The following is a 65,738-nucleotide window of genomic DNA, read 5'->3' as shown; positions in this document are numbered from 1 at the left end:
ATAATGAGCCTCAACGCTAGTGTTGGTGGTTGCATTAATACCCCCAACATTGGTGCCAATGGACGCAATAATAACCCCCAGCACTGGTGTCGGTGGACGCAATAATAAGCCTCAGTGCTGGTGGTGGATATGTGAATAACCCCCAACATTGGTGCCAAATGCCAATGGATGCAATAATAACCCCCAGCACCGGTAACAGTGGACACAATATTAAATCCCAGCACCGGGAGCAGTGGACGCAATATTAACCCCCCAGCACCGGTAGCGGTGGACGCAATAATAACCCCCCAGCACCGGTAGCGGTGGACGCAATATTAACCCCCAGCACCGGTGAGCCTCAACGATAGTATTGGTGGTTGCATTAATGCTCCCAACATTGGTGTCGGTGGACGCAATAATAAGCCTCAGCGCTGGTGCTAGTGGATGCATTAATAACCCCCAACCCTGGTGGTGGTGGATGCAATATTAAATCCCAGCACCGGTGTCAGCGGTCGCAATAATAAGCCCCAGCACTAGAGTTGGTGGTTGCATTAATAACCCCCAACATTGGTACCAAATGCCACTGCACGCAATAATAACCCCCAGCACTGGTGGTAGATGCAATATTAAATCCCAGCACTGGTAGCGGCCGATGCAATAATAACCTCCAGCACTGGTAGCGGCAGACGCAATATTAATCCCGAGCAATGGTAGCAGTGGACACAATATTAAACGGCAGCACTGCGGTGAATGCAATAATGAGCCTCAACGCTAGTATTGGTGGTTGCATTAACCCCCCCCCCCCAGCACTGGTGTCGGTGGACGCAATAATAAGCCTCAGTGCTGGTGGTGGATATGTGAATAACCCCCAACATTGGTGCCAAATGCCAATGGATGCAATAATAACCCCCAGCACTGGTAACAGTGGACACAATATTAAATCCCAGCACCGGGAGCAGTGGACGCAATATTAACCCCCCAGCACCGGTAGCGGTGGACGCAATAATAACCCCCCAGCACCGGTAGCGGTGGACGCAATATTAACCCCCAGCACCGGTGAGCCTCAACGATAGTATTGGTGGTTGCATTAATGCTCCCAACATTGGTGTCGGTGGACGCAATAATAAGCCTCAGCGCTGGTGCTAGTGGATGCATTAATAACCCCCAACCCTGGTGGTGGTGGATGCAATATTAAATCCCAGCACCGGTGTCAGCGGTCGCAATAATAAGCCCCAGCACTAGAGTTGGTGGTTGCATTAATAACCCCCAACATTGGTACCAAATGCCACTGCACGCAATAATAACCCCCAGCACTGGTGGTAGATGCAATATTAAATCCCAGCACTGGTAGCGGCCGATGCAATAATAACCTCCAGCACTGGTAGCGGCAGACGCAATATTAATCCCGAGCAATGGTAGCAGTGGACACAATATTAAACGGCAGCACTGCGGTGAATGCAATAATGAGCCTCAACGCTAGTATTGGTGGTTGCATTAACCCCCCCCCCCCAGCACTGGTGTCGGTGGACACAATAATAAGTCTCAGCGTTGGTGTTAGTGAATGCATTAATAACCCCCAACACTGGTGGTGGTGGTGGATGCATTATTAACCCCCAGCACTGCTGTCGGCAGATGCAATAATGAGTCTCAACCAGGGCCAGATAAAGAACATCATGGGCCTGGTGCTGAGGATTTTGGTGGGGCCTTTTATAAACAATAAATAAATAAAAATGCAAACTATTTTTTGTTAAATTAAATTGATGAGAGAGAGAGAGAAAGGGGATGAAAGAGGCGTGAGGGGTAAGGGGGGGAGGATGAGAGAGAAAGGGGGGATGGGAGAGAGAGGATGCACATGAGCATGTGTGGGAATGACATCAACGCAGCCTGGCCAAGGCAAGTGACGGAAGGCACAGAACCCAGAAGGAAGACCGGGTGAAGATGGAAGTGCCCGGGCCCCGCCGGATTGATCACAGCACAGCACTGGAGGGCTCAGTCTGACAGGTAAGTGTACCCTAATGTGCTAATATGCTGGGCATACTTGTAAATTATGGCATAACCTACCCCAGGGCCTCTAAAAAGTAGTAATGTTAGAAAAGCTTACTACCGCTTTAATATCACAGGAGCCTCTCATGGGGCCCCCGACTGACCCTGTGGCCCTTGGGCAGTGCCTAAGTGCATAGTTGTCAACATTTCAAAAATATTTTCAGGGACGCTTTTTTTACAAGTGCTATTTTTAGAGTAGCTGACATCCCCTATGTTCCTCTATACATCACAATAGTAATTACAAAATGAAATAAGTACTAATAATGGGGCAGAACAAATATGAGGACTGTGAGATTTCCTTTAGTTGAACTGACAAAAGTGCCCATTCTAGAGCTGGTAACATTGAGGATATTCAGTATAATTTTAAAGAACAGTTTTTGTGGGTAAGAGGCATAGGAGAGGAGTATGGATGGTATAAAAGTGGGAAGTATGTGCAGGTGAGGGAGAGGAATGTGGAGGGTCTAACAGTGGGCACTATGTACATGAGAGGAGTGCAGAGGGTATGGCAGAAGGCACTATGTACAGGAGAGGAGTGTGAAGGGTATGACAGTGGGCAGTATGCACAGCAGAGGAGTGTAGAGAGTATGACATTGGGTACTATGTATAAGAGAAGAGAGTGGGGGGTATGACAGCGAGCAATATGTACAGGAGTGTGGAGGGTATGACAGTGGGGCTATGTACAGGAGAGAAGTGTGGAGAGTAGGACAGTAAGCAGAAATTACAGGAGAGGAGTGTGGAGGGAGGGTATGACCGTGGGCACTATGTATTGGAGAGGAGTATGGAGGGTATGACAGTGTGTAGTATGTACAGAAGAGGAGTGTGGAGGGTATGACGGTGGACACTATGTATAGGAGAGGAGTGTGGAGGGTACGACAGTGGGCACTATGTACAGGAGAGAAGTGTATGACAGCGGGCACTATGTACAGGAGAGGAGTGTGTGGGATATGACAGCGGGCGTTATGTATAGGAGAGAAGTGTGGAGAGTATGACAGTGAGCAGTATGAACAGGAGAGAAGTGTGGAGAGTATGACAGTGAGCAGTATGTACAGGAGAGGAGTGTGGAGAGTATGACCGTGAGCACTATGTATAGGAGAGAAGTGTGGAGGGTATGACAGTGAGCAGTATGTACAGGAAAGAAGTGTGGAGAGTATGACAGTGGGCACTATGTATAGGAGAGAAGTGTGGAGAGTATGACAGTGGGCACTATGTATAGGAGAGAAGTGTTGAGGGTATGACAGTGGGCATTATGTATAGGAGAGAAGTGTGGAGAGTATGACAGTGGGCATTATGTATAGGAGAGAAGTGTGGAGAGTATGACAGTGGGCATTATGTATAGGAGAGAAGTGTGGAGAGTATGACAGTGGGCACTATGTATAGGAGAGAAGTGTATGACAGCGGGCACTATGTACAGGAGAGGAGTGTGTGGGATATGACAGCGGGCGTTATGTATAGGAGAGAAGTGTGGAGAGTATGACAGTGAGCAGTATGTACAGGAGAGAAGTGTGGAGAGTATGACAGTGAGCAGTATGTACAGGAGAGGAGTGTGGAGAGTATGACACTGAGCACTATGTATAGGAGAGAAGTGTGGAGGGTATGACAGTGAGCAGTATGTACAGGAAAGAAGTGTGGAGAGTATGACAGTGGGCACTATGTATAGGAGAGAAGTGTGGAGAGTATGACAGTGGGCACTATGTATAGGAGAGAAGTGTTGAGGGTATGACAGTGGGCATTATGTATAGGAGAGAAGTGTGGAGAGTATGACAGTGGGCATTATGTATAGGAGAGAAGTGTGGAGAGTATGACAGTGGGCATTATGTATAGGAGAGAAGTGTGGAGAGTATGACAGTGGGCACTATGTATAGGAGAGAAGTGTATGACAGCGGGCACTATGTACAGGAGAGGAGTGTGTGGGATATGACAGCGGGCGTTATGTATAGGAGAGAAGTGTGGAGAGTATGACAGTGAGCAGTATGTACAGGAGAGAAGTGTGGAGAGTATGACAGTGAGCAGTATGTACAGGAGAGGAGTGTGGAGAGTATGACAGTGAGCACTATGTATAGGAGAGAAGTGTGGAGGGTTTGACAGTGAGCAGTATGTACAGGAAAGAAGTGTGGAGAGTATGACAGTGGGCACTATGTATAGGAGAGAAGTGTGGAGAGTATGACAGTGGGCACTATGTATAGGAGAGAAGTGTTGAGGGTATGACAGTGGGCACTATGTATAGGAGAGAAGTGTGGAGAGTATGACAGTGGGCACTATGTATAGGAGAGAAGTGTTGAGGGTATGACAGTGGGCATTATGTATAGGAGAGAAGTGTGGAGAGTATGACAGTGGGCATTATGTATAGGAGAGAAGTGTGGAGAGTATGACAGTGGGCATTATGTATAGGAGAGAAGTGTGGAGAGTATGACAGTGGGCACTATGTATAGGAGAGGAGGATGAAGTAATCTGGGAAGGAAAAATGTAAAGGTTTGTGGAAGAATGTTTAGGGACTGCGTAGGGGTCAAGCGGGCCATACATGGATTGAAATGACACCAATGAAGCAGAGACCAGCCATAGTCGATCTATGTATGGGCTAGCTGGTTTTACACAAGTCAGCCTATTAACCGACTTGAGTACAACCAGCCTGTCAGGTTTTCCCCAAAAAAATCAGTGCTGCCAGCTATAGTTAGCAACACTAATCATTGTATTCACTGGCAGAACACAATAACACTGCGGGAGTGATTGCCCCATTCACAGGTCAGCAGGTGAGAGGGTGTGTGGGGACAGGCTGGGAAGAGATACTAGACAGGCCCTGGGAAGCACTGGTTAGTATCAGAGCCAGATACACACAGGTTACATACGCCACGATCGTTAGAGCGAGAGCAATAATTCTAGCACTAGACCTCCTCTGTAACTCTAAACATGTAACCTGTAAAAAAAATGTAAAGCATCGCTTAGTACACAACAACATTTTTTGCTAACTTTAGTGTTTTTTTTTTATGAATGAAACAGTTTCTTTACAAAAAAAAGTTTGAAAAATTGCTGCGCAAATATTGTGTAACATAAAAAGTTGCAAAGACCACCATTTTATTCCATAGGGTGTCTGCTAAAACAATATATAATGCTTGAGGGTTCTGAGTCATTTTCTAGCATAAAAAATTATGATTTTTACATGTAGGAGAGAAGTCTCAGAATGGGTAAAAATAATTATTATAAGCACTGTGAGTTCATCCTCTCTGTCTGCTGCAGAGTGTTCCAGCTTGTATTTATACTGCCACTCTGTATGTAGCTTCTGGCAGGCTGAACAAGGAGCCCCGTATCTCCGGAACCATAGATGATAGCAGCCCCATATTTTAACCAGTGCTGGAGTGGGTCTTTAGCTACCTACCCAACCCCCCCCCCAAATGGGGTCTCTGTGACTCCTGATCGCCGAGCTACAATCCTCAAAGTCAATCTTTTTTTTTTTGGGGGGGGGGGGGTTTTTTTTTTGGGCAAATGGGCCTATCTTGAGAAAGGGGCCTGGAGCTGCAGCTCCAATAGCCCCTATGTTAATCCGGCCCTGTGCACTGGTTATCTCTTAGTGCGCTTGCATTATACACATTATATATATTGCATTATACACATATAATGGGGCTTGAAAGTCCCTAAAATCCAAAATTCTAAGCTTGTCATCAGAGCAGGAATAGAGGGAAAATCTGACAACACGACTCTCTTCTCGAAACATGCAAAGTTAAAGCAGAACTAAACTCTCTCAATCAACTTGAACTATTTTTTTTAATCCTCATGCTTCTAGCAATAGTAAATAGCTAGGAAAGTAAGTATATCATATTCACTTGTTTTAACCTTTTTTCCTTTCTTTTTTTTTTTACATTTCTTCAGTTGCTTCCTGATTTCTGCCCTAGGTCAAAATACATTATATTGTACACCCCAGGAGTCTTCATGGGCATTTTTTTTTTATCTGGAGGAGGGGGTTTCTCACACTCTCTTGCTGGTGTTTTGTCGGATTCGGCAACCCGTAGAGCCACACAATTAATCGTTAAAAAATCGAGATTTCGATTCAACTCATCTGACGATCTCTATTGCAGAGTTTGACGATTCTTTTCATATAACAAGTGGAGAGACTTATCTGCTCACTCATCTGTCAAAAGAAAACATCAAGGCAGTCTGCCAAGGTTTTAAAATGAAATATTGTAACTAACTCTTCCTTCTAAGATCAAAGGGATAAACTTCTGTGTGTAAAGAAAACATCCTGGCAGTCTGCCAAGTTTTTAAAATGAAACATTGTAACGAACTCTTCTTTATTAGATCAAAGGGATAAACTTCTGTGTGTAAAGAAAACATCCTGGCAGTCTGCCAATTTTTTTAAAATGAAACATTGTAAGTAAATCTTCCTTCTTAGATCAAAAGGAAACTTCTGTGTGTAAAGGAAAAAAAATCCAGTCAGTCTGTCAAGTTTTTAAAATGAAACATTGTAACTAACTCTTCCTTCTTAGATGAAAGGGATAAACTTCTGTGTGTAAAGAAAACATCCTGGCAGTCTGCCAAGTTTTTAAAATGAAACATTGTAACTAACTCTTCCTTCTTAGATGAAAGGGATAAACTTCTGTGTGTAAAGAAAACATCCTGGCAGTCTGCCAAGTTCTTTAAAATGAAACATTGTAAGTAAATCTTCCTTCTTAGATCAAAAGGAAACTTCTGTGTGTAAAGGAAAAAATCCAGTCAGTCTGTCAAGTTTTTAAAATGAAACATTGTAATTAACTCTTCCTTCTTAGATGAAAGGGATAAACTTCTGTGTGTAAAGAAAAAATATGTCAGTCTGCCAAAATTTTAAAATGAAACATTGTAACTAACTCTTCCTTCTTAGTTCAAAGGGATAAACTTCTGTGTGTAAAGAAAAAATCCGGGCAGTCTGCCAAGTTTTTAAAATGAAACATTGTAACTAAATCTTCCTTCTTAGATTAAAGGGAAAATTCTGTGTGTAAAGAAAAAAAATCCAGGCAGTCTGTCAATTTTTTAAAATGAAACATTGTAACTAACTCTTCCTTCTTAGATCAAAGGGATAAACTTCTGCGTGTAAAGAAAAAAAGTCCAGGCAGTCTGCCAAGTTTTTAAAATGAAACATTGTAATTAACTCTTCCTTCTTGGATCAAAGGGATAAACTTCTGGGTGTAAAGAAAAAAATCCAGTCAGTCTGTCAAGTTTTTAAAATGAAACATTTTAACTAACTCTTCCTTCTTAGATCAAAGGGATAAACTTCTGCGTGTAAAGAAAAAAAGTCCAGGCAGTCTGCCAAGTTTTTAAAATGAAACATTGTAACTAACTCTTCCTTCTTAAATAAACGGGATAAACTTTTGCGTGTAAAGAAAAAAGTACAGGCAGTCTGCCATGTTTTTAAAATGAAACATTGTAACTAACTCTTCCTTCTTAGATCAAAGGGATAAACTTCTGCGTGTAAAGAAAAAAAGTCCAGGCAGTCTGCCAAGTTTTTAAAATGAAACATTTTAACTATCTCTTCCTTCTTAGATCAAAGGGATAAACTGTGTGTAAAGAAAAAAATACAGGCAGTCTGCCAAGTTTTTAAACAACCTGTAAATGCAGGAAGTTTAACCACTTAAAGTCTAAATCTTTTTCTGATGCTTGTTTCTTAAGTTAAAATCAATATTTTTTGCTAGAAAATTACTTGGAACCCCAAACATATATATTTTAGCAGAGACCCTAGGGAATAAAATGTCAATTGCTGCAATATTTTAAGTCACGCTGTTTTTACCCAGCGGTCTTTCAAACTCAATTTTTTGGGAAAAAATACACTTCAATAATACAAAATAAAAAAAACAACGAAACAGTAAAGTTATTCCAATTTTTTGGGGTTTAAATATGAAAGATGATGTTACGCCGTGAGAATCGTGAGAGAATCGTGATCTATCCTCTAAGCAAAAAAATCGTGATTCTCACTGTGGCCAGAATCGGCTCTAGCAACCCGTCAAAACGTGTAACGGAAGTGATGTCCCATCACGGCCATCTTGGTACACCCAGGTACTCATCCACAGTAGGCATCCGAGTTGAGGTCGCCGAAGCGGACATCTTTTTACATCCACTGAAGTCTTGCATTTCATACTTATTTTTACCACTGAACTAAGCTTATATCGTGAAATACAGTATTCAGTCTGTGACGCTGTTTTGATGTTGAATTTTAAAAGCAGTGGTGTTCTGACACATTAGCAAACGCGTGAAATCAGCAGGCTTGCCACTGCTTTTAACCATTTCCGGACCGCCGCACGCACATATACGTCCAAACTTTAAAGAGGAATATTGTTGTTATGGCAGCAGCTAGCTGCCATAACCCCGGTATCCTCTTCTTCAGCGGGCGGTCCGGTTTCCGATAATAGTGGTCTCTGTGGTGGATTCGCCGCAAAATCACTTTTATTGGTGGCAGGAGAGGGGCACCCCTGCCGCCGCTCTCCAGCGCCCTCCACCGCCCTCCACCGATTACCGGAGCCGTGGGTAGCGGCAGAGGCGATCGCATCCTTCTCCTTCCTGGGTATGGAAACGAGTGAGGGGAAGATGTCCCCCAGCTGTCTCCGTACCATTACAGGGTGGAAGCGACGTCAAAACTTCACTTCCACCCATAGCTCTAATAATACCGCGTACACGCGATCGAAATTCCGGCCAGAAAAATACAGATGAAAGCTTTTCATCGGAAAATGCGACCGTGTGTACTCTCCATCGGAATTTAGCTGTCCGAATTTCCGCCAGCCAAAAATTTGATAGCATGTTCTCAATTTTCCAGACGGAAAAACTTTCTTTCGGTAATTCCGATCGTGTGTATGCAATTCCGACACGCCAAAAATCACGCATGCTCAGATTCAACTACGAGACAGAAGCTATTGGCTACTGGCTATTGAACTTCCTTTTTCTAGTCACGTCATACGTGTTGTACGTCACCGCGTTATAAATGATCGGAATTTGGTGTGACCGCGTGTAGGCAAGACAGCTTGAGCCGAATTCCGTCGGAATTCCGTCTGGAAAACCATCAGAGCTTTTTCCGACGAGAATTCCGATCGTGTGTACGCGGCATTAAAGGGACATTTTTTAAATTGCATTTTAGTGTAAATATGAGATCTGATGTCTTTTTGACCCCAAATCTCATATTTAAGAGGACCTGTCATGCTTTTTTTTCTCTTACAAGGGCTGTTTACATTCCTTGTAATAGGAATAAAAGTGACACCATTTTTCTTTTTTTTCTTTTTTAAAAAAAGAACAGTGTAAAAATAAAAGGTAAAATAAATAAGAAAAAAAAAAGTATTTCAAACGAGCCCTCTCCCGCTGAGCTCGCGCGCAGAAGCGAGAGCATACGTGAGTAGCGCCCGCATATGAAAACAGCATTCAAACCACACAGAGCGAGAGCAATAATTCTAGCCCTAGACCTCCTCTGTAACTCAAAACATACAACCTGTAGAATTTTTTAAATGTCGCCTATGGAGATTTTTAAGGGTAAAAGTTTGTCGCCATTCCACGAGCGGGCGCAATTTTGAAGCGTGACATGTTGGGTATCAATTTACTCGGCGTAACATTATCTTTCACAGTATAAAAAAAATTGGGCTAACTTTACTGTTGTCTTATGTTTTAATTCCAAAATTTTCCAAAAAAAAGTGCACTTGTAAGACCGCAGCGCAAATACGATGTGACAGAAAGTATTGCGACGACCGCTATTTTATACTATAGGGTGTTAGAAAAAAAATGTATAGGGCTGACAATTTTGAAAAAAGAAAACAATATTTTTTACTTTCTGCTATAATGCATATCCAAGAAAACAAAAACAAATGTATTCATCAATTTAGGCCAAAATGTACTCTGCTACATAATTTTGTTAAAAGAAAAATCGTAACAAGGGTATATTGATTGGTTTGCACAAAAGTTATTGCGTCTACAAAATAGGGGATAGATTTAGGGACTTTTAATTTTTGTAATTGTTTTTACTAGTAATGGTGGGAATCTGCGATTTTTTGCGGGACTGCGACATTGAGGTGGACAGATCTGACCCCCAAATTACACTTTTTGAGGACCAATGACATTATTACAGTGATTAGTGCTAAAAAAAATACACTGATCACTGTATAAATGACTTCCCGCAGGGAAGGGGTTAACACTAAGGGGCGATCAAGGGGTTAACTGTGTTCCCTGGGTGTGTTCTAACAGTGTGGGGGATGCACTTGCTGGGACAACACTGAGATTGCTGTTCCTGATCACTAGGAACAACAGATCTCTGAGTTGTCCCTTGTCAGAACGGGGATCTGCCTTGTTACCGCAATCGCCAGTGGCCTGGCGGACATCGAGTCTGCCGGACCCGCAGGAGCGCTCCTGCGCCCACAATACCATGTGCATGGGCCAACGTACAGGTACATTGGTTTGCACAGCTGAGCTGCCTTGCCGCAGTGTATATGCGGGAGGCAGTCTGCAAGTGGGATAGGAATAAATGGCAATAATAAAAAGACTGGCTAACACCATACATGCTTACAAGGCTGCCTTTAGATGTGGATTGGGAATCCATAATCTGAAATGCAAGAGGAAAGGGAAAAAAAGCGCTAAGCAGCCATCGTGTAGCACAATTTATTAAACAGCAATGGCACTCACAAGTGGGTGTGCTGGGGGATGATGCCGGTGGGTGGGAAGTCCAAGTGAGAACCGGGAGCTATGGTCTTTATCCGTTATAGGAAGAAGGCAAGCTGTATACAATGGAACCTTGGATTACGAGCATAATCCGTTCCCGGAGAATGCTTGCAATCCAAAGCACTCGCATATCAAAGCGAGTTTCCTCACAGAAGTCAATGGAAACTAAAATAATTTGTTCCACATTTACTTCTATTGCATGCAATACTGCATGTGGCCAGAGGTGGGGGGGGGCGCCAGAGTGCCTCGGAAACACTCAGGGACAGCTCCGGAACGGAGTATTTCTGAGTGTTTCTGAGAATTTCCTAGTCATTCCGAGTATTTCTGAGTGGCTCCGAACTGTTCCGAGTGTCCCCGCACCTCGCCAAATGTGGTACTGCACTGCCCATTTCCCGTTTTGCGAGACAACACTTGCAATCCGAGTCAGAATAAAAGAAAAAAAAGTTGCTCGTCTTTCAAAACGCTCATTAACCGCGTTACTTGCAAACCAAGGTTCCACTCTAGAGGGAGCGAGATCAGCCTGAGATCCGCCCAGAGGGAGCCGGTGTCGAGCTGCCCTCTATAGCCGGGATGGTCCCTCCGGAATTTGAATATCTGTCCAAGGTATGTATCTTCAGTGGGAGTGTAGAGAAGAGCTGTCTGTCGGTCCGTCTGCCGTGAGAGCCAATGGGAACGCGTTTCAGAAGCAAACCACGCTTCCTTCATCAGCCAGGAAGGCTTTTCCCTTCCCTCGGCCATGATCAAAAGGTCTATTCATTCCTATGGACAGGCGGGTCTGATCTAAAGGTCCATTCATTCCTAGGGAAAGGCGGACCTGATGGAAAGGTCCATTCATTCCTATGGACAGGTGGGTCTGATCAAAATGTCCATTCATTCCTATGGACAGGAGGACCTGATTGAAAGGTCCATTCATTCCTATGGACAGGTGAACCTGATTGAAAAGTCCATTCATTCCTATGGACAGGCGGGTCTGATCGAAAGGTCCATTCATTCCTATGGACCGATGGGTCTGGGCAAAAGGCCCATTTATTTCTATAGACAAACTGGTCTGATCCAAAGGTCTACTAATTCCTATGGAGTTGTTGGTCTGATCGAAAAGTCCATTCATTCCTATGGACAGGCGGGTCTGAACGAAAGGCCTATTCATTCCTATGGACAAGTGGACCCGATTGAAAGGTCCATTCATTCCTATGGACAGGCGGGCCTGATGCAAAGGTCCATTCATTCCTTTGGACAGGCGGGTCTAATCGAAATGTCCATTCATTTCTATGGACAGGTGGGTTTGATCGAAAGGTCCATTCATTCCTATGGACTGGCGGGTCTGATCCAAAGGTCTATTAATCCCTATGGACAGGCGGGTCTGATCAAAAAGGTCCATTCATTCCTGTGGACAGGTGGACCTGATCGAAAGGTCCATTCATTCCTGTGGATCTGATCGAAAGGTCCATTCATTCTTTTAGACAGACGGGTCTGATCGAAATGTCCATTAATTCCTATGGACAGGTGGGTCTGACTGAAAGATGCATTCATTCCTTTGGACTGGCGGGTCTGATCGAAAAGGTCTATTAATCCCTATGGACAGGAGGACCTGATTGAAAGGTCCATTCATTCCTATGGACAGGTGGACCTGATTGAAAGGTCCATTCATTCCTATGGACAGGCGGGTCTGATCGAAAGGTCCATTCATTCCTATGGACAGGAGGACCTGATTGAAAGGTCCATTCATTCCTATGGACAGGTGGGTCTGATCGAAAGGTCCATTCATTCCTATAGACAAACTGGTCTGATCCAAAGGTCTACTAATTCTTATGGAGTTGTGGGTCTGATCGAAAAGTCCATTCATTCCTATGGACAGGCGGGTCTGATCGAAAGGCCTATTCATTCCTATGGACAAGTGGACCCGATCGAAAGGTCCATTCATTCCTATGGACAGGCGGGCCTGATGCAAAGGTCTATTCATTCCTATGGACAGGCGGGTCTGATGGAAAGGTCCATTCATTCCTTTGGACAGGCGGGTCTAATCGAAATGTCCATTCATTCCTATGGACAGGTGAGTTAATCGAAAGGTCCATTTATTCCTATGGACTCTCGGGTCTGATCGAAAGGTCTATTAATCCCTATTGACAGGCGGGTCTGATCGAAAGGTCTATTAATCCCTATTGACAGGCGGGTCTGATCGAAAGGTCCATTCATTCCTATGGACAGGCAGGTCTGATCGAAAAGGTCCATTCATTCCCGTGGATCTGATCGAAAGGTCCATTCATTCTTTTGGACAGACGGGTCTGATCGAAATGTCCATTCATTCCTATGGACAGGCGGAAAATCGAAAGGTCCATTCATTCTTTTGGACAAACCGGTCTGATCGAAATGTCCATTCATTCCTATGGACAGGTGGATCTGATCGAAAGGTCCATTCATTCCTATGGACAGGCGGGTCTGATCAGGATCCACTAAAAAACAAAAAAAATAAAAAAAACAGGAAGGGGAGGTAGTCTGGTGAAAATAAACAGCGGAGTCCGTTTACTCCCAGTCGCCCATAGAGCAGAGCAGGGTTCTGTTCTTGTCCGCTCTGCAGAAACAGAGCAAGCACCGAGCTGTCATCTGCCCCACTCTGCTCCAATCAGCAGGGGATATGAATTAATCGGAAACCAGTATCTTCCCCATGTGAAAGGAGTAAAACTTGCTCAGACACTATACAAAGTAACATAATGTTACTTTTGTATCATTCTGTTCATTCATCTGCAGATCAGAGATTAACTTTGATTTGCAGATGATGTCAGTTAAACCTGACAATTGAAAAAAAAAAAAAATATATATATATATATATTTATTAAATGTTCCTTTCTTTAACCCCTTATTAACCCTTAGTTTAATATGCCCTATTTAACTCCTAGTTCTCCTCCATTCAATTATTATTTTTCTTCTGATTTTTTTTTCAAATTCTTTTTTATTAACTATTATTATTTAAGCATTTTTGGTTTTGTTTGTTTATATTTTTACACCTTTAGCATATATGTACACATTTCCCATTTTAAAAAAAGCGCAAAATTAAAAACAAAACAACCCCCCCCCCCCACTTCATTTGTAAATAACTGTGCAATGCTTTGTACCAGAGTAATCATTTTAGTGTTATTTTAAACAGGGCAAATTGTAACAAAATAAAAAAGAAAAGAAAATGTGTTTTACGTTAACCACTTAAATACCGGGCACTTTCTCTCCCTTCCTGCCCAGGCCAATTTTCAGCTATCAGCTGTGATTGGATACAGCTGATCACGCGGTAAAGGGCCACTGTGATTGGCCCTTTACCGCAATCGGTGATCAGCCGGACAACAGCAGTCTCAGAGTGCGCGAGAGGCGGGGTTCTGGGAGGAACATCCATGAACGCCCTCCTGGAACTGGAAGCATGCACTGTAGTCGTCTTTTGGCTATAGAGAGGGTGGGAGGCAGTTAAATTGTCTAAGGATTGCAGAAAAAAAAAATCATTGGTGCAAGACAATATTTAGGAAAAGAAAGCCTTGCTTGTCCTCAAATAACAATTAATTAATTAATTAGAAGCCCTCCTGTGGTCCATTTATATGAGCTCGCATTCTTATCCGAGGATCCGCTAATTCGACACTCAAGGTTCCATTTGCTGGCCAATTTTGATATCGGCACACTTTGTTCATTTATATACCGTAACACTCCTGAAGAAGCTCCATGAGCGAAACATGTAGAGTGGTATATATATTATTCACATTATTGTTTTTATTGTCTGTAAATTAAATTATATTTTTTTATCTTATGCTCCTTTTGTGATCCAAATCAAATACAAATCTATCTAGCACCTTAAAAGTCCCAGGGTCTTGTTAACGCCACTGTCCCTTTCTGTTTTCTTTTAAAGTAAAAAATAGAAAATTGCAATGTCTCACCTGCAATACAATGGCACTTACCTGTAGGGCTGGGTCTAGCCTGTCTGATATGGGGGTGAAGTAACAAATATCAGGAGGGCATACTGTCAATATACAGTACTTTCTTTCTTGTGATTTTATGTGTTTGAGTAGTTCTTATTTTAACCACCCTGCCGGTATGATTATGTCAGATTTTTGCGTCTCAAAGCGGCACAATTGTTTTGCATAGAAATTTGGCGTTTTATATTGTAGGCCTGTAATTCTTAGTAATAACACACTTAAATCTGTCCAAACAGGAGTCTAGTAGACATCCCAGGTATGATAAAGTTTGAAGCATGAAATCATAATAACTATAAAAATATAATAAATAATAAAATGAATTGCCCCACAAATCACTATCACTCAATTCTGCAAGTGTTCTAATTTATTATCGCTGTTTTCTAGCTGGTTCAAAACTGCTTTTGACATACAGGGACACTTTTTGGTTGCCATGGACAATCTCAAGTTTCCAGGCAAATATATGTGTGTGTATATATATATATATATATATATATATATATATATATATATATATTATATATATATACAGTAATATAAAAACTGCATGCAGGGCACGGGACAAAAGGGATGTGAAATGATTTCATATAGTAATCTGTAAGACTACAGTGTACTGTATGTATTATGAATTTTGTACTTTTTGAATTTGCCGATAGGCTCCGCCCCATGCGTTGCGTCACTCGCAGTGAACTGAGCCCGGCACATAGAGACATCGGATGGAGGACACAGCCCGCAGACATACGGGGGGGGCGGGATCATAGGATCCTGGTGACAAGGTAGGTAACCTGCACCAGGATCACGAGATGCAAACCCGAGTGTGGCTTGGGGTTACCGCTAATGGTACTGAAATTGAACCCCCGAGCCACACTCGGGAATACCGCCAGGGAGGTTAAGAAATGACGTCTTCTTTATTTTATGCTTGCGTGTCACAACCTTGGAGAAAGGGCAATTTTTGGGCTGGATCTCAAAACATTTTATAGTAGACTTACAAAATCTTTAGGGGATCAAATTATTATGCTTTTTTTTTATCATATTTGTAATTTATACATTTTTTTTTTCTATCCCCGCCTTTTCTCCCACAATAAACTTGCCACCATTTCACCTTCAGATTTATTCCCACAACAGTTTTATGCTTTTATTTTGGGCAGAAACTGACAAACTCATCCATGTCTAGATTATTGGCTATTGCCTTCTCATGAGCCAAAAAAAAAATCACCAAATTATTTTTTCGGTCATGCATCATTGTGCGGCGATATGGTGTTAGGACGCGGGATGATGTGGAGAATGAACTCCCACATGTTGCTGTGGATACCTCAAATCACTAGACCAGTTACATACGGTGCATGCAGCTCGGGTAACACTTCCTTGTAGCCTCCGACAAGCGTGCAAACAGGTCCATCTCTATGGTACATTTCTTAAGCAACTGTTTTTTCAAGAATTCTGCTTTTAAAGCTGCCAGGGTCAGCACATTTGGAGTCTCCATGCATCTGCGGAGGGTGCCGCTTTGAAAACCTTTTTTTTAATTTTAGCAATGGCTGTGGCATAACCAGAACCGCAGGGACCCTGGTGTAAGAAATCATGAAGGACCCCCCCCACAAACAGGGCCCTTCCCAGCAAGCCCAGTAGTGGAATGCCAGGGCCCTTCCCAGCAAGCCCAGTAGTGGAATGCCAGGGCCCTTCCCAGCAAGCCCAGTAGTGGAATGCCAGGGCCCTTCCCAGCAAGCCCAGTAGTGGAATGCCAGGGCCCTTCCCACCAAGCCCAGTAGTGGAATGCCAGGGCCCTTCCCACCAAGCCCAGTAGTGGAATGCCAGGGCCCTTCCCACCAAGCCCAGTAGTGGAATGCCAGGGCCCTTCCCAGCAAGCCTAGTAGTGGAATGCCAGGGCCCTTCCCACCAAGCCCAGTAGTGGAATGCCAGGGCCCTTCCCAGCAAGCCCAGTAGTGGAATGCCAGGGCCCTTCCCAGCAAGCCCAGTAGTGGAATGCCAGGGCCCTTCCCACCAAGCCCAGTAGTGGAATGCAAGGGGCCTTCCCACCAAGCCCAGTAGTGGAATGCCAGGGTCCTGTCGCAAGTGCAACTTTTGTGACCCTGGTAGTTCTGCCACTGTTTTTTTTTTTTTTTCCTGGAGCCCCATTGGGGGGGCTTTTGTGAAATATCAAGGGTCTAAACAGACTTCCGATGTTTCACCTTTGAGAAAGTGAAAGGAGACTGAGGACACAGACCTCAATCGCCATCTCTGCAGCCTCAGCTGCACAGAATGAATGGACAAGAAGAGCTCTGTACAGGAGGCTTCCCCTTCATTCATAAACCGAAGCATAGTAAACTCAGTTTATTATGTTTCAGTTATGGACAGAGTCGGTGACCAGTTTGGATCATGACTCTCCATTCAGAAAAGGACAAGGCCGGTAAATGATTTACCTGCCCCTTCCCCACTCTCCAGCCTGACACATCCCCCACATCAGCCAGCAAGAGAGGGCGGGGGGAATCCGGTGTTTTGTTGAGAAGTATCCGGTATGTACTGCGCATGCGCCGTACGGAACAGCACAACAGCCGATTTGCCTCGGATGGGCTGATGTAACCAGGGTGCATGCGCACATCGTAAGAGGCATCTCTCAATGGGAGATACCATTCCAAAGACACAATTTAAACCTATACAAACAGCAGGGTGACCGTAGTTCTCAGTTTGTGCATTGCTGCTGCAGGAGGGTGGCTAGTGGCTGTGTTAAAGAGCTGGTTTTGTCTGTGTTGCAACCCGCCCTGCAACACAGACAAAACCGGACCATCAGCACACCATAAAGCCGCCCCACAAAACAGCGAGGCACAATGTGAGAACTATGGTCTCCCCCCCACTGTTTGTATAGGTTTCAATTGTGGCCGTGAAATGGTATCTCCCATGGAGAAATGCTTCCTACGATGTGCTCTTGCGCCCTGGTCACGTCACTCCAGCTGATCGTCAAATTACCTGAAGTGCGGCTCCATCCTGCGCATGTGCAGGCACTATTCCCTGGGGGGCGGTTCTCGACAGAACACTGGCAGAGCTGTGGGGGGTGGGAAAGTCTGCTTCTTTTCCTCTTGCAGGCGCAAAATGGGGAGATCGGTTCCTCCTGTCCAGGCATTGGGCCCCCTGCAACACGGGGCTGTACCCTGTAGGTATGCCCTTGAAGGGCCCTTTTTAGAGACACTGGCTGTGTTTTGAAGGAATTAGTCTCAGCATGACCAAGAATGAAGAGAGCAACGCTATCTGTGAACTGCTTGACCATGTTGCGACCTACCTGTTGCAGGTGGATTATGCGTTTGTTCAAACTTCGTGCATGAAAAGATTTTCTACATATAGTATATGTCAGGGATATGCAATTAGCGGACCTCCAGCTGTTGCAAAACTACAAGTCCCATCATGCCTCTGCCTCTGGGTTGTCATGCTTGTGGCTGCCAGAGGAGTCTTGCTATGCCTCATGGGACTTGTAGTTCTGCAACAGCTGAAGGTCCGCTAATTGCATATCCCTGGTATATGTAAAGCTGCATAAATTGACAGCACTATATACACTGATCAGCCATAACATTATGACCACCCACCTAATATTGAGTATGGCCCCCCAACCCCCCTTTTGCTGAAACAGCCCTGACCAGTTGAGGCATGGACACCAAAGTACCATCCACATGAATGGCAGGACCCAAGGATTTCCAGCAGAACATTGCCCAATGCATTACACTGCCTCTGCCAACCTGCGTTTTTATACCACATCCTGGTGCCATCTCTTCCCCAGGTAAGTGACACACCTGGCCATCCACCTGATGTAAAAGAAAACACGATTGATCAGACCAGGCCACCTTCTTCCATTGTTCCGTAGTCCAATTCTGATGTTCATGTGACCATTGTAGCAGCTTCTGGCTGTGGACATGGGTCACCATGGGCTTCGCAGCCCCATATACAAATTGTGAACCCACCCTTTTTTTTTTTTTTTCTGCCTTCACATCAACTTTATGGACAACATGTTCACTTGCTGCCTAATATATCCCACCAATTATCAGATGCCGTTGTAATGAGACATTCCCTTTACCCGTTGGTGGTCATAATGTTAAGGCTGAGCAGTGTAAATACAGTGGAACCTTGGATTATGATCATAATCCGTTCCAGGAGAATGCTTGTAATCCAAAGCACTCGCATATCAAAGCAAGTTTCCCCATAGAAGTCAACGGAAACAAAGAATTTGCTCCGCATTGTCTTCTATTACATGCAATACTGCATGTGGCCAGAGGTTGGAGGGAGGCGCTGGAGAGCCTCAGAAATACTCGGGGACAGCTTGGAAACTGTATTTGAGTGTTTCTGATTCATTCTGAGTATTTCCCGAACCGTTCGTGTGTCCCCGGCGCCCCCCTCTGGCCAAATGCAGTACTGCACCACCCATTAGCTTGAATTCTGCTCGTTTTGCGAGACACTCGCAAACAGAGTCAGAAATGTAAAAAAAAAAAAAAAAAAAAAAGAAAGAAGTTGCTCGTCTTTCAAAACGCTCGTTAACCGCGTTAATCGTAAACCAAGATTCCACTGTATCTGTAATAAATAAATGCAATGTTTGTGTCAAGTTCAGCACAGACAAAATACCTACTACCCCAGAGAACAGGTCTTCCAGCCGTTTCTCTGGGCCCTATAAATGGAGGGGGACAGGGACTAGAATCACTCTCCCCCTCCGAGCCTTACAAAAACACACACACACACACACACACACACACACACACAATGATGCAAAACTCACTTTATATAAATTAAATCTCAAAACCATGTAAGTAAATGCTCTGTTTATTGAAGAAGACAACGGTTAGTGCAATTAGATGCTTTGTACAGAAAAAGGTCTTTGCTACATAAACATGTATGTATGGCACCACTTGAATTGCAAAAGATAATGCAGTTCACAGGAAAAGAAAAAAAAAATACATTACAACTCATTACTGGCGATATGGAGAATAGAAAGAGTCGCAGTTTGTTGTGTGATGTATGACAGCAGAATGGCGGCAATTCTCAGATCAAGGCCTGCAAGATTTTTACCAGCAACTTTTTTTTACTGTTAAAGCACAGTAGACATGCTTTGCTGGTATCTACAGGGACACCCCCCCCCCCCAAAAACATACCTTCGGGATTTATGCCCCAAAACCTCCAATATGGAACACCAAAATCAGAACTCTGGTTTTCACCTCTTACCTACCGCCACCACTCAATGTGATGCACACCATCACCGACCAATGGTGATGTTCAGGAGGCGCTCCAGGTAAACTGAAGGTATTACGCCAGAATTGCCACATTTTTGGACCTCTACTGATACAATTTAACTCTCAAAATTAGGTTTAATGACATATCTTTGCTAAAAAATGCAAATTAAAAACCAGGTCTTCTAGCGAAGGTCATAAATTAATTCTATTTTCTCTTATGATGCCTGTTGCCATGTGCAATGACCATGTCAGGCCTCGGCAGGGGGGAAAGTTGGAGAAGTGCCTCAGCAGAATGAAACAGTACAATGAGAGAGACCCGAGCATGGTTTGGATTGACTGACAAGGACCACTTAACCCTTCGTTGCCAGCCTGGCCTGCCATTCTGCTTATGTCCTGAATAAGATGTTAGCCAGCAACTCAGTTGCTTCTTAACACTTTTGTAACTGAGAGTTTCAAAACAGAATCCAAAAGAGGCAACGCGTTTCAGCTAGAGTTCTTTAGCGAAAACGTGTTAGCACTTTGAGATTCTGCATCAACATTTTTGTAAGCAAAAAAAAAAAAAAAATGGGATTTTTGTACTCACTGTAAAATCCTTTTCTCTTTTGTTCATCGACGTACACAGCTCCTTTAATTCTTGGCCTTAGGGTTATCCTCTCCTGAAGTGGCGTGACAACCTAAGCTCAAGAATTAAAAGGAGCTGTGTCTGTCACTGAAGGAGAAAATGTGATTTTTGTACTCGCCATAAAATCCTTTTCTCTGAAGTTAATTGATGGATACAGCTCCTTTAATTCCTGACCTTAGGTTATCACGCCACTTCAGGAGAGGATAACCCTAAGGCCAAGAATTAAAAGGAGCTGTGTCCATCAATGAATGAAAGAAAGAAAAATAATTTTGATGAACCATCAGAGTTGCCGGTCAACATCTTAATGGACTTATGATGTGGAAAGTTAATGCCCTAGCAATGGTCTACTGCCTTCACATTCTTAATATGACAGTTGCGGTTGGGCGAGTTCTATTTCCATGCCATCCTGCTTGGCCTTTTGGCATCTGAAAGACTTGGGGTGAGGGTGACCACACAGTGGACATAAAAGGTCGGGCCGTTGGGATCTTTCTGTATGTTAAATTCATAGAATTCTACCCAAGTACAGGGTGGGACAGCCCCAAATTGAGAGCTCTGATGCCAATGAGTATCAGCTAATAGATTCTTAGGCTCGCTGCATGTTACCGATTGAACAATCTCCTTTAGATCTACCAACAACCATGCAGTGCATATGTCTACCTTATTGGATAGAAGTTGATTGGATTGTTTAGGTAGGTCCCATATTGCATATATTGGGTAAATCTGAAGTTGATTGCACAGAGATTGTGCTGTCAGATTGTAATGTGTAGGGTGACCCTGCAGCAAGTTAAAAAAATCAAAAAACATTGCCATTTGCTTTATCCCCCCCCCCCATACTTTCCCCAAGTCATGTATGGATCCAGCACTGTGCCGGTCTGCTGGATGTCTCTCCTCTCTCGTAGGCTTGGCTAAGAGCAGTGGGAGCCATGGTTCCTGCTGCTGTCAATCAAATCCTGTGAGTAAAGAGATGGGGGGCGTGGCCTATGCTCATATAGATGCACACAGCCTGGCTTCAGACCATGCCCCCACTGGTGCCCCCTCAGCAAATGGCTTGGCAAATGGGGGCATTTGGATGAAGGAGTAGAGAACGATGGCTTGGAACTCCAAAAGAGACAGGAAGAATGGATTGCTCTGTGCAACACCATTGGCTCCTGCTGCTGTCAGTCAAATCCTATGAGCAGCGGTAAGGGCCAAATGGCACTGTGTGTCAATGGACACACACAGCCTGAGACAGGATCAAGCCCACACATGCACCCCCATAGCAAGCATTTGCTATGGGGGTAGAAACAAGAGGAGGAACCAAGATCGCCAGCAAGGAACCCCAGAAGGGGAGGTTCGGGGCTGCTCTGTGCAATACCGTTGCATAGAACAGGCAAGTATAAACAGGTTTTATTATTTTAAATAAAATTGCCTTTATAAATGCTTTAAAAGGTTCTGGAGGCAATTACACAGGAAACTCCCTTTAAAAAAGACCCCTTTCACACTGAGGAGCTGGAAAACTGCACAAAAAACAGTGGGCGTTTTTGCGGCGCCTGCCAAACGCTTTTGTAGTGTTAACAGGGGGCTTTTTTCCTTTTTTTTTTTATGGTCACAAAAAAAACAAAAACAAATTTTCCTGCGTTTTTCATGAGCTTTTGAAGCACTTCCCATTCATTTGATTAGACAGGGGCATTTTTTGGAGTCGCTCCAAATATGCTGTTTGCAGGACTTTTTTCACCGCCCCACAAGCGCACTTCCCCAGAGTGAAAGCACTCATTGATCTTAATGGAAATAGGTTTTTGTGAACTATTTTATTTTTTATTTATTTTTTTTTTTTTTTAAGCACAAAAACACCTCAGTGTGAAAGGGGTCCAACAGCTTTTTTGTTTTATTTTTTTCTTAAGAAGAATGCAGCTGGGGGAGTGAGACTCTACAGTGGATGTGTTTCAAAGTCCCAATGGGGGTGATAGAAACCAATCAGCTTCCAGTTTTTTTTTTTAATCAAAGCTTAAAATCGAAAAAACTGAAGTTAGAAGCCGATTGGCTACCATGCAGAGCTGCACCAGATTTTGTACTCTCCAGTTTTAGTAAATCAATGCCACTATCTGCTAGGAAGTCCCCCTAAAAAAGCCAAACAGATAAGGTAATACCTAATCAAACTTCTGAAGCTTGGCAGAAGCTGCAACCTGAAGAATGGGGATCTTATCACCAGAGCATCCACAAAGTGATGAACAGACAACATATCAATTTTGGGTGGAATTACCCTTCACAAAACAGACTAATAAACATAAAATAATCCCAACACTGACTACTATCCTAAAATGGCAATTCAACTAAAGTCCGATTGCTAATGCAGCTTATCGATACAGTGTCTCCGATTTGTCAATTAATTTATTTTTTGCTTTTTAGATTTAGTGCAGTACCAACTTTTAGCCAACAAGGGGCACCATTTCAAAAATTGCCTGCAGAGGGTTTTCGTTGTCACCCAGCTCTGTGCAAATACAGCGTAGAAAACATTGTATAAATAAATTGATGACTTTGCTGGTAAATTTTCATTATCACGGACAACGATGGTACGGTCTTCAATCAGCAGAAATAATTGTGCAATTCAACGTATCCAAAAGCTTTTGTTGTGAGCCCTTTAAGAATTGAGAACTTATGTAGGTGGTCGGTTTGAAGCAGACTTGCAGTTCCACAAGACCTGCGCTCTGCAGCTGACCCTTCTCCCTTAACCTAGGCTCACATATCTGCGTATTTTGTGGCCTGCATTTGGGCGGGCAAACATTCAAATTAATGGGCTGCTATACCTGCAAAAAAAAGGGAAGGAGGAGGTGCATGCATCTTTTCAAAAAATGCAGCCGCAGGGAAATTGCATGTTTCTTTTTTGACCATGTGATTTCCGTGGGGTTCCCACACCACGATTTTAGAATGACTGCCACTGTGCGTTTATGCAGAGCAGAGAGTTTACACTGCGACTCCCACACCTGCAGCCACACGCAGAGATGTGAGCCTAGGGTTAAAGTCAGATCAAGTTAACAGCAACCTCGAAGTACAAGCCTGGCTACAGACAGAGCTGCTGTGCTGTGGTGGCTGGTCATGTGATCAGAGCTTCTAGATTTGGTCACATGATCACTGTTGGAGGGGGAGGGGGTTAGCACACCAGCAGCTCTCCGTCTCCACATAGATTATGCACCAAAACTCCTTGGCGATCGGTCGTATGACCACTTGCCCCACTTTCAGGGAATGGCATCTTTTGGGGTGGGGGGCGGCTAACAGATGGCAAAGTTGGAGGGGGGGGGGGGGTTAATTCCATTTTTGGGATCACTTTAAAGAACAATTATTATATAGGAAAGAGCTTTAATAACAGTCACAGATATTCATTTTTTTGGAATGGAAAACGGTTTAAATTGAAAGATGATTTTAGGCTGGTCATAGATGGATTGAATCTCAGCCGGTTCAGCAGGAACTGGCCAAGATTTGATCCTTCTATGGACAGAGAATGAATACAAAGCTTCCTCCGATTGGCATACCAATGCTGTGCTCAGAGTTCAAACCAAGACTTCCTGTCTCATACCCGAAACATACTAGAGACTATCTGATCGGCACTCAGCCATTCACAGAAAGCGAGGAAGGATTACAAAGCTTCCTCTGATTGGCTGAGTCAGAGGTTGTGTCATCAGACTACCTCTCTGACTTAGGCAATCAGAGGAAGCTTTGTGTTCCTTGATTGACAGAATACATTGCTTGCTCTGAGTGGCTATCAAGGAATACAAAGTTTCCCCTGATTGGCTGATTCAGAGAGGTGGGCTGATGTCACAACCTCTGACTCAGCCAGTTAGAAGAAGCTTTGTAATCATTGCTAGGATACATCGCTTTCTGTGAATGGCCGAACAGTATGTTTCGGGTATGAGACAGGAAGTTTTGGTTTGAAGCCAGAGCACAGTGCGGTATGCTGTAAGTGGCCTCAGCTACGATCAGTCTGTATCGCACAACCAGCGGCCTCACAGGTTAGTTAGGGACATCATTCAATTGGGCCAGAACGATGTCAAGTATATCAAAAGCTGGAGTTCAGCTTTAAGAGCTGCTTATGGGAACATTTGTGAATAGATCTGTCAACGCAATTCAGTTCCCGTTATTATGGAGGTTATTTGACATTTCGGGTTTTTACTATGCTGACAGGTCATCTTTTGCACTCGATTTGCTTATTTATAAATGTTTTAATACCACCTGAAATCTTAATAAAAAGATTGAAAAACAGAATTTTTTTTTATTTTATTTTTTTGATCCCTTAAAGCTGTACTTGTACAGACATAAAAGACACAAATGAACGTAGGCTCTGTAATCATTTAATTTATTTTCGCATTATGTGCTGCTGACAGGAGGAGAGGCCAGAGTGATGGAAGAGGAGCTCAGCAATCTGCTGCTTCTCCTTTTGCTGGCCAGACACAGAGTGGAGAAGGGAAGAGACCTGTAAGTGACACTGAACTGTAGCAGATGACCAAAAAATCCCAAAAAATAAAATAACCCCCCCCCCAAAAAAAAAAAAAAACACACCACATACAGGTCCCCTCTGTTGCCAGGTAGGGCTGTGCTGTGTTGCAGAGAGGTGTAAATCTCGGGTCTGGATGGAAAGGAATGCAAATCCTTTTGAAGGTAAACAGCTCTCAAAGATGCATTTCTCTGTACAGCATTTAGTGGTTTGCCTGGGGTTCCGTTTTAAACATTCACAGACAAAGTTCTGTTGTGAATGTTGAGCTCAAAAAATGTTTGACTCTTGTATAGATAATATGAAGTATAAATCAGTTTGAGGTTTCATGGCCTTTTTAAAGGATATGTGCACAAAAAAAGCTTTGTATTTGACAGCCACTCAAAGCAAGCAATGTGTTCTACCAATGAATACAAAGCTTCCTCTGAATCAGAGGTTGTGACAACATCAGCCCACCTCTGACTCAGCCAATCGGAGGAAGCTTTGTATTCACTGATCAAACACGTTGTATTTGGCAGCCACTCAGAGCAAGCAATGTGTTCTATCAATGAATACAAAGCTTCCTCCGATTGGCTGAGTCCGAGAGGTGGGCTGATGTTGTCACAACCTCTGACTCAGCCAATCAGAGGAAGCTTTGTACTCATTGATAGAACACATTGCTTGTCCTGAGTGGCTGTCAAATACAAAGATTCCTCTGGTTGAATCGGAGGTTGTGACATCATCAGCCCGCCTCTCCGACTCAGAGGAATCAGAGGAAGCTTTGCAGTCATAGATGGAATACATTGCTTGCTCTGAGCGCAGCTGCGGTAAAAACTCATCTGTGTGTTCCGGGTATGAGATGAGTCCCGGCTCAAACCCAGAACCCAGTGAGTTATGCGGCCGCAGCTACAGTTTATACCGCACATCCAGCGGCCTCACAGGTTAGTCAGGGATGTAGTTTGGGTCAGCTTTGCTATGTAAAGTGTGTGGAAATAAGTTGTCTCTGAAGTTGCAGCTGCCAGACTGAGGTAAGTATGCATCTGTGGAGGTAAGTGGCTGGGGGGGGCAGTGGAATTTCCCAATTGCCCTTTGGGATTAATAAAGTATTCTGTATCTGAATAGGTTAGGCCAGGGGGAAGGTAGCAAAAATAAAAAAAATGCACTTTGTATTTGCAGTGTACATATCCTTTAAGCAGCGATGGTACCAAACAAACTATAAATGTGGTAAGTGCACTTTTAAAGGATTGCACACAATCCCCGATAATAAAATATTCTACATTTACTGCACAGATACACAATCCATGAAACTCTGGAGACTGATAGCACTATATAATATACTGATATCTATACAGAAAATTCCTCATCTGAAGTGGGGGCTAGTTCATTGTACTTCCATTCCTGGGATAAATAATTTATTAACCAATCTGTTCTCAGAACACAAAATTCATATATAATTTATAAAAAGAAAATATAAAAGGAGATCGGACTATTTCCTGGCAGGTGACACATCCAAGTTTTCACCTGTCACATTGTAGCAAAAAAACTTGAAAAACTCCGACACCTGAAAACCAGCCAGAATTTCATTTGTCACCACTCACATTTATAAAGGATTCTCCTTTTTTTTTTTTCTCTTTCTTTTTTCAAAACAAACTTTCTGAAAATGTCATGTGTGGGTTCCAGTCTCCTCCTGGAGGCTTCAGGAGGCCCGGTAAAGTTCAGACCATTGTAGCGGATGCTATCGCTTTTTCATCTTCTTGGCAAGTTTTTCTTTTCTCTTTAATTCTTCCTCTTCTCGCCTTAATTCCTCAAGATCTTCCTGGATTCCTAACCGCAGGCTGGCAAAATAATGAACATATATATTATACATCGCACAATGCCAAAAAATAAAACTATAAATAAAAACCAAAAAAAAAAAATTGTAAGAACCAAGAAAAGCAAAAAGTCAATAAGTAATAACCAATGGTCCAACTGCTCCCTATATTGCCTGTTCACACTCTGCCATTTAACCACGTCCGGCATTTCTCTCCTACATGTAAAAATTATTATTATTTTGCTAGAAAATTCCTCAGAAGTTCGAACCCCAAATATTATAATAGGACTTTTATAACAGCTTACCTGTAAAAATCCTTTTCTTGAAGTACATCAGGGGACACAGAGCCATAGTAATTACTATGTGGGTTAGAGGCCACCTTCAGGTGATGACGCCGCCACACCCTAAACAGGATGTTGCCTCCCTATATAACCCCTCCCACACAGGGAGCGCCTCCGTTTTTTGTAGCAAAGCAATATACATATGTCCCAAAAGAGAGGAGGGATCTCTGTGTCCCATGATAGTTTCATAGTTAGTAAGGTTGAATAAAGACACCAGTCCATCCAGTTCAACCTGAGGGAGTGTCTATCCCTATCCCTGTACATTGCACACTCACATTGGTCCCTACCCTCAAGGAGCCCACAAGCCAAGGTCCCCATTCATATACTAAGGCCAATTTTGGACAGAAGTCAATTAACCTACCTGCATGTCTTTGGAGTGTGGGAGGAAACCGAGGTACCCGGAGGAAACCCACGCAGGCACAGGGAAAACATGCAAACTCCAGGCAAGTAGTGTCATGGTTGGGGTTTGAACCAGCGACCCTTTTTACTGCTAGGTGAGAGTGCTAACCACTACACCACTGTGCCGCCCTGTACTTGTAAGAAAAGGAAGTTACAGGTAAGCCGTTATAAAAATCCTATTTTCTTTATCGTACATCAGGGGACACAGAGCTACTATGTGGGATGTCCCAAAGACACAAACAATCAGGGCGTCAGACTTGAGGACCTATACTGCTGCCTGCAGCACACTGAATGCAAAGGCGGCATCCTCGTGCCTTTTTTTATATCCACCTGATAGAATCTAGTGAACGTATGCACCGAAGAGCAAGTTGCGACCTTGCAAGTCTGAGTCATGGAGACTTTTGTGATGCATCACCCATGAAGCACTTCCTGCTCTGGTAGAGCGTGCTTTAACTCGAAAAGGCGGAATCCTCCTTTTCAAACCATAAGCCTAACTAATAGCCTGCTGAATCTACTCAAAAAAATTGATTTCTACACTGCCTGCCCGAAAATCAATGGCATCAAAGCATCAGTCTGGGAAAAAAACGAAGTTAGGGCAACATGTTTGGTTCCTATGAAAACTAGATACTACCTTAGGTAAAAATAAAATAAAAAGGATGGTGAGGACGCAGCACCACCTAATCCTTAAGAATGATTAAGTATAGCTCTTTACAAGAAAAAAAAGCTGCCAACTCTGGAACTCTTTTTGCAGGAGTTACTGGAACCAAGAAAATCAAAAGTCCCCATCACAAGGATCAAGGGGACATGGCGCAAGGGCTCAAAAAAGGCTGACCTTGTAAAGCCAACACAACCACACTCAAATCCCACGGGCACTAGGGTGACCTAACTGGCAGATTTATACTTGTTAACCCTTGTATAAAGGCCTGGACAAAGGATGCAAAGCAAGCGGTTGAGATTTGACCCTTGATAGTACTCACGGCTAGCTTAACTTCTGCTCTAAATTGTAGGAAGGCAAGAATTCTACTTATGACATACTTCCGAGGATGCCATATTTTGGTTTCACATCAGGAAACGTAGGCCTTCCAGACCCTATAGTAAATGGTCCTAGAGGCCGGCTACCTTGCATCAGGGGCAGTTACTACTGAACCTGAAAGCCCCCTACTCCTTAGAATGTGGGTTCCAATAGACAAACTGTCACATTTAGCGCTTGTAAGGCAGGATGGAACACCGGCCCCTGTGAAAGCAGGTCTGCCCGAGATGGAAGAGACCAGGGGTCCCCTTACTGTCATCTTTAAGGCAGTTCGCACCAGAACATACCTGCATATCGGGATCTACTGGGCCACGAGAATTACTGGCTTCCGTTTCTCTCTGAGCCTGTGTAACATTAGCAGCTGAACTGGCGGGAATGCACAGATCAGTGAGAACTGATCCCTAGGAGTCATTAAAGCATCCAGCCCGTAGGTGAGCGGATCCCTTGTCTTTGAAACAAAGTTGTCCAACCTCTTGTTGAACTTAGATGCTAATAGATCTATGTCCGGGGGTACCCCCTCTCTGGCATATGGCTAGAAAGACATTGGGGTGTACAGACCATTCTCCCAGGCACAACTGTTGGCGGCACAGAATCCTCTACCCCTGGGATATAGATTGCAGATAGGCAAAGAACATGGTTCACCTCCCTCTGGGCTGTGTGAGTTTTTTGGTGCCCCCTTTTTGGCGATTGAAACAGGCCACTGCTGTGGCATAGTCGGACTGTATCCTGACGGGACCATTCCACAACCGGAACGTCCAGGCTATTAAAGCCAGACGTACTGCCCGAATCATCAGGATGTTGATGGGCAAGGACTTTGCAGACTCCGATCATTTCCTTTGAACAATGGTCTCTTCTAGGACTGAGTGGGAGTTCCACCCATTAAAAAGTCAGCAGCTACAAAAAGTGTAGCTGCTGACTTAATAAATCAGACACTCACCTGTCCCACAGTCCAGAGATGCGGGCGAACGAAGCCCCACTCTTCTCTGCCTCCGCGGCGCAGGCATTCTGACTGTGTGGCTTCACAGCTGGGCATGCAGTGCGCATGCGTGCTGCGATTGGCCAGGTAATCTTCTGGGACCAGTGACATGTCCCAGAAGATTGCAGGGAGGGAGGAGGGAAGAGGTGAACTGCCTTTCGGCGCCGTGGAGCCAGGGGAGGAAGTGGGAGCTGGCTGCCTCTAAAGAGAGTTATCCGCTCCCCTCAAAAAGACATGGAAAATGTGGCATGTCAGGAGGGTCACCTTCACGCAAAGCGGAAGTTCCATTTTTTGGTGGAACACTGCTTTAATTGACTCCCAAAAAGCAGATTGCAAAATGCTGTGCGTTTGCCAGAATCGGAGAGAATCAGTGCAATTTGATTATAGTGCAGCCAAAAAAAAAAAAAAAAAAAAAAGTTACCTGCATCTTTTTCGTGCAGCTGTGGTACGATTTGAGCCCTACAAAATGAATGGGCTAAAATCGCACTGCACAGAATCGCACGGGATTTGCACAGAAATGTGGTGCGATTCCGGTGCAAATCACATGTGGTTTCACAGTGTGAACCAGGGCTTAGGGCAGATCAACGGCTTTCTCTAGTGTGTGCATGTGCACCGCAGGAAGCCTTCCAAAGTGCCCAGACATAACGGGGTGCATTTACTAAGGGTAAGTAGACTGTTTGCACCTGTTTTCCTCAGTGAATGAAAATGGTAAAGCTTCATTTTGTAGATAATACCCGGTGTATAATATCAGGTGCAAGGGAAAAAAAAAAAAAGGAAATAAAATAAATTAAAAAAAAAAAAGCATTTTTTTTGCTTGCATATTTGTATGTTTACATTGAAGTCTATGGAGGGGCCAAAATCCTGTTGCAACCACACCAAAGTAGCGCATGTACCTTTTCCAAAAACACACTGCGCTGCATTCATGTAAAACAGGCACCATTGTAATCCGATTCTGTGCGACTTAAGTCACATCTGAAATAGCACTATTGGGAACAAGCAAAGCAACACAAGGGGGTCACATACATTCAGCTGTCAGCGGGTGGCTTCCCGGCCCGCTCCTTAACCAGCTATTGTTAAAGAGGCTAGTGGTCGCAGGCTCTGCAAATTCTCAGCTGGACCGCTGCTTTGGAAATTCGCAGTGAAAACGGAGGGGAAATTCGCAGAGGACAAGTGTGAATGGAGCCCCTGTCTAGAATTGGAGAGTAATAACTGAAGAACCACAGAAAGAAGCGGAAGACCCCAAATGTAACTATGAAGATCGGTGAAAACCTGGAAAGTCTGCTGCATATGAAGCCCAAGCTTCTTTGCTGACTTACCTCCTGGCTTCCTCCTTCTGCTGTTCCCGGAAAGAAGACTCCATGTATTTCAGTGCATAGTCACTCTCATCCCTGTATCTGAAACAAGACACGAGAGGTGTTAGTCCACCAATTCTGCCCATCGCTGCTTCTACAGCACAACACTCTCTGCATGGTTACAGCTCATTAGTGATTAGGATACCATGTACGAGATTTGTTTTTTTTTTGTTATTATTAAAGTAGTAAGCTCTCTAATTTTTTTTTTTTTAAGAGGTTTCCATTTTAGAGTTAGAGGAGGTTTAGCACTAGAATTATTGCTCTCGCTCTAACATTCATGGCAATAGCTCACATGTATGGTACGCATACCGCTTACATATATGTCCGCGACTTACGTATGTGTTCACTACTTTGAGCGAGCACGGAGGTATGCTTAAAAAAAAAAAAAAAAAATAAAATTATATAATATCTCTCTCTCTATATCTATCTATATTTATTAGGGCTGGGAAAATTAAAGATTAATTCCTCGATTAATCGTTAATTTTTTTGATCGATCAAAATTCTTTTGACCGGTACTCACCTCTCCGCCGACTTCCTGGGTCTTCAGGGAGTTCTGCCGGAGATCCGGTGACATCATTGGACTCCTCCCCCTTCCCCAAGTGCCTCCGTCTGCTAACGAAGGGAAGGGGGGAGGAGTCCGGTGACATTGAAGTTTCTGATTGAACGTAACGTGTACGGGGGAGGAGCTATGCATGACGCCCCCCGCTGCTGCCCTATGGATCTAACACGATTGTCGGCTTTACATGCTGTGTTTTTATCATCTTTATGTGAGTAGTTTGTGTTTGAACACAAAAATTAAATCTTATTCTTAAGCGGTGAGCACTTCGATCTTTTCTTTCCACCCATGACCTGAGATTGTGAGAGAAGTTTATGGTCCGTGTTAACCCTTTTGATACCCGCATGCATGACCACCTGTTTGCACAGGGGTCCATGCCATAAGGTGAGAGTGATTCGTTAGACCGGAGGTGGAGGGATTGTCACGCTACTGTGGAAAAAAGATTACTTACGTCAGTGCTACAGTTTGAATTTAAAACGTTTGTGTGGACTGTGAAGTTAAGTCATGGATTGTGAAAACTAAGGTGATTATATATAGTGTATACCACATTTACCACTGACTTATGCAGAGTTGCAATGCAAGGAGATCAGCTAAAAGTAGTTGGATCTGTATGTGCGTTATAATTAATCGACATAGTCGATTAATAAAAATATCGAGTAATCGAACACAACATTTTTGATCAGTAACAGCCCTATTTTATTTATATATATATATATATATATATATTATATATATATATATATATATATATATATATATATATATATATATAATATATATATATACACATATACATATACATATATACACACACATATACACACATATACATATATATATATATATATATACATACATACATATACACACACACATACATACAATTTTACACTGTCACTTATCATATTTTTTTTTAATACTTTTCCTATTAGAAGGAATGTAAACAAGGATGACAGGTCCTCTTTCTGGAGCTAAAAATAAAAAAAATAAAACGGAGGGAGGGGGAGAGGGAGATATTATATAGATATATTCTCTCTAGATATATATAGATATATAAATATATATAGATATATATTTTTTTATATTTTAACTTCCATCCTGGACTGGAAGCAACGTCAGATGTTGCTCTGGTCCTCCAAGGCCACAGAGGCAATCAAAGCGATTCCACTCGGATTGCCTGGGTGGCTAGCTGGTGGCACAGTTGAATGTTTTCTATGGAAAACCGGTGGAAATGGCAAGCTTGAGAAACACCGGCGAGGGGCAGATGTTCCCTCCCGCCGCTCCTGAAAGCGTTTCAGCGGCTCATGAGCCACTTGGAACACTTTTTCATGAGAAATAAAGAAAAAGAAAGAAAGAAAAAGAAAGAAAGAAAAAGAAAGAAAGAAAGAAAAAGAAAGAAAGAAAGAAAAAAAAAAAAGAAAAAAAAAAGAAAGAAAAAGAAAGAAAGAATCGGGGGTTATGGCTGATAGCCATGATCCCGGTAAACCACGTCAAAGCCGCAATGTACATATAGCAGACTTGAAGTGGTTAAAACAAAAAAAATTGTTTTGGAGAGAGCGAGGAAAGGTTAGAGTTGCTGTCCATGTCTGTTTTATTGCTGTCTTTGTGGCTAACTTTATGATTTAAAAATTTACACTAATCTCAAATTGATCATTTTAATTCCAGGACCATCAAGCAGTCACTTCACCACTGTAGCTAATTCATATGAGAAGTAGGGCCAAAGCTCTTTCAGCCCAACTCCTATGGTTCACATTATTGCACTTCGTGCTGCTCCCCATGTGACCCGTTTTCTGCAGGGGGGGGGGGGGGGGGGTTTGGAGACCACGTCACTCATCCAATCCAGGCTCTGAAAAGCTCCTGACTTTACAGTCGGGATTCCCCCAGAAGCCTGGGCCGGCAGCTGGCTCAGTGTCTCAGCGATCCGCTGGGAGACGGATTCAGCCCCTCCCGCCCCCTTAACAATCCAGTGAGTGGGAGAGCAGAGAGACGATGAGTGAATGTCACAGCCTATGCTCAGTGAAGACAGACACCCGAGCGATCGTCAGTTTTGATTGCTCTCAGTTATCAGTGTAGAGCCAGCAGGGAACAGCCGCAGCCACCTAGGCGAGTACGAATGTTTATTTTATTGTATTCTCAGATGTCTTAATTTAGGTGCCCAATCAGGAAGCACAGGATTCCTGTCTGACACCAAAGATACACTTACTTTGACCTGTCATAGCCAAATATTTCCCGAATGTGCTTAGAAATCTCGTCTTGGGATTCTCCTCCATCATCTATAAAGTCTTCCATTTCTGAGTCGTACTCCTCGTCGTCATCATCATCGATTCTTCTCTTGTAAGAGCTGGTTATTGGTGGCAGTCTTTGTCTGCAAAGAAAAAGCAGCAAATCACAAACAAATCCTCAGGTGCATCATTTCCTTTAAAAAAAAAAAAAAAAAAAATTCCTTTGCAAGTCATAGATGGACTGTGATGGGGGAAGGGTGGGTCCTTGTGACCATATTAGATAATTGATACTCAGAGCGTCCGTTCCCCCAGACTTTATACATATTATGTAGGAGTCTTTGTAGGTATAATTGCATACATTACCCATAGCAACCAGATTCTGCTATAAATTTTTAGACCTGCCCTGAAAAATGGCACCTGTAGGCTGGTTGCTAAGGGTGAAATAATTATTTTACATAACGAAAGATACAGAGACTCGATGTGTATGCGTACGCTGCTGCTCCACGTGGGTCCGGCACACAGTCCCTTAAAGTGGTTGTAAACCCTTACAGACCACTTTGACCTACAGGCAAGCCTAGATTAAGGCTCACCTGTAGGTCCAAGAAATATCTCCTAAACAGTGTTTACAAAAAGACAGTCACTGCTGTCTATGGCACATGCACAGGCACATTGAGCATGCCGCTAACAGCGATATGCCATTAGTGGCGGCTCCCGTGCGCATGCGCGGGAGTGACGTCATCACTGCTCCGATGCTGGGAGTGGCCGGAGCAGCGATACCCGGAAGAAGATGGATGCTGCGTGCTACAGGGGACAGCGGTGACATCACTGGCTCCTGTGTCAGGTAAGGGACACTTAAACGCTTTACCTTTGCAGGGAGACAGAGGAAGTAAACCCACCAGGATTTACTTCCTCTTTAACCACTTAGAGGCCGCGCTATAGCAAAATGGCGGCTATAGCGTGGTCGGCCGGTTTTGGGAGAGCATAATATGACATCCTCCCGTGATCGCTGCGGCACGCACTCAGAAAGCTCTGTGATCACTGTGTCCTTCGCACACAGCTGATCACAGATTGTCTCTTTATGCCAATCACAACGGTTCTTTACTACCTGATCAGCTGTGTCCAATAACAATGTGAACACACTTGCTGGTTATCAGCATTCCTTACCTCACATGAGAGAAGAGAGCCAGTAACCGGCTAGTGTGGAAGGGGACATCTGCACTGATAATCAGGGCACTGCCCATCAGCACACAGGGCACCGCCCATCAGCGCAGCCCTTCAAAATTTCGGTCTTTTTTTTTTTTTTCATTTAGCAAAAACTAAAAAAACCCCAGTGGTGATTAAATACCACCAAAAGAAAGCTCTATTCATGTGAAAAAAAATTGATAAAAATGTCATATGGATACAGTGTTGCATGACTGCGCATTTGTCATCCAAAGTGCGAAAGCGCTGAAAGCTGAAAATTGGCCTGGGCAGGAAGGGGGTAAAGGTGCCCGGTAGGCAAGTGGTTAAACCTCCAGTGTATTCAGGTGCAAGCACTGCTCACCCGGCCATGTCGAACAAATCCAAAATGATCCAAAGGGCTGCACACTGGAAAACTGCATTCACTTTATTGGTAAGCATTAAAACAGCAACAGTAGACACCGTGGGGTGCAAGGAAACAGTCAATGGGGTTTGCCCTACTAAAGCTTATTCAGGTCTTCCAAACATAAGTAGAAAGCCATAATATGCGTTTATTGATAGAGCTGAAGTGGTCTGCTGTGTGTCAGATCAATCAATACATTAATCGATCAATACAGACTAGGGCTTTTTACTGCAGAAAGCGCCTGCTCTCTTCTCCGGTAGTAATCCCATGGAGATCTGGTCTGAAGGCTCTCCACGGAAGTTTATGGTATAGACTGCGGATCTATTCACACTACTGTAATTTCAGATGCAACATGAGTCACACAGAATTGCACGAGGATGGAAGTCACATTGTTTTTCAATGGCATCCGTTCACATCAATGCTGCAACTCATCCTGGCACGATATTGGAAAAGGATCTTGTAATACTTTTGTGGGATTCCAGCCCCACAGAATATGCAAACACATCCAAAGGTGCGCTACATAATTCCACTGAAAATCAGATTACAGCAGCGTGAACCTAGCCTCATACATAGTACAACCAGCGGGCTATAAAATTAAATTAAAAACAGACCGATCGTGTACTAATAAGTAGAGCTGCAACTAATGATTAATTTGTCTGTCGACTAATCCATCGATTATTTTTTATTTTTTAAATGAATCTAGTGTTTTTTTTTGATTAGCTAATTAATCCTTTGGATAACCTTACAAAAAATAAGTACATAAGGGGGAGAGTTGTGGAGACAGTGTTTTATTATTATTTTTTTTATTATATAAAAAAAAAATAAAAAAAATTCTATTTATTGCAATTTTTTTTTATCAGCCCTGTTGGGGGGGGGGGGGGGGGGCGGCTATGGTGGGATATCAGGGGTCTTAACAGACCTCTGACATCTCCCATTTGAGACAGGGAAAGGGACTGGAGACAGATTTGGCTGGGTACAGCAGAGTATAGGCAGGCAGGGTATTGCTGGGTACTTCAGGGTATGAAGGGTAACTGCTTCCATCCGATCTCTCCCCTCCACTGTACAGATTAGTACAGAGAGGGGAGAGAGGAACCGGCGTCATGACATGACGCCGGTTTGTTTACAAGTGATCGCTCCGTCGGAGCGATCACAGTGTAAACAGCCTGGGTGTAGAAAGATGGCCGCCGCTTCGGAGCTAGGCCGAAGCCACGGCCTTTCCTAAGGCCAAGACCACGGAGCGCTCCGCGGAGCGAGGCATGTGCCAATCCGAGCGGCGTGACCCGTTGGGATCGCGGATAGGTAACGATCCGTTGCACCCCTAGGGACAGCGGCACGGAGGGTGAGAAGAGAGGGGGACGGCAGCACGGAGGAGAGCAGGAGATAATGAGAGATACGGACGCATCGACGTCCTGCACGCACGTCGACGTATTTTGTAGTCCAAGTAATCAATTACGTAGACTCGTCGTGGTAGCTCTACAATAAGGAATGATAGTGTGGGGAGCTCCCTTCTATTGTATTCTGACAAGACCAGACCAATGGCTGCCAGCGCTGATCTGATGCTGGTTTTCTAGCATGCCCGTTCCAACAGGACATGAATTTTCGGCCCGTGTATACCCAGCCTTTAGCCTAGTATACACTAGATGGGGGGTTGTGGCAGACAAATGATCTTCTGAATTTCCACAAAGGTGCAGATCATGATGTAACCGAGAATGGTATTAGAGCGGGGTTCCAATTTAAAAAAAAAAAAAAGCTTTTAATAATTAGACACTTACCTGTCCCAGGGTCCAGCAATACGGGGGAAAAAAAGCCCCGCTTGTCTACCCCTCGTCTCTGCGGGGGCCGGCATTGTCACTGTGGGCGCCCCTCCTGTGGCTTCACACCCGGGCACGCATGCGCGAGCCGCACACCGATTGGCCGGGCAATCATCTGGGACCTGTGACGTGTCCTATACGATTGCCGACAGGGTGGGAAGGAGAGGTGATCTTCCTTCTGGCGCTGCAGGTGTGCCAGGAAGAAGTGGGAGCTGGAACGTGTTAAAAAGAGGGTATTCGCCACCCCCCCCCAAAAAAATTACATGCCAAGTGTGTCATGTCAGAGGGTCACCTTCCCATAAAGCGGAAGTGCCTTTTTTTTGGTGGAACGCCACTTGAACTAGAAAATGCTCGACTGACAAAGGCAAACATAGGAACGTGGAACGTACTAGCGTAATGGCAGAGGAGTGGCAACTTGGGCAACTCGTGCATGAGAGCGCGCCTGTGCTTAATTGGCTGCCCAGTCTCCCCCCTCATAAAATCAGACAGGTGAGGAAAGTCCCATATACGAGTATTTGAATTTCCCCGACTACCAGTAGGTAGCAGAGCAGAAAAGTACAGAGATTAAAGGAAAGGCATCCCAACACAGACATTGTAGGCCAGACAGGTAGCCTAAGAGGCAGGCCAATAAATTACCTGTAACCACTTCAGCTCCAGAAGACTTACGGCACTTTTTGGCACTACTTTGGCACTGCATTACTTTAACTGAAATTGCGCAGTCGTGCAACGCTGTACCCAAATATTTTTTTTCCCCCCTTTCCCACGCCCCCCCCCCCCCCCTCACAAAAAGAGCTTTCTTTTGGTGGCATTTGATCACCTCTGCGTTTTTTATATTTTTTGCGCTAAAAGCAAAAGACTGGCAATTTGAATATATTTTGGTTTACGCAAATGTTACAGCAGCTACAAACTATGGGTAATATTTATGGAATTTTTCTTTTCTTTTTTTTTAGGGGGTCGACCAATATAATTTCTTTCAAGCTGATACGATAGATTTTTTTAGGCCAATAGCCGATATTGTGAAGATATTAAAAAACGTTATTTTTACACGGTCCTTTTAAGCACTTGCCGACCGGCGTACGCTGATATACGTCGGCAGAATGGCAGGGGACAGGCAAATGGCCGTACATCTATGTCCCTTTAAATTTGCCGCCATGCCGTCGGGAACCCCAGTGAGTCGGATCGCCGCGGGTATACCCCGCGATCGTCTCACGGGGGAGGAAGAAAGATGCAAATGTAAACAAGCATCTCCCCGTTCTGCCTAGTGACAGTGTCACTGATCTCTGCTCCCTGTCATCGGAGCAGAGATCAGTGACGTGTCACACAGCCACGGAAACGCAGAATCACAAACATATACGTGATCCTGCATAGCAGAACCGCCCTGTAGCGGTAAAACTGCTATGGGGTGGATCTTAAGTGGTTAACTGGCAATTGCATGGCCACGCAACTCTGTACCCAAATTTATATAATTTTTTTCTAGCGCCTACAAACTATGGTATATATACACTGGATTTTTTTCCTATACTACTAGTGCCGGTGACCAACAACTTATAATGGGACGGTGATAATGCTGGGATCATTGGCGGGAGCCAGTAGGCAGCGATGTACCAGTACGTTGCTTTGCCTACAGAGTCTGCAGTACTATGCAGGCGGTCGCTAAGTGGTTTAAGATTATATTACATTTATAAATATTGTAAATTGCATTAAAAACATATTTAAGAAATGAGAGCTCAATAAAATTTGACAATTAAATACCTGGAGGGCGTGCCATAGGTCTCTGTCCAGGTGGCAGTCCGGGTCTCATTCCATTTTGAGGTCCAGGTCTCATTCCATTTTGAGGTCCAGGTCTCATTCCATTTTGAGGTCCAGGTCTCATTCCATTTTGAGGTCCAGGTCTCATTCCATTTACTGGTCCATTGCTAGATTTAGGAACAAAATTTTTGGATGAAATTGTTTCAGCAACCACAGTGCATTTGGGCTTTGACCCGGGTCCTGCTGCTGAATTATTCATTGGCCTTCCAGGGCCAGAAATAGCAGAAGGTCGAGAACTCAAAGGTAGGCCACCATTGGGGCGCACCAGTTCTTTTCCTGAAGGAACACCTTTAGGTTTAGCGCTCGATGAGGGAGGTCCAGTGACTGGTCTACTAGATCCAGAAACACTAGAAGGACGAGCAGGACCCGAACTGCTGCTTGAATGCCCTCCGCTGCTAGGGCGTGATCCACCAGAACTGCTAAGAGGATGTTTAACTGACCCAGAATTGCTGGTGGGCTTGACTGAACTTGAACCTGAGCTACTGGAAGGACGAACAGAACTGGAGCTGCTGTGAGACTTGGAGGAACTAGAACTTGACAGTTGCTGGGTTGATGAAGAAATTGTTCCTCCAGTGGGGCCTGGTGGAGCCAGAAGACCCAGACGGCCTGGTGGAGCCAGAAGACCCAGACGGCCTGGTGGAGCCAGAAGACCCAGACGGCCTGGTGGAGCCAGAAGACCCAGACGGCCTGGTGGAGCCAGAAGACCCAGACGGCCTGGTGGAGCCAGAAGACCCAGACGGCCTGGTGGAGCCAGAAGACCCAGACGGCCTGGTGGAGCCAGAAGACCCAGAAGGCCTGGTGGAGCCAGAAGACCCAGAAGGCCTGGTGGAGCCAGAAGACCCAGAAGGCCTGGTGGAGCCAGAAGACCCAGAAGGCCTGGTGGAGCCAGAAGGCCTGGCAGAGCTAGAAACAGTACTTCCAGAAGGTTTGGGTGCACTAGATGGCCTTACAGAGCTAGAACTAGAATTTCCTGTTGGTTTCCCAGAACTTACGTTTGACCCACCTGGTCGAACGCTACTCTGATGTTTTCCATTGATGCTTACATCTCGTTTAGAGGAGGATGAAGAGGATGAGGGTGAAGTCTGCTTAGCAGCATGATCCCTGCCAGAAGATGATTTGGCATTTCCATTGGAAGAAACTTTAGAGATTTTACTGTGAGAACTGGAGGAGGAGGAGATCTGTTTTTCAGATTTGTGGCTCCCATCCAAATGCTTTTTAATTGCTTCATTAGACACACTTTTGACTCTCTCAGGGGGAACACTTTTGGAAAGAGATGAGCTTTTTAATTTTTTGTCCTCGGAATGACGTTCTTTAGAAGAGGAATGTTTATCTGAAGAGCTTTTATGAACTTTCACCACATGTCCTTGGGATTTTGAGTGTTTGTCAATGGATTTCTCGCTTTTTTGATTCTTCCGCTGCAAAAACTCAAGTTCTCGTATTTCTTCTGCCGTCCTTGGTCTTTCCTCGTTTTTTTTCACAGGTTTCAGCTCCACCGGCTCAAACTGTTTTTTCTCGGCAAGTTTCAACAATTCGGCAAAGTTCAAGGCTGCTGACGGAGGTTTCTTGATGTTGTTGGGTTTCAGTTTTTTTGGTGGTGGTGGCGCTGGCTCCTCAATCTCTTCTTGCTCCGACTCACTTTGGGAATATTCATACATTTCTTCCTCTGTCAGGTACTCCTCGTTTTCACCTTGCACGTTGGTATCGCAGTCCATCTCGAGATCCTTTTTGCTTTTTTTGGGTTTTTCTTCCATCGGAATGCCGTTATATCCATGAAAGTTGTCTTTTGTCCTTGATGCCATGGCCCTGGCTTTCTTGTCATGTTTCATTTCTTTCCGTTTAGCCAAAAGCTCCTCTTTCTTTCTCTGTTCTTCCAGTTCTGGAAAAAAAAAAAAAAAGTTTTTAATTACAGCAAAAAAAAAAAAAAAAAAATCAAGTAATTAATTGCTTAGATAATTATCCGCTTTCCATCAAGCGATGTACTGTAGGCAGTTATCTTGATCATATAAATTTTTTCACACTGACAAATCCCTCCAATGTAAAAGAAATCCTAGTGGCTATGGAGGCGCTGGATTACTTTTACAGATGGTGGAATGGGGGGAGGGGGGGTCACACCTAGTGGTCGACCGATATATCCGCCGATATTTGGCATTTTTTTAGTTAATCGGCATCGGCCGATTGTGCCGATAAAAAGGCCGATTACCGTATATACTCGAGTATAAGCCGAGATTTTCAGCCTCTTTTTTGAGGCTGAAAGTGCCCCCCTCGGCTTATACTCGAGTCATCGCTGTCTGCCCGCTCGATCAGCATGTCGAGCAGACAGACAGCGGCCATTCTGATTCAAAAGCCGCGCCTCCGGCTCCGCCTTCGCCTGTGATAGGCGGAACACTGAATTTCCCAGCAGCCTGTGTTCCGCCTATCACGGACGTCGTATCATCCTCGTACTACGGACGAGGATGATACGACGTCTGTGATAGGCGGAACACAGGCTGCTGGGAAATTCAGTGTTCCGCCTATCACAGGCGAAGGAGGAGGCGCGGCTTTTGAATTTTACAATGGCCGCCGACGAAGAGGGCACGGGACGGAGGCAAGGCAAGGCACGGCACGGGACGGGACAGGACAGGACGGGACAGGACGGGACGGGACGGGACGAAGGCAAGGCACGACACGGGACGGAGGCTCGGGACAAAGGCTCGGGACACAGGTAGGCTGGACACACACACACACACACACACACACACACACACGGATGGATACACACACACACACAGGGATGGATGGATGGATGGATGGATACACACACACACACAGGGATGGATGGATGGATGGAGACACACACACACAGGGATGGATGGATGGATGGATGGAGACACACACACACAGGGATGGATGGATGGATGGATGGAGACACACACACACAGGGATGGATGGATGGATGGACACACACAGGGATGGATGGACGGACACACAGGGATGGACGGACACACAGGGATGGACGGACACACACACAGGGATGGACAGGCATGTCTCACCCTCGGCTTATACACGAGTCAATAAGTTTGCCAGTTTTTTTGGGGGTAAATTGGGGGCCTCGGCTTATATTCGGGTCGGCCTATACTCGAGTATATACGGTATATGTTCAGCGCACCTTGCAAAAGACTTCTGTAATAGAAGTCAATGTAAGTTGCCTCAAGTTAATCAGTGGAGTGACTTTCCTCCTCTCTGGGTGGTCTATCAAGAAAAGATCAAAGAGATACAATGTTTCTTTTTTCAATGGACTGAACTCCCTGTGTAGAGTTCTCAGTTTAACCATTTAAAGACTAAATCTTTTCTGACACTTGTTGCTTACAAGTGAAAATCCTGTATTTTCTGCTAGAAAATCACTTAGAAACACCAAAAATTATATATATATATTTTTAGCAGAGACCCTAGGGCAGTGATGGCGAACCTTGGCACCCCAGATGTTTTGGAACTACATTTCCCATGATGCTCTGGCACTCTGCAGTGTAGTGGAGCATCATGGGAAATGTAGTTCCAAAACATCTGGGGTGCCAAGGTTCGCCATCACTGCCCTAGGGAATAAAATAGCGGTTGTTGCAATATTTTATGTGACGCGATATTTGAGCAGAGGTCTTTCAAACACAATTTTTTGGGAAAAAATACACTGATTTTACGAAAAGAAAAAAAAAAAAAAAAAAAAAAAAAAGAAAAAAAAAAAAAAAAAAAACAGTAGTTAGCCCTTTTTTTTTGTCCAAAAGTTTTGAGTACCCGTTTTTGTGTATTTAATATATAGTTTTTTTTTTTTTTTAAATCTAAATTATACATACAAGTGAACTGATTGGAGGTTTGTTTTGTTTAATAAATGTTTAAATGCAAGAAATTTTCTGTATCACTTATTACTGAAGGCTGCTTTCACGGTAAAACGCTGCTAGTTTTAGCAGCGCTTTACCGTCATTTTAGCGGCGCTATTCGGCTGCTAGCAGGGCACTTATAACCCAGCTAGTGGCTGAGGAAGGGGTTAAATGTGCCTGTGAAGCGCTGCTGCCAAATCGCATTGTAGACGCTTCAGTAGTGGTGCCCATTCATTTCAATGGGCAGGAGGGTTTTTTTTTTTTTTTTTTTTTACGTCCTGCCAGCGCATCTCAGTGTGAAAGCACTTGGGCTTTCCCGCATACTGCAGGGGAGCCGTTTTGAAGGCACGTTACAGGCACTATTTTAGCCCAAAAGCGCTTGAAATACGCCCCAGTGTGAAAGGTGTCTAACTTAGATTTTATGAGATGAAGGGGGAGAAAGAAAAAAAATAAAAAAAAATAAAATCGCCATCATATATTGGCCATCGGCCTCCGCGATTTCTAAATATCGGCATCGGCCAGAGAAAAACGCATATCGGTCGACCTCTAGTCACACCCCTCTCCTGCCTTGGCCATTACTGGGCTCTCCCGAGCCACTGTGCTGTTTCATCACTTCCTATTTTGGTTTTGTTCACCTGGCTATTGCCAGCTAGTGAAGCAGCCAATCAGACCAATCTGTGTCCAACTGGAGGTCAGAGGAGAGATCTGGCGTCTAACAGACCCCAAATCTCTCCATAAAGAGGACCTGTCACAGCCCATACTATCCCAAGTGATTCCCTTGTGATAGAAATAAAGTATTAAAAGGGGCAGTGCAACTTTTTAAACTAAAATATGGGGTGTAGGGAAGAGAAGACTGCAGATAAACAGGTAAAACTTAAGTTCCATCTCTGTGCATCACTGGGGATATGGAGGGTTTACAACCACTTTAAAAAAAAAACAAAATACACAAATCCCACATACCCAAACAAGGATGTTCTGCATATAAAGTTCCCCTCCCCTTGTATGTGTATGATATCTGCAACATGCAATGGATTAGAAACCTTTTTGCATGAACATACAATTCAGAACACTTCGTTCAAATGATATTAAAAGCTGTCTCTATTTGGTGCAAAGCAGAGAGTTGGATCTCCAGCAACAGTCAAAGGGAACAAATGTTTTCCTTGTAGACAGATTGACTAATCACATTGTACCTTTCTGGAGTATCTCCTCTTCCTTCCGCCTCAGAAAAGCCCGGACTGCTGCAGACTGCACCCCTTTCACCTTTGGGTCCATTCTTCGGTGGGCCCACAGCCAAGCTGTACCGCTTCTGTAAAAGACAATCAGTACAATTAAGCAAAAACGAGCAAATGACCTCTTTGCAAATTTAAAGGGGTTGTAGAGTCAGAAGGTTTTTGTTTTATCCGAATGCATTCAGATAAAAGTGCCTTCTGTGTGTAGCAGCCCCCCCAACACCCCCTAACACTTACCTGAGCCCCATCGCTTTCCAGCGATGTCCACGAGTGCCTCAGCCATCCAGGACCCTCCTCATTGGCTGGGACACAGCAGCGGCGCCATTGTCTCCTGCTGCTGTCAAAGTCAGTTAGCCAATCAGGAGAGAGAGGGTGGGGTTGAATCAGTGCTCCGTGTCTGAATGGACACAAGGTGCTGTGACTCGGCTCGGGTGCACCCCCCATAGCAAAAAGCAGCCGCCAGCCAGCTGCCAGCCGCCAGCCATAGCTGCCTAGGGGACAGCAGCAGCCGCCACCGCCGGCCAGCCATATCTGCCTAGGGGAGAGCAGCAGCCGCCGCCAGCCATACCTTCAGGAATCCCAAGGAAGAAATGAAGATTGATTTTTAATTTAAAAAAAACTGACCTCAAACAGTAATGGGCAGAGCGTTTCTCTGCACTGGTGCACTAGCTACACTGGGTTTCTTTCAAACTAATGTGCAGGTGTCTGCCTGCACTGAGTCATAGACTTCTGTTAATACCTGCAGGTTTGGTGAGCTTTCAGAGTGCACCACACCTGCATGATATGATAGAATTCTATAGCAAAGTGCAGCTAACCTGTAGGAAAACCACAAGCACTGTGTTGGGCTTTAACTCCTACTAAAATCAAGCAAATCTTACAGAGTAGCTAAATTCCTGACGTAAAAAAAAGCACAAACCCTCAATACGGTAGTGCTCATGCTAGCTGAATGACAGCCAGCATCCTTCAACCCACTTCCTCTGAGCCCAGGCTGTCATGGATCCGCACCCAGCCTGTGAAAGGAGGAGGGACAGGCAACATAGAAATGAGCTCATCAGTCACTCTGCTTTCTCTTCCTATCAGAAGACTGCTTGCAAGCACGTGAACCGACTGGCTCCCTGTGCTGCTTTTCTCCCCCTCTGAGCACTGCTGTACAGAGACTAATACTAGGTGAAACCTAGTTACCTACATTGCTTGCATTTAAAGTGATTGCAAAGGGGGGGAGATGGAGATGGAGGGAATTTTTTTCCCCCTTTAAATCAGGGGAAAATCGTGGGTGCGTGTTATACGCCGATCTCCCGCTGCTTGTGAGGCTGTGGGCGGCTTCGGCGGCTTTTACACAAGACATCCGGCTCTGTATCTCAGTGGCACCATTTTTAAACGGCAAAGCTGAAAATGACACTGACAAGGCTGCGTTGATGGGAATTTAAATGTACTTTTTTTCCCTTAAAATTCCCTCCTAAAAAAAAAAAAAAAAAAAAATCATCATAATAATAATAATAATAATAATAATAATAATAAATAATAATAATAATAATAATAATAATAATAATAATAATAATAATAATAATAATAATAATAATAATAATAATAATAATAATAATAATAATAATAATAATAATATATATATATATATATATATATATATATATATATATATATATATATATATATATATATATATAAATATAATTCCCCCCCCCCCCCTTTACAATCACTTTAAACACATGGTTCAGGTAAGTAAAAATGGGGGTTGGGGGGCACTGCCACTAACAGGCGTTTTTTTACCTTAATTCATAGGATGCATTAAGGTGATAAATCATGAAGGTTTACAACCCCTTTAACAATATATTAATAAACCCAGAGCTGCATTCATTTTTTTTATATTCTGAGAGCTCACCTTAATAGGTAACAAGACGTATGAGTATACTACAGAGAACGTCAACAATGTATTACCAGGATTTATCTGTGGAATGTTACAAGGTGGTGATGCATTGGCATCGCCTGGGATATGTCAAGCCCCGACATCCTCAGGGACACACCTGCGGCTATTCATGATGAAAGCTGTCATCAGCACAACGCACACACAGCCGCTACGTTCTATTACCCGCATTACAAAACTGCTGCTTTATATAGCATTCAAGTATGGATGAGCTGAAAACTGAAATTATTTAAAATTTGATCATAAATGTTGACGAGCATCACTCGCTCAGATGTCATACCACCATTATTATTTAACCAGCTTTTGAATAATCAAAGGTTTTTTTTAAAAATAAAAAGCCTAATTTCCCCACAGACTGATCACCACATTCTTAAAGTTCACTTCTGAAATGATTAAAATCTGAAAGTAAACCCAACAGTACTGTACAGTTTCAGTTGTAAAAAGCCACCTGTATGCCTGAGCAGAAATTCCAACTCAATGCAAAACCAGAACTGGGTGTCGTGTCCGTCGCGGGGGGGGGGGGGGGGGGGGGGTGATTAAAGTGTATCGAAACCAAGAACAAAAATACGCAATATCTTTACCCCCTACCCTAATCAATATATACAGTATATAAAATCTGCTCCGGTCTTACACATTGCATCATGCCAGCTTCATCAGAGGCAAGGTGTTCTTTTTCTCTCTTTTATTTTTTTAAGGTTATTAACCGAAAATTAATTATGAAATTAATCATCATTAGTTGCAGCCCTAAACACAATGTTTAGGGGTCCTATGTAATTTTTCTAGCAAAAAAAAAAAGAATTTTACACGTAGGACAGAAATTTCAAAATTGGCCTGGATGGCAAGTGGTTAATATAAAGGACACTTACCTGTCCAGGGATCCCGCGATGCGGGCACCCCTAGACAATTTGTCAATCGGCTATTGGTGCTGCCGCCGGCATCTGTAGTAAGAGTGACAATAAAATAAAGCCTTTACAGCCCGTTTCCTACTGCACTTTCTGAATGGTCCCGTCGTTTTCCAGGAAACAAGTCCCAGAAGACAATGGGACCAATGTCTTCTGGGACCATTCAAGTTTCCTACTGCACCTTCTGAATGGTCCCGTCGTCTCCTGGGACCGGTGTCTCCCAAAAGGCAGTCAGAAGACGATGGGACCATTCAGAAAGTGCAGTAGGAAACAGGCTGTGAAGCCGCAAGGCTTTATTTCCCGTCTCCCTTACTACAGATGCTGGCGGCAGCACCAATGGCCGAATCGGCTGGGGGTGCCGCCATCGTGGGATCCCTGTACAGGTAAGTGTCCTTATAGTAAAAGTCAGCAGCTACAGTATTTGTTTGTAGGGGTTGAACTCAACTTTTAACTTGTTTAGACACGTAAAGTGCCTGGGAGTTCATTTCATTGGCCAAAATAAATTTATTCTTGCCTTCAAAATTAACACTCGAGCACTAAATGCGCCCTACAATTAATGGCACGACAGCGGCACTAGACAGAGAGATGTCGCCCACCCCCCCCCCCCGTGACCCCAGGAACTGAAACAATGATTTTGTCACTTTCAGTTCCACCTGTTTACCTGCCCATCAGCAGCCAGGAAAGTAGCCGATCAGAGCGGCCAGGAACATCATCCATCTTACCCAGAAGTGGGAGCTGGTACCTGGTATTAACAGGCATCTACTCCTCCCCCCCCCCCCCGTCTCAAAAAGTACTAAATGTGGCAGTGGAAGGAGGGTGAGAACAAGCAGAGCTACCCCTTTTGTGTGGAACTTTACTTTAACCACTTCCCGCCCAGTCAATAGCAGATTGACACCCAGGAAGTGGTTCTGTTATCCTGACTGGGCGTCATATAACGTCCAGCAGGATAACATGCTGGCGCGCATCGCGGCGTGTCAGTCTGACATGCCACATCTCCGATCAGAGGCTTCTTGCCTCGTGATCAGCTGTGACCAATCACAGTGTGAACCAGGATGTGCCGGCATTCCTTGGTTCGCACCGACAAGGAGAGCCGACTGGCGGCTCTCCCTGTCGGGGGGGGGGGGGGGGGGTGGGTCTGTGCCAATAATCAGCACATTAGCAGCACAGCCCCATCAGATGTAATTAAAAGCTGCCAATCTGTGCCCAGTGCCCCATCATAACCCCCTGCCAGTGCCCAATTAAGTGCCAATCAGTACCCACTACAGTGGCAGAGCCCACAACAGTGCCAGTGCCCATCAGTAACTAATCAGTACCTGCCCATCACAGCCGCCTGTCAGTACCCATCAATTCTACATATCAGTGCCGCCTCATCAGTGCTCGTCAGTGAAGGAGAAAACAAAATTTAATAAACCAAAAAACGAAGACATTTTTATTTATTTTTCCAAATAATGTTGGGATTTTTTAGTTTGTTTAGCAAAAAATAAAGTAGGGATCAAATACCACCAAAATAAAGCTCTATATGTGGGAAGAAAATGATAAAAATGTAGTTTGGGTACAGTGTTGCATGACCTCGTAATTGTCATTCAAAGTGCGACAAAGCTGAAAGTGCCCAGTATTGAAGTAGTTAAATTTGGGATCCCTCCAGAGCCTGCACTGGCACAGCGATGTCAGCTGACAACGGACTTTAGCCCACTGTTGGCTGAAAACAGGTCATAGGAGTGCAGAACAAAAAGTACATAGCAGAAGTAGGGGCAAAACTGCTTTGTCCCTACTTCTCATTTAACCACTTCAATGCCGGCATTTTCAACCTCTTCCTGCCCAGGCCAGCTTTCAGCACTGTTGCACTTTGAATGACAATTACTCAGTCATGCAACACTGCACCCGAATTAAATTTATATATATATATATATATATATATATTTTTTTTTTTTCCTTTCAGACACCTTAGAGAATAAAATGACGGTCGTAATACTTAACGCAGGAACATACACACACATAAGATGCCCAGCGTTGGAGGGCGATTTATTCTACCAAAGCAAATACACTTTAGAACACTGGTACTGACTAGTATTCCAATGTTTCTCTTCTCCCTCAGTTTCTCTCCATCACTCAGCTAATGTGACCCCAGTGCGGATAGAGGGGGGCAGGGAGAGACAAACAAGGATGCTGTGCAGGCAACCGTCATTCTCTGATGTCATTGATCGTTAGGACGCCGGCAGATAGAAGGTTGTAATGGCGCACAATAAAAATCTGTGGCTTGTTCCACTCACTTTGTATACAATTTTGGCCAATTTTTTTTAGGCATTTTGCCAAGGCACCCCTGAAGAAACCTCAAGGCCCCACCCCAGGGTGCCTGGGTATCCCGATTGGAAAAGGCTGCTATGGAGATTACTACTATGAGTATACTGTATAGTCACATCAGCCCTTGCCCTCAAGCAAGTCCCTATCCCAAATACATAGTAGGGCCAGTCTAGACTGGAGCCCAATAACCTGCCAGCATGTCTTTGGAATGCGGGTGGAAATGGGAGTACCCGGAGGAAAACCACATTAGCACAGAGAACAGGCTAACCCTGACTGGCAGAGAAATGCCTTTGCATTTGGTCACATGCACACACATGCAAAAACTATGTAATATATCGTATAAAGATATATAAAAGATACCCGGGCTAGATTCACATCTAAGCACCCGATACTGCAACATGCGATTCATGAATAAAGTGCCGCTTTGCTATGCATGCTAAAGGGGGCCTCAATGTGCATTTATAGAGCCTGCACTGCAACACACAAGTATTCCAGCTCCATTGCCTAAAATGAGTGCCCGGTCTCATGTTTTGAGCCTTATCAAAAGTCTATTCAAAATAAATGGGTTTCCACAGCACAGCATATGTCAGTGCACATGTGCATCAACCCTTACATCCTACCACCACAATTAATGTCCCTTTAGGCCAAAACAGGTGCACTTGCTGGGTGCCCTATATTAACTGTATATAGCACTGTGCGGTGGGACTAGAACTTCTCATGTCACTCAAAATAGAAACAAGCGAAGCGCTGCCCAGCCATTCACGGGAAGCTCCGTATTCTATGAATAAATACAAAGCTTCCTCTGATCGCTGAGGCGGAGTTTGTGATGACATCTGCCTGCCTCAGTCAGAGGAAGCTTTGTATTCATTCATAGAATACAAAGCTTCCTGTGAATGACTGAGCAGCTCTCAGCCCGACTATTTGGTTCCCGTTAATGAGACAGGTAGTTCTACTGCCAGAGCACAGTGCTGGATGTGTCACGTGTGTCAAACACAAGGCCCGTGGGCCGGATGCCGCCCACCAGGCCTTGCAACGTGGCCCTCACATCCGACGTGGACCTCACATCCAGTTTTGGAACCGGAACTCCATTCTGCCACCTCCAGCTCTCACCCTCCGCTGAGACTTGTAAATAGAGAAGCCTTCTGTGTTTGCAAAAGGGCAGCTTTGCCCTCAGTGGTTCTGGACGCACTCACAGTGGGGCACAGAATCTCCAGAATCTAAGACAGGAGTGTCCAAACTATTTTCAAAGAGGGCCCGATTTGATGATGTGAACACGCGCGAGGGCCGACCATTTTGCTTGACATTCTTTAAACCATTAAAATGAAATGGAAATGAATACAGGGCCCAACAAGAATTCTCTTGCCTTTGGGCCTGTGTGGTGAAGAGTCTAAGGATGAGTTTGAGCGTGTTATTTGGATATACCCTATTTATTGGCCTATAACACGCACCTTCACTTTAAGAGGGAGATTTCAGGAAAAAAAAAACATTTTAAAGAACTGAAGCAAAATAAGGGTCAGTGCCCATGAATGCAGCCTCACCAGTGCAACCTGTCCCATGCCCATCTGTAGCCTTGGAGGGGACAGGGAGGGAGGACGAGTACCAACAGATTACATACAGGAGAATCTCCTGTTTACTCAGCGGCCTCTTTAATACAAAGTCCCGCCTCCTATGATAGACAGAACTTCCTATTACAGAAGCCGCCAAGTAAACAGGAGATTCTCTTGTATGTAATCTAATGGCGCTCGTCCTGCCCCCACGGGTATATATAACGAAGGAGACAGGGAGGGGGCAGGATGCACTGCATTCTGGGATTCATTGGGGGCCACAAAAGATATATCCAAATTTCCAGTGAGGCAACATTAAACCGGAACGGACTTTGGACATGCCTGATCCAAAAGAAAGAACGACCTCCCTGCATATACAAAAGGTAGTAATTTTGCCTACACAGGGAGGTACTACAGCTGGGCCCGGTACCGTATATACTCGAGTATAGGCCGACCCGAATATAAGCCGAGGCCCCCAATTTACCCCCAAAAAAACTGGCAAACTTATTGACTCGTGTATAAGCCGAGGGTGAGACATGCCTGTCCATCCCTGTGTGTGTGTCCGTCCCTGTGTGTCCGTCCATCCCTGTGTGTCCGTCCATCCCTGTGTGTGTGTGTCCATCCATCCATCCCTGTGTGTGTGTGTGTCCATCCATCCATCCATCCCTGTGTGTGTGTGTCTCCATCCATCCATCCCTGTGTGTGTGTGTGTCCATCCATCCATCCATCCCTGTGTGTGTGTGTCTCCATCCATCCATCCCTGTGTGTGTGTGTGTGTGTGTGTGTGTGTGTGTGTGTGTCCAGCCTACCTGTGTCCCGAGCCTCCGTCCCGTGCCTTGCCTCCTTGCCTCCGTCCCGTGCCGTGCCTTGCCTCCTTGCCTCCGTCCCGTGTCGTGCCTTGCCTCCTTGCCGTCCCGTGCCTTGCCTTGCCTCCGTCCCGTGCCTTGCCAGGATCGCCGCTCTTCGTCGGCGCCTCGGCGGACATACTACAATTCGAAAGCCGCGCCTCCGCCTTCGCCTGTGATAGGCGGAACACTGAATTTCCCAGCAGCCTGTGTTCCGCCTATCACGGACATCGTCTCATCCTCGTACTACGGACGAGGATGAGACGATGTCCGTGATAGGCGGAACACAGGCTGCTGGGAAATTCAGTGTTCCGCCTATCACAGGCGGAGGCGGAGGCGCGGCTTTCAAATTGTAGTATGTCCGCTGTCTGTCTGCTCGATACGCTGATCGAGCAGTCAGACGGTGATGACTCGAGTATAAGCCGAGGGGGGCACTTTCAGCCTCAAAAAAGAGGCTGAAAATCTCGGCTTATACTCGAGTATATACGGTAGGTGAAAGTTGCGAGAAAGCTTTATGGGGGGGGGGGGGGGGGGTTTGCGGTTACAAACTCCATGAATACTGCACTCTGTGCCTAACGCATGCCTGAACCCTGCACGCAATGCACCTAGTACACAGCGGAGTCCTGAACCCTGCGCGCAATGCACCTAGTACACAGCGGAGTCCTGAACCCTGCGCGCAATGCACCTAGTACACAGCGGAGTCCTGAACCCTGCACGCAATGCACCTAGTACACAGCGGAGTCCTGAACCCTGCACGCAATGCACCTAGTACACAGCGGAGTCCTGAACCCTGCGCGCAATGCACCTAGTACACAGCGGAGTCCTGAACCCTGCGCGCAATGCACCTAGTACACAGCGGAGTCCTGAACCCTGCGCGCAATGCACCTAGTACACAGCGGAGTCCTGAACCCTGCGCGCAATGCACCTAGTACACAGCGGAGTCCTGAACCCTGCGCGCAATGCACCTAGTACACAGCGGAGTCCTGAACCCTGCGCGCAATGCACCTAGTACACAGCGGAGTCCTGAACCCTGCGCGCAATGCACCTAGTACACAGCGGAGTCCTGAACCCTGCGCGCAATGCACCTAGTACACAGCAGAGTCCTGAACCCTGCGCGCAATGCACCTAGTACACAGCGGAGTCCTGAACCCTGCACGCAATGCACCTAGTACACAGCGGAGTCCTGAACCCTGCACGCAATGCACCTAGTACACAGCGGAGTCCTGAACCCTGCACGCAATGCACCTAGTACACAGCGGAGTCCTGAACCCTGCACGCAATGCACCTAGTACACAGCGGAGTCCTGAACACTGCACGCAATGCACCTAGTACACAGCGGAGTCCTGAACCCTGCACGCAATGCACCTAGTACACAGCGGAGTCCTGAACCCTGCACGCAATGCACCTAGTACACAGCGGAGTCCTGAACCCTGCACGCAATGCACCTAGTACACAGCGGAGTCCTGAACACTGCACGCAATGCACCTAGTACACAGCGGAGTCCTGAACTTCGCAAGTAATGCACTCCTCAACACCGCACTCTGCAGTCCTGAATCGTGCACTCTGTATGTAGTGCACCCCAGATACAACCGGCCCTTTGAGGGCAACCATACTTCTGACACTGCTCATGATGAAATTGAGTTTGCCATCCCTGCTCTATGTAGCTGAGAGTACATACAAATAATACAGGGCACCCAGTAAGTGCACCTGTTAGTGCAGTAAATAGTTTGTTTGGGCCGACTTGGAACTATTTAAAAGGACATTAAATACAACACTAAGCTTTAAGCATTTACCACTCACTGTAAATCCCAACTTCAGGAATTGCATTACAGGGGTTAAATGCTCATTACGTCTTAGGAGGCAGAGGAATAATATGTAATACCTTACTCCTCAATCCGGCAGAATCCGTGTGACCCGTCCCTCGAAGCCTCTTCAAGACTCTCCACCCGGCAGTCACACGATGTGTACCAGAATGGCAAGGGACTGCCCACAACCCAGAGAGTCAGGGGGAAGGAGAGCGTCAAAAGGAGCTATAAAGTTAAGTATATCACCTTACACCTCTACCCCCTTGGCGAGCATTTAACCCTTTGCAGGGGAGAGAAAGGAAGGGCAATTATTGTGCAAATCTTTAAATCAGGGGTCTCAAAACTTTCTAAACAAAGCGCCCCATTGCTGGCGCCAGGAACGGCAACCCCACTGTTGGGGTTAGTGGGAGGATAAGTGTCCCAGGGATCAGATAAAGGTGAGCAAAAGGGCCACATCAGGCCCCGGGGGCCGCAGTTTGGAGACCATTTCTTTAAATGCACTTTTCATGCAAAATAAAAATAAACAAACACTCAGCAATGCATTAAAAAACACTCCAATTCACTACACAAAAGCCTCAAAAGCACTAAGAAATGTACAATAAAAACACGTTATTAAACACACAAGCATGATCGTGCCCTAAATGATAAAACAGTAAAAAAAAAAAAATTAAAAAAAAAAATCCTGGCAGGAAAAGATTTTTTGGGATATAATAATATAAAACCACGGTGTGCCGCTTCCCTAAACCCGCTTTACTAGAGGAAGGATTAGCAATGAAGTTAATTCACAGGAGAGCAGAGCTGACAGCGGCTGAAAATAGCTCTCCGGCTCATCTGCTCAACAACAGGTCTCTGGGAGACTACGGAGCCAACAGATGATTTGGACAGTCAGCTGCTGACGAAGCACCACCCCCCCCCCCCCCTACACACAGCGCCTCGTGTACAAGCAGACAAACATTACTCATCCTCCGAGCAGCACCGTCCAGCTTTATAACCCTTTATATAAATTATACATTTCTTATTAAAGCTGCAGTGCCGGCTTTCTATTCAAAGCGTGCAACAAAATACAAGACGTGTAACATGAACTGCTGAGGCTCAGCTGTCAGCCAATAGCGTGATCCGCAGACCCAGCTGTTAGTCTCACACGCTCTCTGCCAGCGCTGCCAATCCACCATGCAGGCCGCAAAAGTCCTCTCCGCCATTACCTGGACTGACGCAACAGCTGCTGCTTCTGAAGGACAACCTGAGTCCTAAAAAGAGGGATGAAGACGGGAGAAGTGTGAACTGGAAGCTCTGCTGAGAAGATCCATCATGGCGGGGGATTTATACATTCAGAATTCTAACATACTAAACACAAAAACCAACAAGTTGAGGACGTTCATAGGACTATGCACAAAAAAGAAAAAAAAATGTATTGCTTTGAGGAAATATTAGTACAGGAAGCTGCAAATCCAGTCTATAGAGCAGTGTTTCAACTCCAGTCCTCAAGGCGTCCCGACAGGTCATGTTTTAAGGATTTCCCTCAGATAAAACGGCTGTGGTAATTACCAAGCAGTGAAATTGATCAAATCACCTGTGCAAAATAAGTGAAAACCTGAAAACATGACCTGTTGGGGCGCCTTGAGGACTGGAGTTGAGAAACACTGCTATAGACGACCACACATTACAGTCTGCTTTTATAATCACTTGTAGAGTCTGATCGATACTCGGAGGGCGGACTCGGAGGGCGGACTCGGAGGGCGGACTCGGAGGGCGGACTCGGAGGGCGGACTCGGAGGGCGGACTCGGAGGGCGGACTCGGAGGGCGGACTCGGAGGGCGGACTCGGAGGGCGGACTCGGAGGGCGGACTCGGAGGGCGGACTCGGAGGGCGGACTCGGAGGGCGGACTCGGAGGGCGGACTCGGAGGGCGGACTCGGAGGGCGGACTCGGAGGGCGGACTCGGAGGGCGGACTCGGAGGGCGGACTCGGAGGGCGGACTCAGTCTGCTTTTATAATCACTTGTAGATTATAGATTGTAGAGTCCGATTATACTTGTGCGGGCTCGGAGTAGGGCTCGGAGTAGGGCTCGTGATGGTCTGTGCTCTACAAAGTTGCACGTATATATCATGCAGGTGCACCTTTTGAGGGTTTACACTAAAGTCTAGTTCTGCGTACACACAATCTGAGTTTTCATCAGAAAAATCCTTGGATGGTTTTTCCGATGGAATTCCGCTCAAGCTAGTCTTGCATACACACGGGTCACACACAAAAAGTTCTCTGAACTTTCGACCATCAAGAACACGGTGACCTACAACACTATGACGAGCCGAGAAAATTAAGTTCAATGTTTCTGAGCATGCGAATTGTTTCCGAACATGCGTAGGAATTTTGCACGTCGGAATTGCTACAGACGATCGGTACTTTTTCCGTCAGGGAAAAATAGAGACCCTGCTCTCAGTCTTTTGCTGGGGGGGGGGGATTTCGCCAGCCAAAGTCCGATGGAGCGCACACACGGTCAGAATGTCCGACCAAAAGCTCACATCGGACTTTTGTTGGCGGGATTTCCGATCGTGTGCACGGGGATTAGGACCCTCAAGTTGCATGAAAGTCAGACCAAAGTAGTGCAGGAACTACTGTCAATTTGCTGCGACTAAGTTGCACAGATATGAACGGTACTCCATGGGGAACGTGGGGTGCGACTTGTCATGCGACTTTGCAGTCCAAAGAGGTTGCACAAGTCACAGAAGAAGTAACTGGAGCCTTACCAAACTAAAGCTGCCACTTGAACGAGATTTCTCCATCTGTGCTTAGGCTGCTCAGCTGTCAATCACTCCACACCATAGAAAAAAACGCAGTCTGGATGCGTCCCACATGCTTTTCTGCAGTCGCGTTTTTGACGCAGTCCAGTGCATTTTTTTTCTCCTCTTTATTCTTAACCACTTGCTTACAGGACACTTTCACCCCTTCCTGCCCAGGCCAATTTTCAGCGCTGTCACAATTTCAATCACAATTGCGCGGTCGTGTAACACTGTACCCAAACAACATTTTTATAATTTTTTTCCTACAAATAGAGCTTTCTTTTGGTGGTATTTGATCACTGTTTTTTTTTTGTTTTTTTTTTACAAAAAATAAAAGACCGAAAATTTTGAGGGCCAGTTCACACCAGATGCAGTTCCGTACAGTTACGTTTTTTCTGCACCAGAAACTGACTGCATGGTGTGAACTAGAGCCATTGGAATACATGGAAAAACACTGTGCATGCATTTTTAGTGCAGAAAAAAAAAAAAGTGCACGGAACTGAATGGAACTGCATCTGGTGTGAACTGGCCCTGAAAGTAAAACAGTTTCATCGTTTGTTATAAGATTAACAGGTCACTTTTCTCCTTCACTAATGGGCAATGACAGGTAGCATTGGTGGGCAGCACTGTTATGCACCTATATCTGGCACTGCTGGCCACTGGCAGGCGGCACTACACAGCAGCAGTGCCTCTCCCTGTTCGAGACCAATGTCCCTCTGTCAGTGGTCAGAGATCGGTTCCCCCCCCACACTCACTCACTCTGACAGGGAAGCCGATTACATCACGTGATCAGCTGTCATTGGCTGACAGCTGGTCAGGTGGCAAGTGGCCAGGATCGGCCCCTCACCCCGATCTGTGATCAGCCGAGTCTCACTGATCACAGTGCGCCCCCAGCAGGGGACACGCAGGCAGCTCACACACAAGACGACGTCTATTGATGCCCTCCCAGCAATTGAGGCCCGTGCTGTAGCCGTCATTCGGCTATAGCGTGGGTGGGAAGAGGTTAAATAAGAACGTGTCTGTTTTTGATATTTTGATGCATTTACACACCGCTCCAAAGATACTGCTTGCAGGACTTTTTTACCGTCCTGCCAGCACACCGCTCCAGTGTAAAAACCCTCGGGGCTCACACTGGAGAGACGGCAGCGGCTCCTTCGCTATTTTTAGCGCTGCAGCGCCCCTTTACCTTCATTCTTGGTGGCATAGATACAACAAGGTGTTGGAAACGTTACTCAGAGATTTTGCTCCATAGTGACATGATAACATCACACAGCGGCTGCCAATCTTCCATTCCACCACATCCCAGAGGCACTCCATTGGATGAGATGTGGTGAGTGTGGAGGCCATTGGATGAGATGTGGTGAGTGTGGAGGCCATTGGATGAGATGTGGTGAGTGTGGAGACCATTGGATGAGATGTGGTGAGTGTGGAGACCATTGGATGAGATGTGGTGAGTGTGGAGACCATTGGATGAGATGTGGTGAGTGTGGAGGCCATTGGATGAGATGTGGTGAGTGTGGAGGCTATTGGATGAGATGTGGTGAGTGTGGAGACCATTGGATGAGATGTGGTGAGTGTGGAGACCATTGGATGAGATGTGGTGAGTGTGGAGACCATTGGATGAGATGTGGTGAGTGTGGAGACCATTGGATGAGATGTGGTGAGTGTGGAGACCATTGGATGAGATGTGGTGAGTGTGGAGACCATTGGATGAGATGTGGTGAGTGTGGAGACCATTGGATGAGATGTGGTGAGTGTGGAGACCATTGGATGAGATGTGGTGAGTGTGGAGGCCATTGGATGAGATGTGGTGAGTGTGGAGACCATTGGATGAGATGTGGTGAGTGTGGAGGCCATTGGATGAGATGTGGTGAGTGTGGAGACCATTGGATGAGATGTGGTGAGTGTGGAGACCATTGGATGAGATGTGGTGAGTGTGGAGACCATTGGATGAGATGTGGTGAGTGTGGAGACCATTGGATGAGATGTGGTGAGTGTGGAGACCATTGGATGAGATGTGGTGAGTGTGGAGACCATTGGATGAGATGTGGTGAGTGTGGAGACCATTGGATGAGATCTGGTGAGTGTGGAGACCATTGGATGAGATCTGGTGAGTGTGGAGACCATTGGATGAGATCTGGTGAGTGTGGAGACCATTGGATGAGATCTGGTGAGTGTGGAGGGACCTCATTGTCCAGTGGTGAGATGATTGGAGCTTTGTGACATGGTGCATTATCCTGCTGGAAGGAGCCATCAGAAGATGGGGACACTGTAGTCATAAAGGGATGGACATGGTCAGCAACAATACTCAGGTAGGCCGTGGTGTTTAAACCATGATCAATTGGTACTAAGGGGCCCAAAGTGTGCCAGGAAAATATCCCCCCACCACACCATTACACCCCCTCCACCAGCCTGAACCGGTGATACAAGGCAGGATGGATCCATGCGCCAAATTCTGACCCCACCATCTGAATGTTGCATCTGAAATCCAGACTCATCAGGCCAGGCAATGTTTTTCCAATCTTCTATTGTCCAATTTTGGTGATCCTGTGCCAATTGTAGCCTCAGTTTCCTGTTCTTAGCTGACAGGAGTGGCACCCGGTGTGGTCTTCTGCTGCTGTAGCCCATCTGCTTCAAGGATTGATGTGTTGTGTGTTCAGAGATGGTATTCTGCATACCTCGGGTGTAAAAAGCGGTTATTTGAGTTACTGTTGTCTTTCCATCACCTGGAACCAGATCTGCCCATTCTCCTCTGACCTCAACAAGGCATTTTCCTTCACACAACTGCCGCTCACTGGATATTTTCTTTTCCCACCATTCTCTGTAAACCCGAGAGATGGTTGTGTGTGCAAATCACAGTAGACCAGCCCGTCTTTCACCAACCACCACGCCACGTTCAAAGTCCCTTAAATCCCCTTTCTTCCCCATTCTGATGCTCAGTTTAAACTTCAGCAAGTCATCTTCACCACGTCTAGATGCATAGAGTTGCTGCCATACGATTGGCCGATTAGCAATTCGGGTTACCGAGCAATTGAACAGGTGTACCTAATAAAGTGCCCGGTGAGAGTATGAGAATAGCAAATATCCTAGACAGACCACCCAGCAGCACACTTCCCCTCCCCCCAGAGATGTGGCCTGTATTCTACGTCACCCACAGCTGCTTGAACCCTTCTGACCAACATTCATATATCACACATTTGTGAAGGAATCCTCTCCAGGAGGACCTCCCCCCATCCCCCAACCAGCTAGATTTCACCCAATGCTTCCACCGCTGTCATCGTCATCCTTCACTGAGCTGGAAGCAGCATGCAGACACCCGGACACTTCCTGTACACTTACTGGTCAGTGAAGGATGAAGATGACACCCCGCAGTATTCACCAATAGAAAGTCAGCGTTGGCAGATCCCTCACACTCCATTCCCCGGGAAAAAAAAAGCAGTGAATTATGTGAGTGGTGGAGGGGGTGTCCCCTGTGGTTCCACCTACTGGCCACTACTCACTACTGTGTACTATAGTATGTAATAGCCGGGAGGAACCACAGCAGGCAGCAGGGGGAATCCAACACAGTGTGACATACCAGAGGCAGCCGTGGGTCTGCAAGAGAGCAAAGACTGGACCTGTCACCCAGCAGACTGATATCACCCAGTACAGGAACCCCCCCCCCCCCCCCCCAGTTAGTACAAGACCTCATTTTACCCGCCCCCCCCCCCCCCAAGCCAATACAGGCCTCCATTTACCAATTCCCTCCGTACAGGATAACCCCCCCCCCCCATTTACCAATCCCTTCCACATCACTACAGGCCCACCCCCCCATTTACCAACCCCTTCCACATCACTACAGGCCCCCCCCCCATTTACCAACCCCTTCCACATCACTACAGGCCCCCCCCCCCCCCATTTACCAACCCCTTCCACATCACTACAGGCCCCCCCCATTTACCAACCCCTTCCACATCACTACAGGCCCCCCCCCCCGATTTACCAACCCCTTCCACATCACTACAGCCCCCACCCCCCATTTACCAACCCCTTCCACATCACTACAGGCCCCCCCCATTTACCAACCCCTTCCACATCACTACAGCCCCCCCCCCCCATTTACCAACCCCTTCCACATCACTACAGCCCCCCCCCCCCATTTACCAACCCCTTCCACATCACTACAGGCCCCCCCCCCATTTACCAACCCCTTCCACATCACTACAGGCCCCCCCCATTTACCAACCCCTTCCACATCACTACAGCCCCCCCCCCATTTACCAACCCCTTCCACATCACTACAGGCCCCCCCCCCATTTACCAACCCCTTCCACATCACTACAGGCCCCCCCCCCATTTACCAACCCCTTCCACATCACTACAGGCCCCCCCCCATTTACCAACCCCTTCCACATCACTACAGGCCCCCCCCCCCCCCGATTTACCAACCCCTTCCACATCACTACAGCCCCCCCCCCCCCCGATTTACCAACCCCTTCCACATCACTACAGGCCCCCCCCCCATTTACCAACCCCTTCCACATCACTACAGGCCCCCCCCCATTTACCAACCCCTTCCACATCACTACAGGCCCCCCCCCCGATTTACCAACCCCTTCCACATCACTACAGGCCCCCCCCCCCCGATTTACCAACCCCTTCCACATCACTACAGGCCCCCCCCATTTACCAACCCCTTCCACATCACTACAGGCCCCCCCCATTTACCAACCCCTTCCACATCACTACAGGCCCCCCCCATTTACCAACCCCTTCCACATCACTACAGGCCCCCCCCCCCCCATTTACCAACCCCTTCCACATCACTACAGGCCCCCCCCCCCCCATTTACCAACCCCTTCCACATCACTACAGGCCCCCCCCCCCCCATTTACCAACCCCTTCCACATCACTACAGGCCCCCCCCCCCCATTTACCAACCCCTTCCACATCACTACAGGCCCCCCCCCCCCATTTACCAACCCCTTCCACATCACTACAGGCCCCCCCCCCATTTACCAACCCCTTCCACATCACTACAGGCCCCCCCCCCCCATTTACCAACCCCTTCCACATCACTACAGGCCCCCCCCCCCATTTACCAACCCCTTCCACATCACTACAGGCCCCCCCCCATTTACCAACCCCTTCCACATCACTACAGGCCCCCCCCCCCCATTTACCAACCCCTTCCACATCACTACAGGCCCCCCCCCCATTTACCAACCCCTTCCACATCACTACAGGCCCCCCCCCATTTACCAACCCCTTCCACATCACTACAGGCCCCCCCCATTTACCAACCCCTTCCACATCACTACAGGCCCCCCCCCCCATTTACCAACCCCTTCCACATCACTACAGGCCCCCCCCCCCCCATTTACCAACCCCTTCCACATCACTACAGGCCCCCCCCCCATTTACCAACCCCTTCCACATCACTACAGGCCCCCCCCCCCATTTACCAACCCCTTCCACATCACTACAGGCCCCCCCCCCCCATTTACCAACCCCTTCCACATCACTACAGGCCCCCCCCCATTTACCAACCCCTTCCACATCACTACAGGCCCCCCCCATTTACCAACCCCTTCCACATCACTACAGGCCCCCCCCCCCATTTACCAACCCCTTCCACATCACTACAGGCCCCCCCCCCCATTTACCAACCCCTTCCACATCACTACAGGCCCCCCCCCCCCATTTACCAACCCCTTCCACATCACTACAGGCCCCCCCCCCATTTACCAACCCCTTCCACATCACTACAGGCCCCCCCCCCATTTGCCAACCCCTTCCACATCACTACAGGCCCCCCCCCATTTACCAACCCCTTCCACATCACTACAGGCCCCCCCCCCCCATTTACCAACCCCTTCCACATCACTACAGGCCCCCCCCCCATTTACCAACCCCTTCCACATCACTACAGGCCCCCCCCCCATTTACCAACCCCTTCCACATCACTACAGGCCCCCCCCCATTTACCAACCCCTTCCACATCACTACAGGCCCCCCCCCCCATTTACCAACCCCTTCCACATCACTACAGGCCCCCCCCCCCATTTACCAACCCCTTCCACATCACTACAGGCCCCCCCCCCCATTTGCCAACCCCTTCCACATCACTACAGGCCCCCCCCCATTTACCAACCCCTTCCACATCACTACAGGCCCCCCCCCCCCCCATTTACCAACCCCTTCCACATCACTACAGGCCCCCCCCCCCCATTTGCCAACCCCTTCCACATCACTACAGGCCCCCCCCCATTTACCAACCCCTTCCACATCACTACAGGCCCCCCCCCCCATTTACCAACCCCTTCCACATCACTACAGGCCCCCCCCCCCATTTACCAACCCCTTCCACATCACTACAGGCCCCCCCCCCATTTACCAACCCCTTCCACATCACTACAGGCCCCCCCCCCCGATTTACCAACCCCTTCCACATCACTACAGCCCCCCCCATATTTACCATCCCCTTCCACATCACTACAGGCCCCCTCCCCCATTTACCAACCCCTTCCACATCACTACAGCCCCCCCCCCCCCCATTTACCAACCCCTTCCACGTCACCACAGAACCCCATTTACCCCCTCTCCAAGCCAAATTTACCCCCCCCCAGTCAGTAGAGGGCCCTCAGTCCCCTCTGAACTGTCCCCAATCCCCCCTGAGATCTCCAATAAGCCCCCCTCATTCAAGACACCCTGCCCCCACCTCATATATATTGCTCCCCTCCCCCATCAGGACAATCTCACCCCCCCATATGTCTCCAATCTGCCCCCCTCTCTCACCGTGCTGCCATCTCCGCTGCTCTGGGCCGCAGCCACCTTCATCACTTTATAGAAATCCATCCCGGGCCCTCCGCTGCTTCCCCCCTCCGGGGAACCCTCCGCCAGCAGCCGCTTCCCGACCCTCCGAGTGACGCACTTCACTGCCAGAAACTACCAGAGCGCTACTGCCGACGTCATTTCCGCCAGCACTGAGGCCTACGCGGCGCCATTCTGCCAGCAGACGACCCAGCGGAAGTAGTTTACAGGGAGGCGGTGTTTCGGCGACACGTCACATGTTTTCTAACGGAACTGACATTCAGTTGCAACCATGTTGGTACACCCCGCACTCGTCCACAGTAAGGATACAGTGAGAAGGCGGGTAGCAGACATCTTGTTATACCCACCGGAGTCTTGCATTTAATTCTTATTTTTAACAGTAAACTCAGCTTATGTAGTGAAATTCATTATTTTGAAATCCGTTTTGATGTTGAATTTTCAAAGCAGCGGTGTTCTGTCAGATTAGCAAACCTGTGAGATCAACGGGCTTGCCGCTGCTTTTAAAATGAGCTGTATTTTACAATACTGAATTTCTCTATATAAGCTCCATTTACTTTTAAAAATAATGTGAAATGCAAGACTCCAGTGGGTGTAACAAGATGTCCGCTTGCAGCCTTCTCACTGTATCCTTACTATGGAGGAGTGCGGGGTGTACCAAGATGGCGGTGATGGACCGTCCCATCCATGACAAAATGGGACAGGTCGCCCAATCTGAAGGGTGGCATAATCTGACGAAACACAGCAGTGAGTTAGGCGTTTGCCCTCAACCAACATGGCCGCTGTCTGGTTCATAACTTATAACCATGGCTTTCAAGCATTAAGAAAAAAATAAAGATAATGGGCCTGCTCACACTTGCACAAAATACTGACACTTTTTGAATGCGCCTATGGCATTAATGAAAGTAAAAGGTGCAGTTGATAAGCGTTTAATGAGCACTAAAAATGCTCCCCCAATTCTGTGCGCTTTGCAGTGTGGTTGACAAGCGCTTTTGGCTTGTAAAATTTGCACCACAACCCCCTCCCCCCCCCAACAGCTGAATGTAAAAAAAGAATTGCTGTGTTCTATCATATAGCCACTACCCATCAGAAAGCTGCTACCTGACCGACTGCCAACATCAATAGTGTGTAAACTATTGGAGAGGATGAGAAGGGACTATATACAAGATTTTAGTAATGATGAGAACGGTATCATTAGCAGTAATCAGCATGAATTCATGAAGAATCGTTCTTGCCAAACCAATCTACTAACCTGCTATGAGGAGGCGAGTTACCATCTAGATAAAGGAAGTAAAGGAAGGCCCGTAGACGTGGTGTATCTGGATTTTTCAAAAGCATTTGGCACAGTTCCCCATAAACGTTTACTGTACAACGTAAGGTCCGTTGGCATGGACCATAGTCACTCTATGGTCCATGCCAACGGACCTTACGTTGTACAGTAAAGTGAAAATGGATTGAAAATTGTACATGGATTGAAAACTGGCTACAAGGGCGAGTTCAGAGGGTGGTGATAAATGGGCAGTACTCTCGGAATGGTCAGGGGTGGGTAGTGGCATAGCTCCCAACTGTCCCTGATTTGGAGCAATGTCTCTCTTTCCGTCATTCCTCCTCATTTGTCCCTCATTTTGGTCTGATTTATATAGATGTATATAAAATGCACTTTTTATCTATCAAAAAGTGTTTTCCAGCGCTAAACCTTTCATCTGATTCCTAAATTGCTGCATTTGTGAATTCCAAAAGCCAATATGAAGGAATAGTAGTGGTAAAAAAAAGCACTTGCAGGTTTAACCAATCTTGTTTTTTGTACAATGCTCCTTTGAGGGGGTGTGGCAGGGGGTGTGTCCTATGCCTGCATACTTTTGCTGATAGGTGTCCCTCATTCCCATCTCAAAATGTTGGGAGGTATGGGTAGTGGGGTCCCCCAGGGTTCTGTGCTGGGACCAATCCTATTTAATTTGTTCATAAACGACCTGGAGGATGGGTTAAACCAGTGCTCGACAAAACCCGGTCGCCAGGTCGCATTGGCGACTAGAATCAGCGACCTTGCGCCTGGGGCAGCATAGCTGGGGGTATCCCGTCTCCGTGGACCCCCCCCCCCCCCGCGCGATCGCGTCGGGCCGCGCCGCAGGCGGCCGGTAATTGAGCCCCCGGCTTTGAGGCCTTCTGTGATCCTATGGTTCCTTCTGGAATTTGGCGCCCTCTTGTGGTGGCCGTTGGAATTACAACCAACAATGCTAATGGGCCAGTCTTTCTCCATCCCTTTACTTGGAACCCCTAAACAAAACCAAAAAAAAAAAAAAAATATATATATATATATATATATATATATATATATATTTTTTTTTTTTTTTATTATTTATTCTAACACCCTAGAGAGTAAAATGGTGGTCATTGCAATACTGTCTGTCACACCATATTTGCACAGCGGACTTACAAGCGCACTTTTTTTGGGGAAAAAATTTTTATTTAATAAAAAAAAAAAGACAACAGTAAAGTTAGCCCAATTTTTTTTTTTTTATATTGTGAAAGATAATGTTACGCCGAGTAAATCGATACCCAACATGTCACGCTTCAAAATTGCGCCCGCTCATGGAATGGCGACAAACTTTTACCCTTTAAAATCTCCATAGGCGACGTTTAAAAAATTCTTCAGGTTGCACGTTTTGAGTTACAGAGGAGGTCTGGGGCTAGAATTATTGCTCTTACTCTACCGATCGCAGCGATACCTCACATGTGTGGTTTGAACACCGCTTTCATATATGCGTTCGCTTCTGCACGCAAGCTTGGCAAGACAGGGCGCATTTAAAACAATTTTTTTTTCTTATTTTAACTTTTATTTTTATTTTTTTCACTGTTCTTTAAAAAAATAAAATAAAATGTGTGTCACTTTTATTCCTATTGCAAGGAATGTAAAAATCCCTTGTAATAGAAAAAAGCATGACAGGTCCTCTTTTATATATGAGATCTGGGGT

At 45.8% G+C, this 65,738-nt stretch overlaps 1 protein-coding gene across 1 annotated transcript; it reads right to left on the bottom strand.

Annotated features, from left to right (window-relative positions):
- Positions 1–19,393: 19,393 nt before the first annotated feature.
- SPTY2D1 (SPT2 chromatin protein domain containing 1) lies at positions 19,394–62,793 on the bottom strand. Its single transcript, XM_077453431.1, is given in 8 exon segments — positions 19,394–26,714; positions 30,752–30,829; positions 33,547–33,702; positions 38,701–39,344; positions 39,346–40,643; positions 43,806–43,884; positions 43,886–43,921; positions 62,734–62,793. Coding segments are annotated over 8 exon segments (2,451 nt in total). The 3' UTR covers positions 19,394–26,614.
- Between the last annotated feature and the right edge of the window lie 2,945 nt (positions 62,794–65,738).

This window comes from Lithobates pipiens, unplaced genomic scaffold (assembly GCF_037356315.1).
Source record: "Lithobates pipiens isolate NorthernLeopardFrog02 unplaced genomic scaffold, aLitPip1_a1.2 Scaffold_24, whole genome shotgun sequence".
In the NCBI taxonomy this organism is placed as follows: Eukaryota; Metazoa; Chordata; class Amphibia; order Anura; family Ranidae; genus Lithobates; species Lithobates pipiens.
Note: the sequence above shows the minus strand (reverse complement) of the source record. Positions and strands in the feature narration are given on the sequence as shown.